General features: G+C 37.8%; 5 protein-coding genes and 2 long non-coding RNA genes across 8 annotated transcripts; 2 read left to right on the forward strand and 5 right to left on the reverse strand.

Annotated features, from left to right (window-relative positions):
* The first annotated feature begins 9,308 nt into the window (after positions 1 to 9,308).
* LOC131931491 (high-affinity choline transporter 1-like) lies at positions 9,309 to 32,612 on the forward strand. 2 transcript variants are annotated; one of them, XM_059288304.1, is made up of 9 exons: positions 9,309 to 9,349; positions 22,886 to 23,221; positions 24,910 to 25,017; positions 26,741 to 26,896; positions 28,181 to 28,329; positions 29,018 to 29,164; positions 29,903 to 30,032; positions 30,559 to 30,776; positions 31,181 to 32,612. In XM_059288304.1, the coding sequence occupies exons 2-9, from the start codon at positions 23,056 to 23,058 to the stop codon at positions 31,724 to 31,726; spliced, it is 1,620 nt and encodes a 539-aa protein (XP_059144287.1). In that variant the 5' UTR covers positions 9,309 to 9,349; positions 22,886 to 23,055; the 3' UTR covers positions 31,727 to 32,612. The 2 variants fall into 2 exon arrangements, with proteins under 2 accessions (XP_059144287.1, XP_059144286.1); XM_059288303.1 differs by lacking the exon at positions 9,309 to 9,349 and adding an exon at positions 17,754 to 17,860.
* LOC131931493 (uncharacterized) lies at positions 14,513 to 14,842 on the reverse strand. The gene has a single exon (XM_059288306.1). It carries the CDS (start codon positions 14,840 to 14,842, stop codon positions 14,513 to 14,515), a length of 330 nt encoding a protein of 109 aa, XP_059144289.1.
* A 1,240-nt stretch (positions 32,613 to 33,852) lies between the features above and the next one.
* LOC131931496 (uncharacterized) lies at positions 33,853 to 38,538 on the reverse strand. Its single transcript, XR_009384303.1, has 6 exons — positions 38,484 to 38,538; positions 37,703 to 37,764; positions 36,450 to 36,558; positions 35,705 to 35,788; positions 35,200 to 35,309; positions 33,853 to 34,693 (listed from the first exon to the last, which is right to left on the reverse strand). It is a non-coding gene; the product is annotated as an uncharacterized LOC131931496 (long non-coding RNA).
* A 4,408-nt stretch (positions 38,539 to 42,946) lies between these two features.
* Positions 42,947 to 44,867, reverse strand: LOC131931492 (uncharacterized). Its single transcript, XR_009384302.1, has 3 exons — positions 44,768 to 44,867; positions 44,297 to 44,478; positions 42,947 to 43,010 (listed from the first exon to the last, which is right to left on the reverse strand). It is a non-coding gene; the product is annotated as an uncharacterized LOC131931492 (long non-coding RNA).
* A 970-nt stretch (positions 44,868 to 45,837) lies between these two features.
* LOC131931494 (Golgi to ER traffic protein 4 homolog) lies at positions 45,838 to 50,765 on the reverse strand. Its single transcript, XM_059288307.1, has 9 exons — positions 50,610 to 50,765; positions 49,592 to 49,670; positions 49,307 to 49,388; positions 49,010 to 49,165; positions 48,701 to 48,839; positions 48,425 to 48,565; positions 48,202 to 48,277; positions 47,829 to 47,898; positions 45,838 to 47,393 (listed from the first exon to the last, which is right to left on the reverse strand). Exons 1-9 carry the CDS (start codon positions 50,717 to 50,719, stop codon positions 47,194 to 47,196), a joined length of 1,053 nt encoding a protein of 350 aa, XP_059144290.1. The 5' UTR covers positions 50,720 to 50,765; the 3' UTR covers positions 45,838 to 47,193.
* A 107-nt stretch (positions 50,766 to 50,872) lies between these two features.
* On the forward strand, positions 50,873 to 56,452 carry LOC131931495 (diphthine methyltransferase-like). The gene is made up of 9 exons (XM_059288309.1): positions 50,873 to 50,923; positions 51,832 to 52,023; positions 52,730 to 52,966; positions 53,228 to 53,325; positions 53,923 to 54,077; positions 54,295 to 54,364; positions 55,478 to 55,543; positions 55,899 to 56,068; positions 56,259 to 56,452. Exons 2-9 carry the CDS (start codon positions 51,880 to 51,882, stop codon positions 56,450 to 56,452), a joined length of 1,134 nt encoding a protein of 377 aa, XP_059144292.1. The 5' UTR covers positions 50,873 to 50,923; positions 51,832 to 51,879.
* A 576-nt stretch (positions 56,453 to 57,028) lies between these two features.
* On the reverse strand, positions 57,029 to 60,665 carry LOC131931497 (THAP domain-containing protein 3-like). The gene is made up of 4 exons (XM_059288310.1): positions 60,369 to 60,665; positions 59,558 to 59,627; positions 58,660 to 58,708; positions 57,029 to 58,340 (listed from the first exon to the last, which is right to left on the reverse strand). The coding sequence occupies exons 1-4, from the start codon at positions 60,586 to 60,588 to the stop codon at positions 57,981 to 57,983; spliced, it is 699 nt and encodes a 232-aa protein (XP_059144293.1). The 5' UTR covers positions 60,589 to 60,665; the 3' UTR covers positions 57,029 to 57,980.
* Between the last annotated feature and the right edge of the window lie 9,088 nt (positions 60,666 to 69,753).

The following is a 69,753-nucleotide window of genomic DNA, read 5'->3' on the forward strand; positions in this document are numbered from 1 at the left end:
TTATGACGACAATTTTTTTTTTATTTTGGACACCCTCCCCCCCCCCCCGTCCACAAAAAAGTCCATATGCATCCACAAAAGTCAGTTTTTTTCGGACCCCCCCCCCCCCACCCGCGTGTGGACGTCATAAATGGATGATCCTTTTTTTTTAAACACCAAAAGTGCAGTGTTTAGTTTGTCCCTATCGCTTTTACTCATGGTTGAGATTTAGGAAGCGTTCCGCGTCAAGGTATCCTAGGAAATGGATGATTTGATGTTGCTTTTTTAAAGTGCAGTACTGAATTAATTGCAAAGACGACAGTTTACCTTACCGAAATAATTACTTTTTGACAGCACAGTACGGCCTACCCCAGCTCTAAACCCTAGCCTAACACTAATCGTATACCTGCAGTTATCAAGAAGGTGGAGCTATGGAGGTATTTGGATGTCTATTGTAAGATTTCCAAATGACTTATTACTTTTAGAAGCCAAAAAATAGTGCATGTCTTTAGAAAAACGAAACATCTTTTTGAAAAGTCCAAATATTTGAGATGCCTAAATGTCTCATCTTCGACAATCAATGGTAAAGCTTCAATTCTTTCTTCTTCTTCGTTCTTAATTCTAGTGTTGGAAGAGATACCCTCCAACACAATTAATTCAACTTGTTTTACGCCGATTTCAGCCTGCTTTTCTTTCTGGATTAGCCTCCATAGCCTTCGTCCAACCAAGAACAAATTATAAAGGAAGCAGTTGTGTAATTTTGGAGTTTTCCATCCTAGAAGAGTGGCTGTCCTCATCCGCCGGTGGGTTCGAACTCGAGACTTTCGGTTTAGCAGCAACAAGCGTTACCGACCCCTAGTGATAGAACTAAAAGAGAATTTTTACTACCATTGTTTCACTGGATGATATAAAATTGTACAGAATTCGCCTTTTTTAAACAGGTTGCCGGCCCTTGTCCTTGTGGTAAGACGTTCTACGGGAGAACGTGGTCAAACGGTAGAGTTCGACTGCTTATCCAAAAGTCTTGAGTTCAGATTTTGGGGTTGAGTCCTTATTTTGACGTTCATGAATCCAACTAGCTCTGATGGGTACATGACTCACGTTAAGTAAAGGCGGCTGGGCATGGGGCTGACCACATTATCCGTTTATATGCGGAGGTCAATGAAATAGAGAACTCTACTTCATCTGCCCCCATATACCGTAAGCTTCGAAAGGGTACTCTTTCCCCGACCCCCCTCACTCCACCTCAAAGGATACGGGAATCACCAACGCCTAGTACTATGGCGTGTTTAAAAAAAAACCTGCTTAATTCATCTCATCTTAAAACAGACAAGACGTAGTAAAACCTTTGTAACATAGCCACTGTTTGCTCATACTTTACGGCCGTTCCCCGCTGTCTCTAGAGAATACACAACAACAACGCTATTGTTCTAAGTCTTCCTTCAACGTAGTCAGTCCGAATGTAGTCGAGCTCTAGGAGAAATCGATTCAACCAAAGAAAAAAAAAGTAATCGTTCGGTTTGTTGTGGATGAGTCATAACAAAAAGAGGGGATTCTTTAATTTAACTAGGTCAGGGACGCTGTCTTGTTTAAACATCGGTTGTACGCCGTACGAAAATAGAATAAAATGACGTATGGTATCAAATTAAAAAGTACGCCATTTTAAAAACGATAACAAAAATTGAGATGTTTAACAACATTACTTTAACGTGTTATGTCATATCAGACATTTATATTAGAATTTTTGTTTTCAAAAACAAAAACAAATAAAATGATTATGTTTACAGTTTACACAGATCCACAAAGTGATCTAAATTTAGATTAAAGCTGTCGTATTAAAAAGTAGGAATTCAAAAGAACGAAAGAAATAATGCACATAATGCGCAGGTCGTGTCAAGCGAATCTGGGCGGTGTGTACTGCACGCTTCATTGAACGCCTCAGTAATCCCCATTTCTTCATACCTGGTAGTGGTTGAACCAGTTATTTTGTGACCCTTCTCCCCCCCCCCTCCGGCGCCTCTCAGTGGGAGGATGGTGTGTGTACTGTAGTCTGAACAGATACCTTCGCATTTTTTTTTTGTCAACGATGTACTGGTGTAAGCTATGTCAGACACGCGGAGAATGTCATTTCACAAACATAGATCTTTACATTCAAAACGAAAAATTACATCTCTCGCTAAACCCGGCCTACATGAAATAATTGTGGGTGGGTGGGTGTGTGGGGGGATGAAATGTAGACAATAATAGCACTATTGGCATATAGCCTATAAAAAATCAAACTTGGGTTAAATAAATGTCAAAATAGAAATGTTACATTGATGGGTAATATTTAGTGGTCTATTATGATGGGGTCGGGGTGGTTGAGTGGCTAGAGAGTGGGGGGCTGACTATCCAAACCCACTCCTGGTAGTAGTGACTTTTGGTCTGCCGGTTAACCCCCCCCCCTTCCGACCACCCCCCACCCCAATAACTTAGGTATGATGACACAAATCACCGCACCGTAAAATTACGGGGGCGGAGGCAACTAGTATTTCGAAATGTTTTCATAAAATAAACTTCCTCATAGTTGTTACGATATTTTATGAAATATACTTTACTTAGAAACTACCTCAAACACTAACTCAAAACATTAAAATGTGTGTTTTTTTTAAAAATGCTATATATGTTAACCAGTTGTTAATTATACAAGTGTGCACTTGAAGCCACTAACAAAAGCGAAAGTAAATAAAAACAACTCACCAAAACATTAGCCGTGGTTTAAATTTGGCTGTCCTTGGATGAGAGGCCACGCTCTATTGGCCAGCACAAACAGAGTGACGGAGGGTTGTGCCCCACTTTCTGATAGGACGGCCGGCGGGCTCATCGACTCGGCGCACGCGTTGTTGCTCGGTGGGCGACAGACCTAATTGTGCCATGTTGTGTTAATAAAGCCAGCTTCACACCTGATACATCTTCCACGCCAATGGCGCATGCTTCTGTGTACGACTTGGGAGAAGTGGGGATGGGGCGTCCACTATTGGCGTCACACTTCTCACACTTCTGTGAGCAGTGTTTCAGTCCGACTTTTTTCTACGTGGGGGCACTTGAAAGTTGCAGGGTAAGAAAGGGGGGGGGGGGGGTTGATAAATCCAGGGGTGGGCATTGGTAAAAGTCTATAGCCCTATTTTCTAAATAAATTCAATTTCGTTCGGAGGGGGTATACGTTATTCGGGGAAGGGGGAGGACCAGTGGCGAAGCCAGGATCGTCTCAAGGGGGGAGGGGTCCAATTTTACCCGGGGACAAACTTTCGATTTGCACCCCCCCCCCCTCAAACTTTCGATTTGCACACCCCCCTCAAACTTTCGCTTTGCACCCACCCTTCAAACTTTCGATTTGCACACCCCCCCCCCCTCAAACTTTCGATTTGCACCCCCCCTTCAAACTTTCGATTTGCACCCCCCCTCAAACTTTCGATTTGCACCCCCTCATACTTTTTATATATATACCGAGGGGTCTATGGGGGGTTATGATCCCCCCCCCTAACCTCCCCCCCTGCCTACGCCACTGGGGAGGGCAATGCGCCTCGAAGAGATGACTGGAAAAAACACTGTTCTGTGAGTGTCGCTGATCAGCTATTTAACGAACTCCACCAAGCATCGAATTATATGTGTGACGACCAGCAGCTCGTAATGAGGAGTCAAGCTTGACCACCATTTCGTGACTCGAGAGTAAAACTCTGATGATGTATTTGTGGTTAGTGATGTATTTGTGGCAGGTATTGCACTTTGTTGAAGGGGAAAATAATGTATTTCTTTGAGTTTGTATTTGGGGCGGATAATGTATTAGGATGGATGATGTATTTGGGTGGATGATGTATTTCTGTTGAATAATGTATTTTGGGCGGACAATGTATTTGGGAGGATCATAATGTATTTGGGGTGAAAGATATACTAAAATCAGTTTAAAAAATTAGTTTTCTTAATTAAAATGACAACTTTAACTGTAAGTTAATAGTAATGTTTTGTGTATCTGCAGTTCGTTGTTATCCGAAATGTATGAAGAAATGTAATGATGGGGTGGGGGGGGGGGGGGGTAGGAGGAGGCAGTTGTACTGGATTCGTTCCACTAAATATCTTTGTGATTCGTTTCTTTAATTTGTGGCAGAAAAGGTGGACTTTTTTGTTACCTAAAATATTAATACCAACAAATACATTGATTCTGTAATAATTTATTTAGTAATCGCATATGTTTAGGTAACACTGCTAGAAATTCTTACAATAGACTACTCTATAGTGAGTCTATAGTCCGACGCATGTAATGCCATTGTGCACCAAAGTTTTTCCGCCATATGCTGCACTAGTTGTTTTTTTTTCGTTTTTTCTGGTAGGATTTTGTTCTAATAAAGCTATTCAAATAATTGTGTTTATCTAAATATTTCATCAATCTAGATTCTAGATCTAGATCAATAAGACCAGTGGTTCTTCCAGACTTTTTTCTCCGGGTGGGGGGGGGGGGTGGCACTTGATATTTTCGGGGGGAGGAGGGGCGGTCAACATTTTGGGGGGGGGGGGCGCTTCACACCTCCCCCCCCCCCCCCGAACGAGATGGAATTTATCCAGTAAACATACACTTGTTTTTGACAAGTTAAAAATCTTTTGAAATATAGTCTGAATTTAGTCTGAATGCTGATTTACAATAAATGAAAGAGTTCTAATTGTTACGGGTCATTTGTAAGTTAGATTAGAACAGTCTAGAACTTAGTGGAGAGTGCGTGTGTGAGTTGAGTTAACCCCGGTGTGTTTATGTGTTGTCACCCCAAGGTCGAATGCTGGTATAAAAGTTGGAGTGAACGATTGTTAAGGGGCTGTTTGGTAGAGACCAGTGAATGGGACAGCACAGTGTAAAGTGTGAAAACGAGAAAAAAAATAAAGTACTGAACATTACCTTGGGTCTTGTTTGTATTGAACGAAAGCTAGTCGCAACACCTATGACATATGACATCTTTTTAAACCTTTCATTTTTTTATATCCAAAATACCCAACACAGAGATGGCTTTTTGTGTTAAAATTTTATACATTTCATCCTATATAATGACTAGTTTTACAAGCAGGCGAGCCGAAATAAAATAAAATTAAGGGAGACAAGTTGTAAAACTTGGATAAAAAGTTTTTTTTTCTTTGAGTGGTAGCTCTTGAAAATGAACAATTTTCAGTAGTTGTATTATTGGATGACTTTTAAATCAAAATAGCATTTGCACTTCGCAGTTTTCATAACAATCGTCATAGTAATAAATTATTATTTAAGACAGTTAACAATAGTTGTGGGGACACTTTAATATGTTTATCATACTTAGAATATCTGCCAAAGAGATAGATGATTCAGTTAATTAAATATACATGTTGGGAATTCGTTTGGCCTAAGGCATCGCTTTAGGTTAAGATTTAAGATTTAGTTTAGACCTAGAATTACCTCAAATGAGGAGTTTCAAGGTTTGGTGTAGCTTAATGTTTAGGTTTGTGCTTGGTGTTAGTTTGTTGCATTTAGAATAATCGATTTATTATGTTTTTAAAATCAAAGCTTAGATGTATATGTCATGCTTAAATTTAGCTTTATTTTTAAGTTTTAGTGTTTATATAGATTAATTAATTTGTTCAGGATTAAGTTTAAATTCAGTACTATTATTAGTTTACTAAAGATCTTTACGCAGCATTATGGATACTTCTGATTAATATTTTAATTTTACATATAAAAACAAATGTTTTAGATTTTTGTAAAATTGTACCGCTAGCGATGTTAACCAATATATGTAAAGTAACTTCTAACCAAGATCTAAACCCCAATATAAGCTACTTCTGAATAACGTCTATATAATCTTAATGTGCATCTAAGTATGCCATTACTTAATAACAGTACTAATAACCGTTATTTATATCTATATATATAATTCTCTTCTGGGAGACTCTAGAAAACAAGCTGTAAACCCGCTCCCTACCAACCCCACCCCTACATGGTCTGGCGAGCTGTGGTTCACTCTAAATGTTTACAAACAGACCCGGGTTTAGTGACGACTATTAAGGGCATATAATTTAGTTTACTTTAAACGGAGGGGGGGGGGGGGAGGAGGGGGGAGAGGGTTATCGTCCTTAACGAGCTACTTATAGTGTTTTAAAGAAATATTTTCAGTGGCAGCGTTGGTAGTGTCAAATTCACAAATTATGAATAACTGAAAAGTAGAAAAAAACAACTAAATAGCGGCGTATGATATGCCGCGGGTCGGCTCGTATATTATATTTAAATACGGGACCTTTGGAAATTAAGGTTTAATAATCTGTAAACGATTTCAAATTAACGCGAGGTAAAAAAAAAATTCACCAAAAAATGTAATTAAAACTCAGGACCCGTTTTATATACGGGCAAAAACTAGTTAATAGCTAGTTTTTCACTGTACTTAATCCGATCATGTAATAATTAACACCGATTAGACTGAGTTGTCTGTCACTAATTAAGACAAAATAATCGTTGTCACCTCAGCAGAATGGACTGGGTGAGGTCCTTGGCTTGTTTTAGATAATAGCAACAACTATTTATCAAAGCAGCAAAATATATGTAGTGTATCTGCGCTGACACCTCAACATTTATTTAATTTGACTCCACACATTTTAGATTCTATCAAAATTACACACACCGACTTTGATTCCCTCTAAAACAGATGCCCAGGATTAGTATCAATTACTTTCAAAGTTTTCTGCAAACAAAGCGCATTAGGCTTCTGTATTTTATTGCCGCCAGTCATGATGTTTTAATGAGCTTAAGCATCTCTCCGTTGTCGCAGTAGGCTAACAATCATTTGAAGCATGACAAGAACAATATTGCACAGTTAGAGTGCGCCGTTTGCAGAAACTGCAGTTAGTTTCTGTTTGGTCAAACTGAGTTGTGTCCGAGTTTCATTCGATAGACGGAAAACAAGGGCTCCCGATAAAAGGGGCTTTCTGGTCATGACGCTTACACAACAGATTACATTTCTTCATTACGCGATAGACATCTGTTAACGGCTTACACTTCCGCGTTACATTTATGTAGGCTACTTCCGTAAACAGCTTACATATCCTCATTACCTGCCTCGAGTTCGAATCCGGGTTCAGGTCAGTAGAGCTTCCCTCAGACCACCCAACTCTGATGGGTACCTAACTCATGTTAGGGGAAGTAAAGGCGGCTGGGCATAGTGCTGACATTACAATCCCTTTATATGTCGAGGTCTCTGAAACACTCTAATTCATCTGCCCCACGTGTCTTTGGGCAAACGGAAAAAGATGATATGTATTTTTAACGACTTCGTTGTTTACTTTTTGTATAAAGAATGTGTAAATATTTCCGAAATTTAGTGATATTTTTTTCACAAAGAATAGCGGTTAATATATATGTTATTTACTTTCTATTGGAGTTGTTGTAATATTTTATAATACATTGAATTATTAACAATGATTATGTGGGGATGGAAGGAAATTATGCTCCTGTCCTGTCATCTTGGAAGGGAAGGGAATTGGGCCCGTGTCTTATATTGTGGGAATGGAAGGGAATTAGGCCCGTGTCTTATATTGTGGGAATGGAAGGGGCACAGTTTCATTCTTTCTTCTTCTTCTGGATCCCCTCCAACACAATTAAGGATACGTGTCAACTGGTTATGCGCCATTATACGCCGATTTCAGCCTGCTTTTCTTTTTGGATTTGCCTCCATAGCATTTGGTCAACAAGGTAGCAGTTGTTTCATTTTGGAGTTGTCTCTCCTAGAGGAGCGGCTGTCCCCAGCTAACGAGCCTCATCTGCCCGAGGGTTCGAACTCGACCACGCCGACCCTCTCAGTTTCATGGAATTGTATAAACTAGTTTGTTTATGATTTTTTTTTGTGAATTTGTAAAATTGTAACAAAATCACACCTTTTCCTCAATAAAAGTAAAAAAAAAACAACTTAATAAAAAGTCTAGTGACAATTTAAGCGCAATTTCCTTATGTTATCCATTACAATTTTTTATTTTTTGTGACCGAACGAAAGGATATTTTTTTGCGCTAAAAACCTACACGATGCTCAGTTTAAATTAAAAATATCATCCTAGGCCTACACGATGCTCAGTTTAAAAGTTCTTAATTAATTTTTTGTGACCAAACGAAAGGATATTTTTGAAAACTTTGTTCGGCAATATTGTTCTAAATTATGGCAGAAATCGATTGGTAAATGTTTCAAGTCGCTAAGTGGTATGGTTGCCGAGATATGGACCAAAAACTGCATTTGTTCGAGTTTTTTTTGGCTTCTCCTGGAAATCCAGGAAGGAATTCCGGGAATTTTTTGGCCCACAATCATCCTTGAAACTTGCTTAACATATTTGCTTTTGGAACTAGTCCTCGATATTGCTTCGTTGAGGAGGAGATACGACCAGTGTTTCTTCCAGACTTTATTCTCCCGGGGGGCACTTGAAATCTTCGGGGGGGCAGTAAACTTTCTTCGGGGGGGCGGACACTGTTAAAAGTATATATTTTCTATATAAATTATATAAATTTCATTTCGTTCGGGGGGGGGGGGGGGGGGGCGGGCGGTAAAAAATGTTCGGGGGGGGGGGGGGCTTTGCCCCCCCCGAAGAGATGCCTGGAAGAAACTCTGGATACGACTTAAAGCTGCGGACACACATCCATCCATCCCTTCATACATCCAGAAATGACGAGTTAATAATCGCAATTGTCCGTATGAAAATTGCGCTAAAAACTGTTTTAAAACGTACTTATGTTGTTTTTTTTTTGAATTGTCATACTATTAGTATGCATTTAATATTTGCAGTTTGAATTCACTAATCTAAATTTTAAAAAGGGGTGTAACAGTATATGTATCACCTTAACACACTGCAAGTTTTACGGATCCCACCATTTCGCCCAGTGAAACCAAATAAACTGTAAACTGCAATGGTAAAAAAAAAAACCCACTAACATTCCACTGATGTATCATGTGTCTCCAGATTTTTTATCAGCCGCATGCTGAAATAAATAACCATTCTCGGTGTCATTTGGTGCCATTTACCCAGATCATGCTGGTGTTAATGACCTAACTCGCACTTATGTTCCCTGTTTGAAGTTCATTTTGCCTGCACAACTTCATCTTCAATCCTCCCACCACCCCGTACACAAACAACAGTCTGTTAACCCCCTACCTACCCCACTTTTGTGAAAAAATAAAGGTTGATGCAGTTACTCGGTTGTCGACAGGGCGGCATTTAAGGGGTTAAAGCAATGAGGTTGTGTGTTTTTTACGAGAGTATTTGTATCAGTTCGTCGCTTTTTGTGTCAGTTATATGTTGGTTCATGTCTGATGTGTTGCTAACTGCGTCAGGGTTTTGTGTGTTGCCGGTAAGTAGTGAAACCATGACTTTGGTGTAATGTTGTCAATAGCGAAACCATGACTTTGGTGTAATGTTGTCAATAGTGAAACCATGACTTTGGTGTAATGTTGACAGTAGGGAAAATATGACTTTGGTGTAATGTTGTCAATAGCGAAACCATGACTTTGGTGTAATGTTGTCAATAGCGAAACCATGACTTTGGTGTAATGTTGTCAATAGCGAAACCATGATTTTGGTGTAATGTTGTCAATAGCGAAACCATGATTTTGGTGTAATGTTGTCAATAGCGAAACCATGACTTTGGTGTAATGTTGTCAATAGCGAAACCATGATTTTGGTGTAATGTTGACAGTAGGGAAAATATGACTTTGGTGTAATGATGACAATAGTGAAACCATGACTTTGGTGTAATGTTGTCAATAGTGAAACCATGACTTTGGTGTAATGTTGACAATAGTGAAACCATGACTTTGGTGTAATGTTGACAATAGTGAAACCATGACTTTGGTGTAATGTTGACAGTAGTGATACCATGACTTTGGTGTAATGTTGTCAATAGTGAAACCATGACTTTGGTGTAATGTTGACAATAGTGAAACCATGACTTTGGTGTAATGTTGACAGTAGTGATACCATGACTTTGGTGTAATGTTGTCAATAGTGAAACCATGACTTTGGTGTAATGTTGACAATAGTGAAACCATGACTTTGGTGTAATGTTGACAATAGTGAAACCATGACTTTGGTGTAATGTTGTAAGTAGTGATACCATGACTTTGGTGTAATGTTGTCAATAGTGAAACCATGACTTTGGTGTAATGTTGACAATAGTGAAACCATGAATTTGGTGTAATGTTGACAGTAGTGAAACCATGACTTTGGTGTAATGTTGACAATAGTGAAACCATGACTTTGGTGTAATGTTGTCTATAGCGAAACCATGACTTTGGTGTAATGTTGACAGTAGTGATACCATGACTTTGGTGTAATGTTGACAGTAGTGATACCATGACTTTGGTGTAATGTTGTCTATAGCGAAACCATGACTTTGGTGTAATGTTGACATTAGTGAAACCATGACTTTGGTGTAATGTTGACAGTAGGGAAAATATGACTTTGGTGTAATGTTGTCTATAGCGAAACCATGACTTTGGTGTAATGTTGACATTAGTGAAACCATGACTTTGGTGTAATGTTGACATTAGTGAAACCATGACTTTGGTGTAATGTTGTCAATAGGGAAAATATGACTTTGAGGTTGTGTTAACTTTTTATTTTCTCGTGTAGAAGAAGTATTGTAATAGTGCAAAAAATCGTTTTACACCGTCCTTAAAAAGAAAAAAAACCTAGTCTTGTCTGTGGGTATGTCTGTATGTGCATACCATTTCAGTTAGGGCACGAAACATAATGTACAAGTACAAGTATTATCCAATTGGTGAAGTGGTACTTCATTCTATTTCAGATTTATAAAAATACCGATAACTTGAGTGCCGTTTCAGTTAGGTGGACACAATTTCATAAATAAATAATAGATCTCTTAAGCTGTTTTCTTACATTTTTTGAGTGATTTCCAGAAAAGGGAAGTAGTATTTTATTCAACTTCAGCGTAGACACGATGATTTGAGTAAGTTTTCAGTTAGGCGGACGAAACTTCACGTACAAGTATTAGAAAGCTACATGTTCTTAAGGACTTTTCTTCTTTACATGGTGTCTCGCAAATAAGGGCCTTTTAATTCCTACGAACTTCTAATTTTTCTTTTCTTGATTTTGATTGTGTAATGCAGTCCAAAAAGAATTAATGTTTTTCTACCCTTTTGGTCGCCCTAGGGTTGGCCCTCAGTGGGGGGGGGGGGGGGGGAGGCTGCCAATCTAACCCTACCCCCACCCTAACCCACACTATTTAGATCCCTGTCTTGCCCTGTGTCTTGTACCACATATTCTGGCAGTGACTTGACTTGTCTCGTTTAAAAAACTAAATTTAGAAACATCGATTTTTGTATGTGACTTCACTTCCCCACCCCTCCCAAACCCCACCCATCTCCCTCCATGTGTCAGTACGAATCCGAAAAAACCCTAACATAGAAACAGAAGACAGGTCCTAATTACTTCAATCTTACATAAACATTAAATAACGTTATTTTTATTATGTTACTAATTATCTAATTATGTCTCAAGGTGGTGATGACCTCACGTGCCTTAAATTCTTCAAGTGCACATGGTAGCCCATGCAGTCCCCACCCCGCGTCTCCCCTCCCCCACCCCCCACTGCAATAGCAGTGGCGTAGCGAGGGGGGGGGGGGCGGGGGTGCGGACCGCACCGGGTGACACCATTTAGGGGGGTGACACCAAGTCAAAAAATAGCAAAATATATAGAGAAAAATGATAATTCCACTTAATTAAGTGATTAATTCGAGTGTTAAAAAGTCTTTTAAGAGCAAATTTGACAAATCCCTATATGGGTGGAGGGGAGGGAGTGCAAATCGAAAGTTTGAGGGAGGGGGTGGGGTGCAAATCGAAAGTTTGAGGGAGGGGGTGGGGTGCAAATCGAAAGTTTGAGGGAGGGGGTGGGGTGCAAATCGAAAATTGAAAGTTTGTCCCCGTTCGCCGGGAAGGGTCGCTACGCCTCTGGGGGGTGACACCATTAAGTGCCGCACCGGGTGACACCCGACCTCGCTACACCACTGTGCAATATTTAAATTTATGAACTAATTACGCCAAAACTGGACACCTTATATGAAGAGTCAGAGTCAGTGATGGGATAGTACTTTTACTGGCGTCTAAAAATTTATCTGAAACCCTTCTGGTCGTGTTTGTTCCCCCCGCCCCCTCTCCCTCCCCGCCCGAATACCTGACCCAAGACGGTCCTGCTGAAATGTATTTTTAATAAAAACAGAGAAACGCTGCTTCACCTATACAAAAGACTGCCAGGTCTAAAGGTACTTCGCAAAAGTCTCCTTTCTGCTCTAGCGTTGTTTTATTCTCGTTGTTTCCACATCACAAACTCCACACAAACCACACAATTCACACACCTCCAGCCATACAACCGTCAACCCACACAACCTCACATATTTCGCGAGGCCCAGCCACACAAACTCCACACAAACCACACATTTCACACACCCCAACCATACAACCGCCAACCCCACACAACCTCACATATTTCGCGAGGCCTAGCCACATAAATTCCACCCAAATCACACATTTCACACACCTCCAGTCATACAACCGCCAACCCCACACAACCTCATATATTTCGCGAGGCCCAGCCACATAAACTCCCCCCAAATCCCAAATTTCACATTCCCCCGACCTCGTACACAATTTTCGAACCGCTAAACATAAACACCTTTAAGTTTGTTTATGACTGTGCCACCCCCACCCCACTTCACCATAGAGCTGTGCTAATTGCGGCATGTTCTGTTTGAAGATTTGGTCCCATTTATCCTGGAACCATCATCACTCCACCCAGGCATGCTACTGTATTACTGAGCACTTGACTGATTTAATTTGTGCGTATGACTGTATTACTGAGCACTTGACTGATTAAATGTGTGCACATGACTGCGTTACTGAGCACTTGACCGATTAAATTTGTGCATATGACTGCATTACTTTGTGTACTTGACTGAATTTTTTATGCACATGACTGCATTAGATATTATGACTGCATTGCTTTGTGCACATTACTGCATTAGAGATTATGACTGCATTACTTTATGCATATGACTGTACACGTGATCCCATGACTTTAAGCACTTGACTGTATTTTTATGCACATGACTGCATTGCTTTAAGCACTTGATCTATTTACCTCGTGCACATGACTTAATTAATACAACTGGATTACATAGTGCATACGACTTGATTACAATGTGCACTTGACTGTATTTCATTGTGTATAAGACTGCATTATTTATCTGAGCAAAATTAGAGATCTATCAACCTTTTAACACCTGGAAAGTTTCGATCTTACTATTTTGATGGAAGTTATTATCAAGTCGTGTGAGAATGTTTTTAACCATCTAAAGATAAAAATGTACTACAAAAGAACCATTTGTATGTAGGTGATTATCGAAATACTTTAAAAAACTTTAAATCCTGAAATGGCATTACTCCAAGTGAGCTTTTTTAAAAAACAGATGAAAAGTTCAAAAATTGCAAAACTATTAATGTTGATTTGTTTGAAAGTTAACTGTAAGCAATGGTGTAATACACTCTACATTAGTGTAGATTTGTATACTTTACTGTATGTATATGTATGATTGTCATGCACTTTCGTGTACAGGTGCTTACATGTGTGTCCACAGGTGTTAACATGTGCGTCAACAGGTGTTTACATGTGTATCCACAGGTGTTTACATGTGCGTCAACAGGTGTTAACATGTGCGTCAACAGGTGTTTACATGTGTATCCACAGGTGTTTACATGTGTGTCCACAGGTGTTTACATGTGTATCCACAGGTGTTTACATGTGTGTCCACAGGTGTTTACATGTGTATCCACAGGTGTTTACATGTGTGTCCTCAGGTGTTTACAGGTGTGTCCTCAGGTGTTTACATGTGCGTCCACAGGTGTTTACATGTGCGTCCACAGGTGTTTACACGTGCGTAGGTTCTTGTATATATTTTAACCGCCAATGACAGAAAAATATGATCACATTATCTGACAGCTATTTTTAACCATTTTATACGAGTTAGAATTAGACGACAAAGTCGTAGAGACGTGGAAAAATTATACAGAAAACTCTATCCGTTCTTGGATGGTAAATCTTTATTCTTAACAGTGATATATCACAGCAATATTTTTGTTGGTGTCAAATCACACGGCTGACTGGTAAAGGAAGTCGAACGATTCTAAAAATTCCCTATATAATAGTCAGCTTTTAATTTTAATGCAATTAAGAAAAATAAAACTTGCTGTTCTTGATTGAGAAGCATTTGTTTCGTCATATTTTTTCAACTACACTTCATGTTAAAGCTTATTATTATGACGGTTTTTTAAATTTGTTTAATTGTGTACGATTAATTAACTCTAAATTGTTAAAAATTTTGAAAGGTGAAATGTTTAAGTTATTTTTTTTAATTTAAAACGATGCACTATTTGTTACTTAAAATATTTGCTTTCAAATCCGTTCAGTATCTGGTGATGTTGGACAATTATCTGCCCCTTATTAACGCCCTTTGTTGGTAAAAATATACGTAAACAGCAGCTCAACTGGCTGATCGATAGATTGCTTGTACTCAATCATGTACTTGACCATGTAATTGATCATGTACTTAATCATGTACTTGACCATGTAATTGATCATGTACTCAATCATGTACTTGACCATGTAATTGATCATGTACTCAATCATGTACTTAACCATGTAATTGATCATGTACTCAATCATGTACTTGACCATGTAATTGATCATGTACTCAATCATGTACTTGACCATGTACTTGACCATGTACTTGACCATGTAATTGTTCATGTACTTGACCATGTACTTGAACATGTAATTGATCGATTATCGATAAATTGCTTGTACTCAGTCATGTACTTGACCATGTAATTGATCATGTACTTAATCATGTACTTAACCATGTATTTGACCATGTAATTGATCATGTACTTAACCATGTATTTGACCATGTAATTGATCATGTACTTAACCATGTATTTGACCATGTAATTGATCATGTACTTAACCATGTATTTGACCATGTAATTGATCATGTACTTAACCATGTATTTGACCATGTAATTGATCATGTCATTGCCCATGTACTTGACCATGTAATTGATCATGTCATTGACCAAGTACTTGAACATGTAATTGATCGATTATCGATAGATTGCTTGTACTCAGTCATGTACTTGACCATGTAATTGATCATGTACTTGACCATGTAATTGATCATGTCATTGCCCATGTACTTGACCATGTAATTGATCATGTCATTGACCAAGTACTTGAACATGTAATTGATCGATTATCAATAGATTGCTTGTACTCAGTCATGTACTTGACCATGTAATTGATCATGTACTTGACCATGTAATTGATCATGTACTTAATCATGTACTTGACAATTTATATTTATAAACCTATTCTCTAGACGGTCGTTTGTATCCCTATTATCTAGACTAACATGTGTAGCCCTATTATCTAGACTAACATGTGTAGCCCTATTCTCTAGACTGACATGTGTATACCTATTTTCTAGACTGACATGGGTAGCCCTATTATCTAGACTAGACTGAGATGTGTAGCCCTATTACCTAGACTGACATTTATTGGGGATTGCGCGGACTAGTGAATGGAGAGAAACCATTAAAATTAGGCATGTACAAACTGCTCCTTGTTATGCTCCCATTTTTTCGCTGCTGACATCGATTGTTCGATTCACAGATTCTCGGTCGTTTTTAGACGTAAATTTTAACGTGTGTGAAAACTCTGGGTGTAAAACACTCCTGGGTCAATCACTCCTGGGTCAATCACAACTGGGTCAATATCTCCTGGGTCAATCACAACTGGGTCAATCACTCCTGGGTCAATCACTCCTGGGTCAATCACAACTGGGTCAATCACTCCTGGGTCAATCACTCCTGGGTCAATCACAACTGGGTCAATCACTCCTGGGTCAATCACAACTGGGTCAATCACTCCTGGGTCAATCACAACTGGGTCAATCACAACTGGGTCAATCACTCCTGGGTCAATCACTCCTGTGTCAATCACTCCTGGGTCAATCACTCCTGTGTCAATCACTCCTGTGTCAATCTATTCAGTGTTGAAAACCCCCTAAAACTCTCTAATTGATCAAACTATATACTTCAAATAATGATTCCTAACTCACTTTATAATGTAAATACTTTCACCACCAATGTGTAACAGTGTGTATACTAATGTAACTAAATACTTTCACCACCAATGTGTAACAGTGTGTATACTAATGTAACTAAATACTTTCACCATCAATTTGTAACAGTGTGTATACCAATGTAACTAAATACTTTCACCACCAATTTCTTACCGTGTATACTAATGTAACTAAACCGTCCAATACAAGCGAGACCCCAGATGTGCACCAGATGAACAATGAAACAAATACACAACCAAACTAGACTGTTTAAATGTTGCTGTTTGCTAAGACTGCTAGTAATAAAAGAGAGTACTTTTAAGTCCGAGACTGCTGGAGTAGAACTAGCAAGGAACAAATATATTACTTATTGTTATCATCGTTTGTCTTAATTGAGCAGTTAGGAAAACAATTTAAGTTTTTTTGCTCCCCAGAAAAAAAACAATTGGGAATAACCTCTTCCGCCCCCGCCCCCCGCCCAACATATCCAATGTGTTAGAAAACTGCGCTTAACCTCCGCTCCCCAACACAACTTCCGTGATATAAGTTACCTGGACACCCCCCCCCCCCTCCTCATACTGAGTGAGGTTTATTTAAATACAAGTTATACGTTGAAGAGTTTGTTTTCCATTATCTTCCATTCGTATAACGTTTTTATTTTTGTTTTAAAAAACAGTAGCTGATTTGTTTGTTTTTTATTTTTTTATTTCGTTTTAATGAAACAAAAGTAGAAACATTCTAATTTTAATATAGGATATGTTAAACATTCTTATCAGCGTATGATGCTTGTGATATATTTGTTTTGTGATTTTTTTGTTTCCAATCTTGGTGAGCATGTAATTAATGTTAATATTCGTTGATATACTTATGGCCAATTCCTTTAATTTGAGCTTTGGAGTCACACTGCAAAGAGGGGGGGGGGGGGGGTCGGAATTTTATGATCATGTGTGACAAGGGAGGGGGGGGGGGGTCCAGAAAGTGTGAGACACATTTTTGAATTTAAAAAAAGTAATGTCAGAAAGTGAATTTTTGACTTTGTTTCGCGTTTTTTTAAAAGGCACTTTATGTAAATTGTAATAGAAATGGATTCATGATTTCAGTATTGACCGAGCTCAGAATATATTTTTAAAAAGAAATCGATGTTTTAAAAACTAAAACTGCACATTTTCAGGGGGTGGATGTAGACTAAGGTTAGACGTCATTTGAAAGGGGGGGGGGGGGTCTCACGTTTAGCGACGATGTATGCTTTATGACAATGGGGAGAGGGGAATGTAAAAATATTCGAAAAAGGTTGTCGTTATTTATTGATGTTCCTTTTGTTTTAGTTACGTGTTTATAAAAAGTATTTATATAAAAAAATATTCTTTATTTATTTAGTATTTTTAAAATATTGGCCCAGCATAATCCAATCCTGTTCAGAATTAAATGTAACATTTCCGAAAAAGAAAAAAAAGGGGGTCGCTGAAACGAAACATTGAGAACCGCTGCTCCAGCATTAAAAGTCAGTTAACTGGGCTCAGCTGTTGTCTCCGCCACAACAATAGTTTCCCCCACACGGGTAGTCTCCCACACAGTGCGTACACCACTCTGTGTGTACCCCTCTCCTGCTTGTGTACTCCCTCGTTTTGCGCTCAAGTCATTCATTTCAAAAACTGGGTTACATGATCAAGGTAAGATGGAATCTAGTTTTCTGAACTCGTTGTTTACTCATCTGCCTTTTCGAGGGCTATTTGTTGCTAGTATTATTTTACATTTATTTCTATTGATTTATTTCTTTTCTGTTTTTTTTGTTTATTATTATTTAAGATTGTCTTTTACATTTAGATTTATTACTTATATACTTATTGTTATTTTCGACTTTGTTCTTATTTTTATTGAATTTTCTGTTGTTTTTCTGTTCTTTTCATTCAATTGGTATTTTGTAATTTTTTTTTAGTATTATTATTTTCTTTTATTGTATTTTATTTTCTATGGCTACTTTCTGTTGCTACTTTCTATTTAGTCTACTGCTGTATTTAGTATTTTTTTCAGTAAATACATTTTGTCATTCTATTTTTCTTTATTTGTCTATTGTTAATTTTTTTTGTTATTTACTGCTTTTCTAATACTAATTTCGAATACTCTGTAATAATATTTCACATTGTGCTTATTTTCATTTTCATATTAAATTGTACTGTTCTTTTGCATTGTTAATTTATATTATTCGGCCTTTAAACTAAAGATTTTTCTACGGATATTTTTATTGTGTTCTTTTTCTCCAAATTTTATTTTCTCATATAAAAAGTGTAGAGTATTGAAATCGTGCAAAAAAAAAAATTCAAATGAAATTTGACAATTTTCGCCGTTTTACACCCCTTTACTTTATGGAGAAAATATTGTAATTCAACAAGACATTGAAATCCATTTGACGATTGTTGACGTTTTACAAAGTCTAGAGTCGAAAAATTTTTGTTTAACAATTTTATCTGTATGTCTGTGTGTCTATAAAAACACGATCCGTTGAGTACCGAAATTTCACATTTAATTATTACATTGTTTGCGCAGGTTTCCGTCAACTTTGCAACGTTTTATGTAAACCGGAAGTGGTACTTTATTTCCGTGGGAACACGATAAACTTGAGTATAGTTTCAATTAGGTAGGCGACATTTCTAATATGACTATGAGATCTTATACTTAGATTACTTTTCATTGTTGAGTGACCTCGTACATATGGAAGCAATGCTTTACTCTATTTCTGGTTTCTAAAATAACAATAACATTAATACAGTTTAAGTTAGGTGGAAGAAATTTCATGCATAAGTTCATGTACGTACATTTTAGTCAACTTTTGAGTGATTTCCGGTAATAGGTGTAGGAGTATTTTATTCTCGTTCCGATTTCCAAAAAAACATTCAGAAATCGATAATTGTACATCATATTCTCACCAAGTATTTTGTGAGAACTTTTCGCCTCTGTGTGGTTTTTCAATAAATGAGCAGTTTTGTCACAAACATCTACATTTCTAAAGCCTGATTTCATTGGAAGAGCCACCCCAACGCTTAATGTTACATAAGAGTGTACGAGAAAGTTTAATTTTAATTTTGTTATAACTTTCAATTGTTTCGGTGTTTACCTGAACCAGTTTTCAAGTTGTTGTTTTTATATGTCTTGTTAATCCAGTGTAATTTATCGATCTAACGTCGAGCGCTTGACCCTATTCTGTCGTTAGATTTTTTTTGTCTCGACTGTTGAAATTTCCATTTTTTTTTTAACGCTTGGCATTGATTTTGTATGCACGGTTCTATTTTCCATTACAGAATGTGCGCATATTTTGTAACCCAAAAATATAACATTTTATATCACCCGCTAGAACATAAATAGTTAAATATAATTTTATTGCAAAGCTTAACATCAAGTTAAATGAATACTTTAAAAAAGCAAAAGTAATTATGCAAGAAAGGGGAAATTTTGAAATGTGTAATGTTATATAACACTGCTCTATAGAACCCATTCAGTATACCACTGAATATAATAACCCCATCCAGTATAACACTATAGCACACCCACCCTGTATAATACCATAGCACACTAGCACACCCACACAGTATAACACTATAGCACCCCCACTCTATGTAGCACCATAGCACACTAGCACACCCACCCAGTATAACACTATACACCCCCACTCTGAGTAGCACCATAGCACCCCGACCTGTTTAATACCATAGCACACTAGCACACCCACCCAGTATAACACTATAGCACCCCCACCCTGTACAACACCATAGCACACTAGCACACCCACCCAGTATAACACTATAGCACCCCCACTCTATGTAGCACCATAGCACACTAGCACACCCACCCAGTATAACACTATAGCACCCCCGTCCTGTATAACACTATAGCACCCCCACCCTGTATAATACCATAGCACACTAGCACACCCACACAGTATAACACTATAACACACCCACACAGTATAACACTATAGCACCCCCACTCTATGTAGCACCATAGCACCCCCGACCTGTACAACACCATAGCACCCTGTACTAGCTCACGCACCCAGTGTAACGAAATAAAACCAAATGATTTCAAGGGATCATGAGTACACACCATACAAACTCTACACAGTTTGTACACACCACACACACTCTACGCAGTTTGTACACACCATACAAACTCTACACAGTTTGTACACACCACACACACTCTACGCAGTTTGTACACACCATGCAAACTCTACACAGTTTGTATACACCATACACACTCTACGCAGTTTGTACACACCATACAAACTCTACACAGTTTGTACACACCACACACACTCTACGCAGTTTGTACACACCATACAAACTCTACACAGTTTGTATACACCACACAAACTCTACACAGTTTGTATACACCATACACACTCTACACAGTTTGTACACACCATACAAACTCTACACAGTTTTTACACACCATACAAACTCTACACAGCTTGTACACACCAACATATAAAGCACACCAAACAACATCTACACACCGCTGTCAGAACTGAGTTCACCTAGTACACACCTAGTACACACCTAGTACACACCGCTGTCAGAACTGAGTTCACCTAGTACACACCTAGTACACACCTAGTACACACTAACCCCCAAAGGTTAGTGCTACACACTGACATCTGCGAGTCCAGTCACCAACAAACAAAACGACAGCCAAAAAAAAAAACTCCACCAACCACCCAATTCCCAAACGAGGTGGTATTATCTCCTGAAATTAAAATTGACATTTGGAAAGTTTTCCACGGGGCTAGGTTTGCTACAGGCGTTGGTGACTGCCACTGAGGTGCCACGGAATCATGATTGTAGGTGTCATGGTATCATGATTGTAGGTGTCATGGTCTCATGATTGTATGTGTCATGGTGTCATGATTGTTGGTGACATGGTATCATGATTGTAGGTGTCATGGTATCATGATTGTTGGTGTCATGGAATCATGATTGTAGGTGTCATGTTATCATGATTGTAGGTGTCACGGTATCATGATTGTAGGTGTCATGGTCTCATGATTGTATGTGTCATGGTATCATGATTGTAGGTGTCATGGTATCATGATTGTAGGTGTCATGGTCTCATGATTGTAGGTGTCATGTTATCATGATTGTAAGTGTCATAGTATCATGATTGCAGGTGTCATGATATCATGATTGCTGGTTAACCGTCACAGTTTCAGTTCGGTATATCATCTCCTCCACCCCCCCCCCCCCCTCAAACACACAAGCAGATTAACATACGCATAATTATCATTGTTAAGATCCGTAATGACAAGTACATTGTAGAGATCAGCACAGCTCCGCCCCAGTCATTGTGGAAGTACAATAGTGTTGAATATCCTATGCTGAACACGAGGGGGGGGGGTATCGTGCACACTGCACAGTAATGGTCGTGCACAGCAGGGGTCATGCAGAGTCGGGATCGTTCACAGTAGGGGTCGTACACAGTGGGGTTCGTGACACTGCACAGTAGGGGTCAAGCACATTAGGGATAGTGTACAGCAAAGGCCGTAAAAAGTAGGGGTCGTGCAAACTGTATAGTAGGGGTATTACACATTAGGGGTCATGCAGAGTCGGGATCGTTCACAGTAGGGGTCGTACACCGTATGGGTCTTACAAAGTAGAGGTCTTACACAGTAGGGGTCATGCAGAGCCGGGATCGTGCAAAATAGTGGTCGTACACCGTAGAGGTCTTACACAGTAGGGGTCTTACACAGTAGGGGTCATGCAAAGTCAGGATCGTTCACAGTAGGAGTCGTACACCGTAGGGGTCTTACACCGTAGGGGTCTTACACAGTAGGGGTCTTACACAGTAGGGGTCATTCAGAGTCGGGATCGTGCACAGTAGGGGATCGTGCATACTGCACAGAAAGGGTCTTGTACAATAGGAATCGTATACAGTAGGGCAGTTACAGCACATTTCACCCCATTATACAAAGCATAACCTATCTTTACTTTACTTTACTAACTTATCAACACTTGTTACGTTCGTCCTTTTTCTTCTTTGGAGTTTTATAGAAAGAAGTATTTTCATATATTTGCATATAGGTGTTCAGCTTATAAGGGCAACATTGGTTTTTATTTTATTTTTATTTTTGAGTGAAACGTTTGATGTCGCTGATGTATGCTCTAAGCTCGGCTGTGAACTGGAGTATATAAACATGAATGTTGAACATGTGATAGGCAGACAGCGGGCGGGTCTTTTGTAGTGGGTGTTGTGTGGGGTAAGGGTTGAGTGGGATTTGTTTTCCTTTATGTTTAGTTTTTAAAATAAAACAGTTTTAAAAATTAGTATTTTAAATAAGGTTATGAAATAAATAAACATTTTAAATAAGAATAATCTTTATAATATTGTAGGACTTCATCTGGTTATCAGTTATCTCCCTTGCCTGTTTGTACTTATTAATGGGAGGTAATTAATAAATATATATTATACTTAAAGTATATCAAACTTTGGCATGCTATCTAGCAAAAAAAAAAATTAAATTAAATTAAATTAAAACTTTAAAAATGAAAATCCACAGATACCTAGATATAAATGTATACAATTATGATAATGATGGGTGGGGGATGGGCAGTTAAAGTCCTCTCATACAATGTTTAATTACAACGATGTAATCACAACATTAATACTGGAAGAATTGCTGATTTACTGTAAGTATTTTTTTAAAGGTTTACTAGAATAGCAACTTCAGCAACTGTCTACACCAGAACAACTGACCCCTCACCCAGCACCATCGACCCCTCAACCAGCACCATCGACCCCTCACCCAGCACCATCGACCCTTCAACCAGCACCATCGAACCCTCACCCAGCACCTTCGACCCCTCACCCCCGGGACATGTCTGCCAACATTCCCGGAATCGTCGCTGTCGTCATCTTTTATATCATCATCCTGGTCGTCGGGATTGTGACCGGCAGAAAAACCGGCAAAAGTTTGTCCAATGAGGCGGTGCTTGTGGCCGACCGGAAACTGGGGCTCTTCGTCTCCATCTTCACCATGACAGGTAGGTCAAGGATGTTTATTTTTAGAACAGGTAGGTCAGGGAGGTTTATTTTTAGAACAGGTAGGTCAAGGATGTTTATTTTTAGAACAGGTAAGTCAAGGATGGTTATTTTTTGAATAAGTAGGTCAGTGAGGTTTATTTTTAGAGCAGGTTGCTAATGAGTCTCATCTGGGTGCATCGTCACTGCATGTTTTCAGCGAAAACACACCGAATAAAAGTTTCCCTACGCCATGTTTTCCAACAAAACGGTGATCTACAAGACAGATTTAATTGATATGGCCGCTAATGTACGTTGATGATATTTTGGCCCGTTTGCCAGTAACGTGTCACAATATTGTAACATCTCATGTGCTGTAACTTATCACAATATTGTAACTTGTTATATTATGGAAAACTATCAACTATTATACGTGCGATACTAAAATCGTTACAGTTCAGAATTGAAAACTGGATCTCTTTAAAAAAAAAAAAAAAACCTCGTTATACCCGTGTGTACTGAGATCTAACGATGTGTTCTGATTAACATCCCGCCTGATTACCCGTTATAAAAAAACCACTAACACAACTACCATGCGTAGATCGCTACAAAGGGTTGGAGCCAGTCAACTGGATGCTATCACTTCCATGGCTTGCGCTGGATCTACCACAGGGGTCTCCAAACTTTTCCGTCCGAAGGCCGCATTAACTATCAAATTTCAGTTCGGGGGCCAGTTTCTTCCAGACATGTCTTTGATTTTTCTGGGCGCATCCGGCCCGCGGGCCGTAGTTTGGAGACCCCTGATCTACCATACCGAAGACACTATTGAGGGCAAATTTAGATCACATCGCCGACTTCTTTTCCCCAAAGCCTTTGATCGGCTGTAAAAAAAAAATCAACACTTCATAAACTGGGTTCAAACAAAGCGTTAGGATAAGTTATGTAATATTTTACTGCTATATGTTTTCTGGTCTGTAGTTACTCTTAGTCCGTTGTGTGTTTTTTTTCGTATGTAGCAGTTTTCGTGAATATTTTGTTCCAACACTCTCCGGAATAATTCAGTCGCAACTCATTGTTTAAATAAAAAATACATTATTATCTGTTCTCTTTATCGATAGCCTACGTGGCCAAGTTAATCAAGTAAGCGATAAAATATGTAAACCTCACAGCAGCCTGCATTTTTTATTTGAAGTATATAAGCATCAAATCAAAAGTTCACCCTCAATATTCTATCTATCGGGTAGCCTGGACTGTTTGGTATTCTGGAAGTTTAAATTGACATTTTGGCTCCATTTCTCTCTCCTCAGTTATCTATTTTCTCACCTGTCCAATTTTAAAAAATAATCTTTCCTCCGTGTACACTTAATTAATGCCAGACCCATTCATTCTTTGATTTTACTCCTACCAGTCTCCGCCCCCCCCCTTCTCCCGGAAAATTTAGTCCACCCCCCCCCCCCCCCCCCAAAAAAAATGTAAGTCCCCACTCCCCCTCCACTAGAGAAAAAACGGAAAGAAACACCGATGACGCTGTATCCAGTGGGTTCATTTTAATCGGGAGCAACTTGTCAGGGCCATTTATTACTTAGCCTATCTAACTAATTTTTTCCGCAACCCCAACAGTCATAATTTTTAAAATAGATCCTCGTTTAAAGTTATCATTATGGTTTGTTTTTCTTCATTAGCTAAATATTTTTTTAAAATATTGCAACAGCGACGATGGTAGGAGGGGGCTACATCAACGGGTCGGCCGAGTCAGCAGCTTATTCGGGAGTTCTGTGGACACAGGCACCTATAGGCTACTGCCTGGCTCTCTTCGTGGGTAAGTAACGACTTCTTTCTGGCGCTCTTCGTGGGTAAGTAACGACATATTTCTGGCGCTCTTTGTTGGATAAGTAACGATTTCTTTCTGGCGCTCTTCGTGGGTAAGTAACGACTTCTTTCTGGCGCTCTTTGTTGGATAAGTAACGACATCTTTCTGGCGCTCTTCGTGGGTAACGACTTCTTTCTGGCGCTCTTCGTGTGTAAGTAACGACTTTTTTCTGGCGCTCTTTGTGGGTAAGTAACGACATCTTTCTGGCGCTCTTCGTGTGTAAGTAACGACTTCTTTCTTTTGCTCTTCGTGGGCAAGTAACGACTTTTTTCTGGCGCTCTTCGTGGGTAAGTAACGACATCTTTCTGGTGCTCTTCGTGTGTAACGACATCTTTCTGGCGCTCTTCGTGGGTAAGTAACGACTTCTTTCTGGCGCTCTTCGTGGGTAAGTAACGACTTCTTTCTGGTGCTCTTCGTGTGTAACGACATCTTTCTGGCGCTCTTCGTGGGTAAGTAACGACTTCTTTCTGGCGCTCTTCGTGGGTAAGTAACGACTTCTTTCTGGCGCTCTTTGTGGATAAGTAACGACTTCTTTCTGGCGCTCTTCGTGGGTAAGTAACGACTTTTTTCTGGCGCTCTTCGTGGGTAAGTAACGACTTCTTTCTGTCTTAGTTCTGGTTAGGGTTTGTAATTGATCACATTATAATTTCTTTCTGCCCTAATTTAGCAACTATGGCTTAATATTAACGGTAATAGGTAGGTAGGTAAGTAGATATTGCTTTGCTTGGGGACTTTTAAAATTTTAGCTCAGTTAATATTCAGGTTATCAGTAAATCAAGTAACAGGTTCGTTCTGCTAAAGTAAAGGTAAAAGTAAGTAAAGGGATTGTGTAGTCAGCATTATGCCCAGTTGCCTTTACGTGAGTCGAGTTAACATCATAATTGGGTGGGTTTATAGACGTTGTACGGACTACAACCCGCATTCTAACATTAACATTTTCAGGTTAGATATAGTAAATTTTGACGTTCAACACTGTCGTCCTATAGTAGAAATGTAGTAAGTTAAGTTCCTGACTGTCTAAGAGGCAAGTGAAGTAGAGTTCACTAGTTTCTGTGACCTCGGCATATGAAGAGATAGTGTAGTCAGCACTATGCCCAGCCGCCTTTACTTTCCCTAACGTGAGTTGGGTACCCATCAGAGTTGGGTGGACTCGGGGACGGTCTACTGATTTTAGCCCGGAATCGAGCTCGAGACTTACGGGTTAGTAGTCTAGCTCTCTACCGTTAGACCACTCCGTAGAGCTTAATTTTAGCTATGATAACAAGTAAATCTCATTTGGCTCAGTGAAGATTAAGGTTGGTAGTTAATCTCATAAATTTCCACATGGTGCAGCGTGGTCAAACAGCAGACCTCACGCAAACTAGTCCATAAATCTTGAGTTCGGATACTGAGTTGGCGTATGTAAGAGGTTACTAAAAATATCCCCAGCTTGCAAGTATAACTGACAAACATCAGGATGCAGGACTGATAATACTTGTCTACATTATAACTCTACTTCATCTGCCCTATAGACCGAAGGGGAATCTACATTACTTTCATAAACATCGTCAGTACTGTAAAATGATTTTGGGAGTTTTTTTTTTACATCGTCATACACAAGCACGATTCCTCACTGCATGTCGGCGATTGTGTATACACATTTTTAATGTCTTTTTTTAAAACACCTGAACAGGTGGGTTTTTCTACGCTCCTAAGATGAGGGAGGAAAATTACATCACAATGTTTGACCCTTTCCAACTTAAGTACGGCAAGAAGGTCGGGGCCCTGTTGACCATTCCACAGTTTCTGGGGGATCTGTTTTGGTCGGCTGCTGTCCTGTCTGCTTTAGGTAAGTATGTGGTCAGCTGATGTCAATTACAGATTTAGTTATAACTTTGGTTTGAGCTGTTGTTAGTTTGCTTATACCATTTACTACGCTTGCTTCCAACAACTATCTGTGGTTTAATCTGTCTGCTTCACCTACCTGCCTGTTTCAATGATGGTTTTTCCTTCCTATCAGTTTTTAACAGCTAGTTGTTTCACCCGCCTGTTGTTTCATCTGTCTGTTTCACTTGGCTGTTGCTTCACCTGCCTATTGTTTCACCTGCCTGTTGTTTCATCTGCCTGTTATTTCACCTGCCTTTTGTTTCTCCTGTCTGTTGTTACACCTGCTTGTTGTTTTACCTGCTTGTTGTTTCTCCTGCCTGTTGTTACACCTGCTTGTTGTTTCACCTGCCTACTGTTTCACCTGCCTTTTTTCACATGCCTGTTGTTTCACCTGCCTGTTGTTTCATCTGCCTGTTGTTTCACCTGCCTACTGTTTCACCTGCCTGTTTTCCATGTCCGTTTCACCTGTCTGTTTCGCCTGCCTGTAGTCTCACCTGCCTGTTGTGTTTACCTGCTTGTTGTTTCACCTGCCTGTTGTTTCACGTGCCTGTTGTTTCACCTGCCTGTTGTTTCATCTGCCTGTTGTTTCACCTGCCTATAGTTTCTCCTGTCTGTTGTTTCACCTGCCTGTTGTTACACCTGCCTGTTTCACCTGTCTGTTGTTTCATCAGCCTGTTGTTTTACCTGCCTGTTTCACCTGTCTGTTTCACCTGCCTGTTGTTTCATCTGCCTGTTGTTTCACCTGCCAGTTTTTTTTACAATTGCCTTTTTGTTTAACCTGCCTGTTGTTTCACCTGCCTGTAGTCTCACCTGCCTGTTGTTTCACCTGCCTGTTGTTTCATCTGCCTGTTGTTTCACCTGCCTGTTGTTTCACCTGCATGTTGTTTCATGCTATGTTGTTTCACCTGCCTGTCGTTTCACCTGCCTGTTGTTTCATCTGCCTGTTGTTTCACCTGCCTATAGTTTCTCCTGTCTGTTGTTTCATCAGTCTTTTGTTTCACCTGCCTATTGTTTCACCTGCGTGTTTCACCTGTCTGTTTCACCTGTCTGTTTCACCTGTCTGTTTCACCTGCCTGTTTCACCTGCCTGTTGTTTCACCTGCCTGTTGTTTCACCTGCCTGTTGTTTCACCTGTCTGTTTCACCTGTCTGTTTCACCTGTCTGTTTCACCTGCCTGTTTCACCTGCCTGTTGTTTCACCTGCCTGTTGTTTCACCTGCCTGTTGTTTCACCTGCCTGTTGTTTCAGGTGCTACCATCTCCATTATCCTGGACATGAGCTCCACCCTGGCCATCATCTTATCCGCGGCCGTGGCCATCCTGTACACATTCACGGGTGGCATGTACGCAGTGGCGTACACTGACGTCATACAGCTCATCTTGATTGCCATCGGCCTGGTCAGTTGATTTTTTACTTAAGGGTCGTATGCTGGGGACAGTCCAGAACACGTGACTTTTGGGGTCGTCTGCTAAGGACAGTCCAGAACACGTGACCATCGATTTGTGACTACAAAGTCAAGCTGTAAAACACACACTCGCTAACCCAAGTTCAGTACCCAGTCTCAATATCACAAGTGCTTCATTTTCCGAACTGAACCCATATGGCAATTATGTAGTGCGATACACCGGATGTGGAGAGAGAAAGAGAGAGAGAGGGGGGGGGATAGAGAGAATTTGCACGGGTCCAGTGGTTGGCATTACAAATCATAATCCTACATTTTTCATCTTCTTGCCGTCTGTCTTTTGAGTGTAGCGTGAAAGATCATTGATCGTATAAGACATTCACTACAGTATTTCTTTTTAGTGTATTAGATATTCCATCAGTGTTTCTTCCAGACTTTTTTCTTGGGGGGTGCACTTGATATTTTCGGGGGATGGGGGCGGACACTGGTAAAAGTATATTTTCTATATAAATTCCATTTCTTTCGATGGGGGGGGGGGGGGGGGTAGACTTTCATGGAGGGGGGGGGGGGAAGATGCCTGGAATAAACACTGTTTTCCATGACGTATTTTTTGTTGAGTGTAAAAAGAGAGTGAGTTGAGTGTACAACTCAGTGAATGCAACATGTCGTCCTCTCCATGACAGATCATAGCGTTCCCCTTCTGTCTGGCACACCAAGCAGTGGACCTGACAACCGTGAGTGGCAGGTGGCTAGGTGAGGTCCCCACGTCATCAATCGCCAGCTACATAGACATCTACCTGCTGTGTATCATGGGGGGTATCCCCTGGCAGGTAGGTTGACACCTGGTTGGTAGGTTGACACCTGGTTGGTAGGTTGACACCTGGTTGATAGGTTCATCTGCACAAACGCACGTGCAATGACACATACACATGCGCATAAATCTCGCTGGATAGTAAACACTTTATTTGTGTGCCCGATATTTTACGTGTATTGTACTTTAAAAACACGATGGGTTGTCCATAAGGGACAATAGACTCATTGTTGGGGGGGGGGGGGGTGCTGGACTTTTATGAAGATGTTTGCGAGGAGGGATGGGGGGCTAAAACATTGTGAGGTGTGATGGTCATAGAATATTTCAGAAATTCTTATTTAATATTGGTAAGTTAGGAGGGGGGGGGGGGGGTAGGCGAAAGTTTGACGCCGTTTTGTGGGGGAGGGGTTCGACTTTTTATAACAATATCAGACCTTAGGCTAAACATCGGCAAGCTAAATCTGTCATTTGAAAGCATCTCTGAATTATCGGCTAAATTTTCATACCATAATCTTCACTAGATAAATAGGTAAATATCTTCAACAATACACTATTTTTTATCATACTTTTAAAATTAAAGTTGTACATGTAATTATATAACATATTAAATTATAAATTGCAAAACATGATCTTCTAAAGACGATTAATAAAGCAAGATTTTAAAAAAAATAATGTAGTTATGTCAAATGTATTTATTGTGAAATAAATCAATTCTCTGGAACTAGGAGCGTGATCAAGCTCATGTTTTGTTCTACAGTCTTTCTTCCAGAGGTCGCTGGCCAGTCGAACTGTCCACATCGCCAAGTGGTCAGCACTCATTGCTGGGGTCTTCAGCATGTCCATGGCCATCCCTCCCATGATGATGGGCATAGCTGCTTCAGCCACAGGTGACAATATGTTGGTCTTTGTCACAATCAGGAAAATATAGGGCTCATAATATGCATAGATAAACATACTTACACACATATGCACATTTTTAAACACACACATAATATATATATATATACATAGTATATATATGTACATATATATGTATATATATACAGATATGTACATAGTATATATATATGTATATATATATATATATATATATATATATATATATATATATATATATATATATATATGTCTCTCTCTATATATATATGTATATATATGTATATATATATATATATATATATATATATATATATATATATATATATACATACATATAAATATATATATTTATTTATATATATATATATACATATATATAATATATTTCAACATATATGTATATTATATATGTGTGCCCATGTATTTATATGTATGTAAATATCAACATCTATGTGTATAAATGTGTATGTGTAATTAAATAACGTTTCTGTAGCACCCTATGATAAGCTAAGACTTTATTGTGTCTGCTCATAGACTGGAACCTTACTACCTACGATGACGAGATCCCAATTCCGGAAGACCGGAAACGGTTCATCCTGCCCATAGCCCTGAGCTACCTGACGCCACTTCCTGTCAGCATCATTGGGACGGGCGCCATTGCTGCTGCCGTCATGTCGTCTGCTGACTCGTGTATTCTGGCTTCCAGCTCTGTCTTCACCTGGAACATCTACACGGAGATCCTCAGACCAAAGGTAACTTTTCCAGTAGTATAAAATCCTCAGACTAAAGTTAATTATTCCACCAGTATAAAATCTTCAGACCAAAGGTAATTCTTCCACCAGTATAAAATCTTCAGACCAAATGTAACTTTTCCTCCAGTATGAAATCTTAAGATCAAAGGTAATTCTCGTAGCAGTATAAAATCTTCAGACCAAAAGTAATTATTTTAGCAGTATAAAATCTTCGAACCAATGGTAACTTTTCCACCAGTATAAAATCTTCAGACCAAATGTATTTCTTGCTCCAGCATACAATCTTCAGACCACTGGTCACTATCCAGCATAAAAAATACGTTGCACATTTTACTTGTGGTGATATTTAAAATTCTAAAATCTTAAAATAGGATAAAATTTAAACTTTGACCTCTCTCCCAAAGGCCAGTGAACGAGAGCTGATGTGGGTTCTAAGAATAGCCATTCTTGTGGTCGGCGTCTTGGGCAGCGCCATCGCCATCTTCTCCACCACCATCTACGGCCTGTACCTCATGTGCTCCGACCTCATCTACGTCGTCCTCTTCCCCCAGCTGACCCTCGTCCTCTGGATGCCCAAATCAAACTCCTACGGCAGCGTCGTCGGTTTCTTCGTCTCCCTGTTCCTCCGCCTGCTCAGCGGCGAGCCGGTGATTCACCTCCCCGCTGTGATCAAGTACCCTTACTACGACGAGGTCAGACAGGAGCAGTTGTTTCCCTTTAGGACATTTTGTATGCTGATGGGTGCCGTGTGTATCGTGGTGGTCTCCCTTGTCACCCATTATGTTTTCGTCAACGAAAAAATCTCACGGAAATACGATTTGCTTCGAATATACCAACTCAGGAGTATAAAACGTCGGTCGAATTTAATAAAAGAGAAAGAAGATATTGATGATAAAGTCGATGATCAAGCCGCTATGCCGTTACAGGAAGGGGGTACAACAATTATGTAATTATTTTTTAAAAATTCCGATGAAAATAAAGTTAGTTGTAGCAGGGATTAAATAATACTCAAATGATACGTTTATCCCAGGATATTCATGAGAATCATACAAGTGGAATGAAGCGAGAAGCAGACAATTTGGAGATCGTAGAAACTAGCATTGTGAAAAAGAAAGTATAAGAATTTAAATCTATTGAAAGTGTATTTTTAAATCTATGCAGCTTGTACTTCTTGTAAATGTTTATCATGATTTATCAACCATCATATTTACATCGTTTTATCAACTCTATAAAGACCGTTCCTTGTATGTAAGTAGCCAAGATTTACATCTGAATTTAAAAATAACCCAGTTCATCTTCTATCGTCATAGTATTACTCACCTCATGAGGGCGAAAATGTAAATCTTACACCGTGAACTATGATTTTTAAACTAAATGATTTAGGTATATTTGCTTTCTTTTAATTACAATTTATCTGTTGGTTTTTATTTCTTTTATCTTTTGTTTCGCTCAAGTTTGAGCCAGTTTTATCTCTAAAATCTACACTCCGCTTCCTCTACCATACATTTTTGCATTTTTTTCGCAATTGTTTTAAAAAAATGCAATTGTATTGTTTTGTTTTATGTAATTTTTGAACAGCTGATTTGTATAAGATTATATGTGGTGCTAGTTATAAGTTATGCTGTAATGTATGAAAAAAAAATATTAAATTCCTACCTAACCGACTTATAAAACTACTCCTCATTCCCCCCCCCCCCCCTCCACTAAGTTACCATCATTTTAATTGTTCACATTTTTTAAATTACATATGAACTAGACATGACATTAAATCTAAACATTTTATTTTTCACATTATATCAATACATTTTAAAACATAACTTATTGTTAAAAAATGCTTTCCTGTATATACAAAATACATTTCTTTCTACAATGTTTTCCGTTGTTTTTCTTTCTATATGTTCATATTGTTGACTTTCATTAAGCATTAATTTTGCTGTATATTAAAATGTTACTTAAATTAGTGTACACGATATGTCCTTCTGTTTGCATTGATTTTATTTGAGTGCACTACATCATCATTTTGTGTTGTGCACTCAACAGACGGCCCGCTGACTTCGATTTTTCTTTCACCTACAAATCTACCCGGATGGTCCAGGAGCCGAACTCTGGACTTCCGGTTGGCAGTCCGTGCTTACTACCACCCGACCACGCCGTCCCCTCTCATGTGTCATTTATTGTGGTTTTTTTTTTATTCTGCTTAATCCACCTCTGTTGACAGGGAAACCTCACGACTTTAAAAAGAAAGCAATCTTAAATAAACTCCAGTACGCTTTTGACTGATAGGCCTGCAACACATTTTCAAAATCGGGTGTGCTGAAGTATCCTGAAGTAAGAGATGTCGTTTGTAGCGTTTGTACAAGAAAAAGTAGTTTCCTTAAAGCTGGAAACTAATGTACAGAGCTTGAAATATATTTCAAGACAAAAGTTCAAAATCTGTTTTCCCATCTTTTACTTTTATACTACATTCGTGTATATTTCGAAACAATTTTAACGTAGTTTTATTTCACCAAGTATTAAAAACGGTAAGACCTACACATTTATTTCACCAGGTATTAAAAACAATAAGACCTACAAATGTATTTCACCAGGTATTAAAAACAACAAGACATAAATGTATTTCACCAGGTATTAAAAACAACAAGACATATAAATGTATTTCACCAGGTATTAAAAACAACAAGACATATAAATGTATTTCACCAGGTATTAAAAACAACAAGACATATAAATGTATTTCACCAAGTATTAAAAACAACAAGACTTACAAATGTATTACACCATGTATTAAACATACGAAGGGCCACAAATTAATTCCGCGTTGTGTTAAATATAGGAAGGCCCATTTTAAGGCGATACTTGAAGCAACAGCCGACAGTATATCTGACTGTTGCTATGTTACTAACATGTGGTTTAAGCAATCGCATAAGGCACATCTGTTGAGGATGGGATAAGGGAGCTGTTCTCATTGTTTCATGTGACTGATTATTCTTTGCTCTAACGGATAACAAGTAAAACTTAGAAAAAAATCAGAAATAAAAGTTACTCAGAAAATTATGACAAAAATAAAAGAAATTGATGGGATTTAGTTATTTATTGAATTAAAAACATTCTACTGTTAAATTTGTTTTTCATATTACGATTTACAAAATCGCATGGTTAATGTGAAGACTCAAGTGAATAAAATCTGTCGGCGCCAATAACTAGGAAATAAAATGAACATTTTTTTTATGTGAAGATTCCTTATTTAGGAAACATTGTTGATGTGAAGATTCCTTAATTAGGAAACATTGATGTGAAGACTCCTTAATTAGGAAACATTGTTGACGAGAGGATTCATTAATTAGGAAACATTGTTGATGAGAAGACTCCTTAATTAGGAAAGATTGAAGTGAAGACTCCTTAATTAGAAAACATTGTTGATGAGAAGACTCCTTAATTAGGAAACATTGATGTGAAGACTCCTTAATTAGGAAACATTGTTGATGAGAAGACTCCTTAATTAGGAAACATTGATGAGAAGACTCCTTAGTTAGGAAACATTGTTGACGAGAAGACTCCTTAATTAGAAAACATTGTTGATGAGAAGACTCCTTAATTAGAAAACATTGTTGATGAGAAGACTCCTTAATTAGGAAACATTGATGTGAAGACTCCTTAATTAGGAAACATTGTTGATGAGAAGACTCCTTAATTAGGAAACATTGATGAGAAGACTCCTTAGTTAGGAAACATTGTTGACGAGAAGACTCCTTAATTAGAAAACATTGTTGATGAGAAGACTCCTTAATTAGGAAACATTGTTGATGAGAGGACTCCTTAATCAGGAAACATTGTTGATGTGAAGACCCCTTAGTCACGTTACTTTTGTTGTTTGGCGCCGAACTCGCCGATGACGTACATGTATTCAACCCAGTGACCTGCGAAAAAACAATTTCATCACATTTTGGTACTTAGAATGGCTTCTTGCTATTAGTGTACGGTGTCATTATGCGGTGATGGTGTATTTCGGTATTTAGAGTGACTTCTCCTTATTAGTCCACGGTGTAATTAACGGGTTTTTTTAAATTTTATTTCGGTGTTTAGAATGACAGCTTTATTTGTATTCCTTGGAGACGCGATCAAACATTCTGATGTTGACTGAAGCAATTACTGTCTAAACCGAAGTCCCGAAATTATTATTTTGGAAACGGCATGTTATAATCGAAATTTTAACACGTTAAGACGGAGTTTATTGTTTTCTTGAAGTATAAGACAAAACATAATTACACTATCACTCATTTCGTGAACACATGAATAAGGCCTATCTGAAATTTCAGCTGTTCGGGTAAGATAGGACAAGTTTATCCCTGGATGTTATTAACATGTGTTAACATTGGTAACAAAAAAATTGTTTAACAAAAAAAAATGTTAACAAAAAACTTACGGAACCAATCGCGGCCTGGGTAAGGGAACCTCGTCTTGACCTTGACCTTGTCCGTGAGGTTTTCGCCCAGTCTCTCCCGCCATCTGCCCGCAGGGGCGATAACCTCCTCCCTGGCAGCAGACGTGAGCAAAATGGTGGGTTTTTTTAATCAGACAGATATTTAATTAATTACTGAAAGAAGTGTGTCCATCCATCCCCAAAGGGAAGGTGAGATAAAGCAAAAAAAAAAAAAACAACGTTTGTGTAAAAAAAAAACGTGTAGTCACTGGGTCGGGTGTCACCCTGTGCTGTAATCAAGGGTGACACCCCCACCCCCTCCAATAATTTTTGTGTTGTAACATCCATTTACCCCAACTATTTTTTTTACTAATGTTACGTTCAGTAAATAAAAAATGGTACCACTTAAAATATCCCACGATCTTTAGTTAAAAAAAAAGCAACCAAACATTCAACTTCCCATATATGATGAAGAAAAGAAGTATCGTTACATAATGGGTGATCTCACCTTTCTTCTGGATGGCGGTATCGATACGGTCTAATTGGTATCAGAACAGGCAGTGGGTCCTTGACCCTCATCTCACGTACTGACCTTATCCAATAAACAAAGGCATATTGAACCGATAACATTTTAAAAGTATAATCAAATATGTGTAAACAAAAACATATTGAATCGATGTTTTAAAAGTATAATAAAATTTGTGAATACTCAGAATACAGAGCTAATCTGATCAGCAATTGTCGCGCAAGGAAATACGTGCAAGACATTTTGTTTATTTTTGTGATGTTATTCAAACTCTTCATTAAATAACGTTAGTTGGACGCATTTGTATCAACTAAAAAAATTTCATAATTTAATAACACCCCCCATATACAGGGCGCCATTATATCACTACAGCGTTACAGTATCACCACTTACTCAGTGTAACAGTATCACCGGTTAATGTTTTCTGTATCACTAATGGTGCTTTAGTATCACCACTACACAGGTGTAAGTGTCACCACTTAACAATTTAATTTTGTTACCAGTCACTCAATGTAAATGTATCACCATTGGTGTATTTGTACCACACTTAACGGGTAAAAATGTCACCACTAACATGGTGTAGTTAAGTCACCATTTATGTATCTACAACGGTGTCACCACTTAAATAGTGAAGTTACGTCACCATTTGTGGATTAACAACTGTATCACCACTTACATAGTGAAATTATGTCACCATCTGTGAATTTACAACTGTATCACCACTTACATAGTGTAGTTATTGAGATAGGTCACCAATGCCGAGTTGCCGCGGGTGAGACGGCTTTACACTACTGACGTCATTCAACGGTCGCTCTACTCCATTACTGCCTGGGTACCTGTATCAGCATACTACATTAGGACCTGCTTGTAATATATACATAGACATAATACAACGGTCGCTCTACTCCATTACTGCCTGGATACCTGTACCAACATACTACATTAGGACCAGCTTGTAATACATACATACATACATACATAGACATAATACAACGGTCGCTCTACTCCATTACTGCCTGGATATCTGTATCAGCATACTACATTAGGATCAGCTTGTAATACATACATAGACATAATACAACGGTCGCTCTACTCCATTACTGCCTTTATACCTGTATCAGCAATCTACATTAGTACCAGCTTGTAATACATACATAGACATAATACATATGTATGTAACATTCACATAGACAGAACAGATACTCTTTTTTTGCCAGGTGATGATTAGAACAGATGAAGTAGAGTTCACCTGTTTCTGTGATCTCGGCATGTGAAGATCAGCACTAAGCCTATCCGCCGTTACTTCTCCTAACGTTTATCAGATCTGTGTGAGTACTCATCACAAATGACCCGAACTATATACATTTGGATTAGCACTTATGAGCTCTATTTCCTGATCACTCCGTCTCATAGACAGAATACTTACTATCTAAAGCTCATTTGTATGTTATGATTTGAGCAGGCTTACATATGTTTAATCAGTGATAACAGTTTCAACAAATAAAAATCGGGTCCGGTGTTTCTTTTAGACTTTTTTCTTGAGGGGGGGGGGGGGGGGGACTTGAAATGTTGGGGGGGGGGGGGCACTGGTAAAAGAATATTTCCATATAAATTCTATTTCTTTCCGGCTGATGTTGGAAAGAAACACTGATCGGGTCCCATTTTCCACTGAAACAGAAATACTTGTCATAATTATAGTAATGAATTATCAAAGCTGCGTTAGACGCAGAATTACTTTCTAGTATACGGTGCTTATATCCACCTTATCACACACGCATGCATAAAGCCAACACATACAGAGTGCTAGCTCAACCCCCCCCCCCAATCGCACACAGTGCTAACACAATCCCCACACTCAAGCAATGCAGTGCTCACACCTCTCCCCTTCCACGCACACAACCCCCCCCCCCCTATGTACCCCACCCCACAAGACCTATCACGAATGAAGAAACTGTCCACGTCAAGTTTATCACGACTTACTCTCGGTTAGCTGCTGTATAGGCGGAATGTCGTAGGTTCAGTTTTGCAACACATGTATGTGGCTGAAATAAACATATATATATATATATATATATATATATATATATATATATATATATATATATATATATATATATATATATATATATATATATATATATATATATATACACTATTCAACAATATCATAATCATTCCTATGGATCCTGTTCCGAGAAAGTGTAAAGTAACACTTCCGGTTACCAGAAATCGATGAAAAGTTTAAAGTCTACGTACACAAACATTAACATCAGAATTCCTGTTGACTGTAGTCAGTCTTGTGGGGCATCGGGATGTAACCCACACCCAGAGGCGTAGCGAGGGGGGGGCGGGGGGTGCGGACCGCACCGGGTGACACCATTTAGGGGGGGGTGACACCAAGGCAAAAAATAGCAAAAAAAACTTGAGGGGGTGCAAATCGAAAGTTTGAGGGGGGTGCAAATCGAAATTTGGAAGTTTGTCCCCGGGAAGGGTCGTTACGCCTCTGGAAAGGGGGGGGGGGGTGACACCATTAAGTGCCGCACCGGGTGACACCCGACCTCGCTACGCCACTGACCACACCTCTCGATCGAACTTGGTTTAGATCTAGATCTATATTTATTTTCTACAAGCTGGCTTCATGACATTCCAGTTGCGTGTACTTCTGTAATCTAATTTTTTAGTCGAATTATCTAAAATTGATCTAAAAATCTACTCTAACAATATTTTCATTTTAGATTATAATTTTTTAAGACCTGCTTACCATGATGGGGATGGAACTCAAGTCAACTTTTAAACTTTTGATAAGTTTTTTTTTTGTGACTATGTGTACATTTCTTAATGAACGGATGAGAACACACATTTGGTGCGTTGTTAAAAATAAATCTTGAATTCAATTTATTCCATGCAAATTATAAGGCACGAAAAAAGTTAAACAAAAACATGAATGAACAAAAACGAAATTTTAAAAATTCAGGAACAAAATAAGTTGATCAAGTCTCATACGCAACGCGCTCAACCCGAAACTTTTTTCACAGTAACAAAAACTGAACTGTGAAACATCTTGTTACCAAGGAACAAAAAAATGTAAACGTTTAAATCTTTGCTGACAAAAATGTTGGTAGAAATAATACACTACCTTGAACATCAAATAATATCTTTTTAAACATTATATTAGAGGTCATCCACTAATATAGTCACACCTTTTTTTTAAAAAAAGATGTCACCCCCCCCCCCCCCCATTCACCTCGTCACAAATAGCCAAACTTCGTTGAACTCGGTATTAATCAATTTCTATCACAAAAACATCGTTTTTATAGGGCAAAATAACGGCTAAAATTCAGTTTTTAACCTTGCTGTTTAAAATGCAAAAGTCACAAATCGTCAATATTCCGACTTCCCAGCCCCCCCCCCCCCCCTCCCCCTCCCCCTCCCTCACCTAAAATTGGCAAGGGATCCATTTTCAGAATTTTCTTGATTCAATTTTTTTTCTGTAACAACTTTCGCAGATCACTCGATGTTTAAAAATATGTAATTGTCTGCAAACACTGTCTATATTTTTACATTGCAAGCAATACACTAATAAATGTTATTATCAGACGTACGAAGATGTATATTCCCGCCACTGATTCAGCGCTGTGTATGTTTTACTAGGTATTCTACACTTCATAGCTTTAAAAGAAAAGCTGTATGTATAAATGAGAATGATGTGTTGACCAATAAACATTGGACAAGATGTCCAACGTAGCTGAAAGCTGTCTAATGTACCGAATTACATAATGATAAAAAAAGCAACAAACAAAACATCAAACAATGTAACACTTGGTTTTTGTATTTTTTTAATGGCATCTATACAACTGATGTTTTGTTATTGTTCGGTTGTACTCATTTTGTTGATAAATGTTGTTTCAGCAATACGGAAGGTCTTGTGTACAAGTTTTAGGTCAGTCAAATATTGATGTTCACCGGACGGTGTTGGGTTTAAAATAGTTGGCTATTTGACTTCTCCCTGTTATAAATTAAGCGAGATGGTGTTCCGGTGTATTAGTCACGGGAGCCATTACATCAGGAGAGTTATCCGGAGTCAACTAGAAATGTCACCCATTACATAAGTGGAGAAGAAATAAACGATGTTACGATAAAAAAATCCCAGGAAAAAATATAAACAACTTTGGTCGCTTGAATTTTGTTCGCTTTTTCTGAAAATAAAAAGAAACAGGTCTTACAAGAAAAAGTGTTTACACTAAACACAACGGGTCTGACTATAAAATAGACATATTATAGTCGATTCACTAGTTTTATGATGAGGAAGCTTAAACGTATAGATCTATCAGGAGGGAGGTTCTGCAAGTAAATTTACAAGGCATTTGTTTGTGGCTGAATTTAAGTGAATGCCGGCTAAAAATCACTGTAATATCTGGATGTTAGGTTTTGAGCGTGGCGTCACAAGGCAGGGGGGGGGGGGGGGGGGTAACGCACGAGTGACACCATTAAGGGGGGACACAACAACGGGAAATCGTAAAATTAATTGTCAAAAGCAAAAGGTTTATTCCGTAACACCAAACAAAAAATTTATTAAAATTGTTGTAGGGATGGTGGAATGGGTGGGCAGACACACTCAGTTTACAGCACCGGTGACACCCCACCTAGCGACGCCACTGCGTGACATTATGTAAAGTTGGTTACCTTGGAACTTTACACTAACTGCATATTAAAATTAAATACCAGGTGTTTAAGAAACAAATTTCAACACACAAAATTTGATAATGTAACTTATTCATTACTTTACATTTCGGCGCCTGGAACTACTTACCTAACTACCCAACATAACTACCTAACCTAATTATATTACCTAACTAGCTAACTACCTACCTAGTTAAAAGAAATGCAGGCGGGGTCTAACATTTCACTCTGAAGAAATCACACGGAGGGAAGTAGAGCCCCAGGTTGGGGTAGGGGATGACATAAGGGGGGCGTGGCCTTTCCTCCAGGTCTGCAGTAGGTGGTGGGGCAGGTGTCATTCACCCAGTTGTAGGGTCGAGGCTTGTCACAGCAGGCAGATCTGGGGGGGGGGGGGGGGAAGACACACAAACACACGTGTTTATACATTTTACTGAAAGAAATGGTCTGGTAAAGCATTGGACTGATAAACAGATTTTTGAAATCGATTCCCAGACTCGTGTCGAAATCCTTTTCAACTAAACTCTAAAGGGTGGAGTGCTGGCCACATTATCGCTTCACATGCCGAGGTCATAGAAACAGGTAATCTCTACTTCATTTGCCCCATGGACTATCAGGTTCTAAAAGTAACAAATATCGCAGTTGTTCAGACAAACAGACGGACCTGTCAAAGAAGTTCCACGGGGTTGCAGAGGTCAACGTGTGTCCAGTACTCAGCCGGGGGGACGGGAAACACAGGTCTGTAGGCTGGGGGGAGGTGAGGCTGGCAGCAGAACAGCTGGGGGGAAGTAGAAGTACGTTTGTCAGTTACATGAGGCGAGGGGGGGTGAGGTGAGGCTGGCAGCAGAACAGCTGGGGGAGTAGAAGTACGTTTGTCAGTTACATGAGGCGGGGGGGGAGGTGAGGCTGGCAGCAGAACAGCTGGGGGAGTAGAAGTGTGTTTGTCAGTTACATGAGGCGGGGGGGGAGGTGAGGCTGGCAGCAGAACAGCTGGGGGGTAGAAGTGTGTTTGTTAGTTACATGAGCCTGGGGGGGGGGGGGGGGGAAGGTGAGGCTGGCAAGCAGAACAGCTGGGGGGTAGAAGTGTTTGTTAGTTACATGAGGCGGGGGGGGAGGTGAGGCTGACAGCAGAACAGCTGGGGGAGTAGAAGTATGTTTGTCACTGTCAGTTACATGAGGGGGGGGGGGGGGTGAGGTGAGGCTGGCAGCAGAACAGCTGGGGGGTAGAAGTGTTTGTTAGTTACATGAGGCGGGGGGGGGGAGGTGAGGCTGGCAGCAGAACAGCTGGGGGGTAGAAGTGTTTGTTAGTTACATGAGGCGGGGGGGGGGAGGTGAGGCTGGCAGCAGAACAGCTGGGGGGTAGAAGTGTGTTTGTTAGTTACATGAGCCTGGGGGGGGGGGGGGGGAAGGTGAGGCTGGCAGCAGAACAGCTGGGGGGTAGAAGTGTTTGTTAGTTACATGAGGCGGGGGGGAAGGTGGAGGCTGGCAGCAGAACAGCTGGGGGGTAGACAGCTGGGGGGTAGAAGTGTTTGTTAGTTACATGAGGCGGGGGGGGAGGTGAGGCTGGCAGCAGAACAGCTGGGGGGAGTAGAAGTGTGTTTGTTAGTTACATGAGGGGGGGGGGGGTGAGGTGAGGCTGACAGCAGAACAGCTGGGGGGTAGAAGTGTGTTTGTTAGTTACATGAGCCTGGGGGGGGGGGGGGAAGGTGAGGCTGACAGCAGAACAGCTGGGGGGTAGAAGTGTTTGTTAGTTACATGAGGCGGGGGGGGAGGTGAGGCTGACAGCAGAACAGCTGGGGGAGTAGAAGTATGTTTGTCACTGTCAGTTACATGAGGGGGGGGGGGGTGAGGTGAGGCTGACAGCAGAACAGCTGGGGAAGTAGAAGTACGTTTGTCAGTTACATGAAGCTAAGGGGGGAGGGGGGTAGAAGTTACATGATAGAGGTTTTACAAGTTACATACTAGTAACGAGAGGCTTGTCAATAACATGCTTAGGTGTGTCAGTAAAAAATTTTGTGTTGCCAATAATAAAGGCGTTGCCTAGGTTTCTCACGCGTGGTTTCATCAAATAAACCCAACAAGTGGCTTACTACAAGACTTCTTCGCAGATTCCCATTATTTTCAGATGGCCTAGCTGTTTGACGAATTTATCATTATTATTTTTCGCAGTACATAGCCTATTCTTTAGTGTCTTAGAATTTAAACTTGAAGTCACTGCCCTTAAATAATTTCAAGAACAAACGAAAAGGAATCTTTATATCTAAACACTTATCATTATTTCTACACGTGACGAGATTAAGGTTATAGAACTATAACCGCGCGGCAAGATTCAGTGCGCTTTGGGTAAATGTCGACTTAAATTAAACTTCTTGCGAACTGTGCTAAATAAACAACATTTTATTGGGTTTGTGTTGTTGGTTTTTTTTTCTCAAAATGTAGGCTTCTCAGTGTGTATCAAAATATAACATTTTATTGTGTTGTTTCTTCAAACATTATTTGTAGACTCCTATGAAAAAAAGAAGAAAAAACATGTAAGATTACAACGTACCCCTTTCTTCTTCTCTCAAAAGCTCTGTTAAATCTCTGTAGCTCTCCTGGTAGCTGAAGTGGTCTGTATATATATATATATATATATATATATATATATATATATATATATATATATATATATATATAGTATATATATATATATAAACTTGAACGTCATTTATTATCAAACTGTATTATAGCAGTCAGTGGCGGAACTAGAAAAAAAGGGCCACCCCGCAAAAAAAAATTTGTAGGCCCCCCCTATATATATATATATATATATATATATATATATATATATATATATATATATATATATATATATATACAAAATACGAACATAGGATACTCATTGCAGGCCTGTTCGGGTTTTAATTAAAAAAAAAAGTTTTTTTAATTAAAACAAATTACAACAACATGCCATGTGTGTAAGTGCATTAGTGTGTTCTGTGAAAATCTGTTTTATTTTATCTCTGATATAAGACCTCTAACCTCTAGTCGGTCAAAAGAATATAAACCATGAAAGCTTTGTATAAGTAATGGTGTCTCGTGTTATGTTTATTTATATATTTTTTTGTATTTATATTATTAATATTAATTACATTTCCTTTTTATACAGTGTCATTCTTTAAGTACTTTATAAAAAAAATAATAATTCAGAGAAATAATTGCTTTTAATTTGTTTAGTACAAATCTATCACAAGGAGCTTATGAGCACCCCTATTTGACTATTTAAAAAAGGGAAATAAGTAATGGAAGTGGCGTGAACGTTTGCTTATCTTTGATAAGTTTGATTGTAGGAGAAAGACGACGGCTTTCAGAGTGGTTTAAAAACAAAGGGAAAGAGAATATACAAGAGCGTGGGGTGGTGTCTATAGAATAAAGATAATCCAACCGCAGCTACGGTAATCTTTTTTACAAAACAACCATCAAGTCAAAAATGCACGAAAATTAATTTTTTTACACAATAAAAAAAAATGATTATGGTCGGCTGTGGGCCCCTAAATGGCGTGCCCCCCCCCCCCCCCCGCATTGCGGGATCTGGCGGCACTGTAGTTCCGCCCCTGATAGCAGTCCTTTTGCATATGTTTACATAAATCGTAAAAAAAGTGATCAATACACCTAAGATTTTACCCAGTTATTATTTGAAAAAAAAATTGCCGTTTTTTTTAAAAATGCAATGGGGGAGGGTTAGTGTGGCGTCACACTAATAGGGAGAGGGGATTCTGGTGTTTTGTAACAGTGAGTGAAAATGAATAGGGTGAGGTCTAAATTGTAAAGGTGTGACGACCTATGACAGGTAAGTTGACACATTTCTAGAAAGTTCAATTCGAACAACTAAAACATGTGAATATAGCGTGTACCCACTCTTTAAATCTGTTGGGCTCGCAGGACCCATCTCCTCGTCGTACTGAGGGTACGAGTACGTCGGGGTCCTGGGTTCGACGCCCGTGTAGTGACACAGGTTGTCATTGTTGCTGATGCCAGTTAGGTGACATTTGTTGACATTTCTCTCAAACTCCACGGTACCTTTACTGGGGCAGATAACTCTGGGTACAGAGATTTAAAAAAATCAACGAAATAAAGTCGATGTAATATACATTGTAACAGTGATTCTGCTAATTAAAAAATACCAGTTAAAACAGCTACAAAACAGTCATTATATTATTTGTGCCATTTATAAGTTCATGTCGATCTGTCTAGATCGATATTTAGCTGTAGCCCCATGAGTATGAGCCATGAGGGACTTGCGGTGGAGATTCGCTGTTTTAAAAATATGGACTTAAAGGCGAAAAAATCATCATTAGTAAAGCTCTTCACTCTACATAACTTTCTCACCTCATGTTGAAAAGATGTTACTGGTACTACTTGTACTGTGCTATTGCTGTGGTGTAAAAAAAAAAACCTTGTCAGTCCATACCCAACACACTTTGACGCGATGTTCAGAAGAGGTGCAGATGGGTGCAAAAAACATCTGACAGCAAATTGGAGGTGGTTCAAAGACTTATCACAGACCAGAACTTCATTTTTAGAGCGAATAGGGAAATCGGTGGGGTAGCCCAGAAATGATTGTAATGTATTTGCCAATGTACAAAACGTCATAGAATTAGACCCCCCCCCCATTGCAATATTTAAGAACATCTTTTCTAAAATAATAATATTAGACCAATATAATATAATAGTTCCCTACATCACACATGGTTCAATGTTTATAACCATTTACAAAATGCTTTAGAAAATTCAGATTCCATTGTAAACAGCCAGAGGTAAGTCACCCCCCCCCCCCCCATACAGCAGCAAACCCTCCCTGAAGAAAGACATAACTTTAGACATGAGTAGTTCTACTCTAAATGTGGCTCGGCTAAAGCCTATTCTAAAATCAGTTATTTTGTAGGACATTTCCTCAGTAGCGTAGCGAGGGGGGGGGGGGGGGGCGGACATATGTCCCCGGGCGCCGAGCTTAGGGGGCGCCAAAATGGGTTGGAAAAATAAATTGAAAGGCTGAGGGGGGTGCAAATTGAAAGTTTGAGGGGGGGGGGGGTGCAAATCAAAATCTCGAGGGGGGGGGGGGGGGGGGGGGTAAATCGAAAAGTTTGTCCCCGGGCGCCGGGAAGGGTCGCTACGCCTCTGCATTTCCTTCCTGTCTGTTAAAAGGCATGTGTTACCCTACTTATTATTCATGTGTGGTCCAATTTCCTCCTTAAACACTTAAAATTGACAAATTAAACATGAAGTTAACTACTCTTCTCCCTTTTTAAAATAAATTTTATCATTAAACCCCCCCCCCCCCCACATAAATGAGATAATTTCAAACAGAAACTTCATCTTAACAGATCTAGTTAATTTTAAATAATCTGGACACATTTCTTTTTAATTTTTTTTTAAATAAAAAAAAAATTAATACAGAATAGTTTTTCTCTCTCCTTTAATTGTATTATGAAAATGTGTATGTTTTTATGACAAGAATTGAGAAAAAACATATAACATGACATTGCCACTTTGGCAAGTAAGAACCAATTTAAATATTTTAATATTGGATGCTAACAATTTATTGAAAACATTTATAATTGACTGGTTTTAAGTGAAGAAGAAATATATCACCCCAAAACTCAAATTAGCAGTTTGCACATTTGAAACAGATAAACATTTTTATAAAACAGCCAATGCTGTAGAAAAAGTCCAAGACACAGAAAAATTTATCTGGCTAAGAGAAGAATGCTAATATCAAGTAGAAGAAAAGCTTAAGTGCCCAGAATAAGCATTCAAATATACTTCATTTCAGCATTCATGTAATTATCTGCCTTACACATCTTGTATTATAATAATATATCTTCCATACACAACATCTTTTATTATAACAATAAATTCTACAATCTAAACCGCACATAACATTACATACAGATCTCGTGATATGCAATTTTTTTAAACGCACCTCACATATCTACATTCTATATCATCCACTATACTCAAACATTTACTCTACACTTGAAAGCATACACTATCTTGTACAATTCTCCAATATTTGTTGTATTAAATAAATATATTTTATAATATAAGCTCTATGTATAAACTCTTATCTTGTACGTATTAATGTTCAAACACAACTAAGAAACACCTAATATTCTCACAAGCTCCAATGAAATAAATACACCACCAAATAAAATCAAGACTTATTGCAAAGAAAAAACCCAAATCCTTACAGCAAAGTGTTAACACCTTGTTTCACATTCCCCAAAGCTTTTCAAGTAAAGATCCATCATTCAGCTCCATCTTTTCTATTTGACTTCAATAGTTTCACTACAATTAAATCTGCGAACTTTTTCAACTCTGTCGTATCACCAGAATAACTTTGCTGCTCAACTGACTGAAATCAGTATTTTTTAAAAATTGAAACGTAACAGAAATTAGTTTCTAGGTTATGTATATATAACTGTCAACTTTAAAATCGAGCTCATATATATTAGCCCATTCTAGTTCCTTTCTCATAATATAACTTAATGAACATATGCTGTCTGAAATCATCCAAATGAAGAAAGGTTATATTAACAAAACAACTTTCAGCATTCAAAATGTGGGAAGACTGTCATCACTCAGAAAAAAAAAACAATCTAAAAAGAACAGTGCTTGATAGCAAAATGTACAATTTTTAAAGTTCACATTGAAAATCTCAAAGTGAAAAAACATATGAACATCAGTTCCTCGAAGTTAATATTTTTTCAGAGTAGGAATAATAAATAAATTTGATATAAAATGCATCCAGAATTTCAGTCCAAGTCTAACGCTTTTTCAATTTTTGATGTGGTTGGTGACTCTGCTGACAAATTACTGCTGTTGCTGTTAAATAAAGCACTGAAGTTATCATGGTTTCTGCTACTACGATTATTGCTTGGTGTACCACTTGGAGTTTCAATAACTTGCTCATCATCGCCCATTGAGCCCCCTAGAACATTCTGAAGGAGATTCCCTAGGTAAATAAGAACAGAAGATTATTAAAAAGAACTTTCATTTAAACAGCTACTTAAAACTACTACTGAGATATTAATTCAGATATCATGCTATCTTTTGACTTTATGTATTGTTTGTAAATAATGTCAAACAATTATAGAAAATGCCCCTCCTCCTTTACCAAATTACTTAGAATTTTGATTTCTTAATTAAGGAGGGGGGTGGACTTGATAAAGTGATCCTAAGCTCCATAATAAAAATAACAATCATTGCAATTCTAACAAAAAAAATATTTTAATCTCCCTCCCTCCCCCAAGAAATACACAAATGATACTGAAAATGTCACAAAAAAAATAAAAAATAATAATCATACTCAAAAGCAATAATCCAACCTCCAATATGTAACCTAAAAAATAACCTACATTAACCCTATACTGTAAGTATGGTTACATACCAAATAAGCCTTGGGGTGTTTTCTGTGGTGGAGGGACACCAAAAAATGTTTGTCCTATTTGATCCAAATACTGAAATAATGTTTCAAACAGTGTAATGCTAAAAATGTTTGAGGTAAAACAACATTTTTAAAAATCAATTTATCAATCAAGAACTTGAAAAATGCAAATATCTTCTCTACAACTTAAACTCTCAACCACTGCAAGTACAACACAATAAAATACTAAATAGATTTTCCAAGTAAAAAATAATCACAAATGAGATTATCCATCAATAAATTAACAAATACTTTTTATATTTGTATAAATTAACAAATGAAAATGTTTATTATTCAATTATTTTTTTCCAAATTTTTGTGTATTGCTATCACTCACCTCTTTGTAGTTTGGGTCCCTGTTTATGGAGACTTGGTATTTCTCACAAAGCACTGTAAACACTGCCAGTTTCCCTCTACAAACAAATAATACCACATAAAAATAATTTTTTTATTCTAGAAGAATTCATAATTGCTTTTTTGTTTTAGTATAAAACTGAGGTAAATTTTTAAAGAATGTTTTTTTTAAAATCTGGAAACGTATTGTTTGTATCACTACCTACCCATCCAATGCAATGAGAAGCATCCATATGAAATTAAGCAGGGGCAAACTATAAGGAGGTGTCTGGCTAATCTCTGGATGTTTCTGTGTGTAGACCTCAAAGCATACACTGGCAGTTGCTTTATTTTGAAGGCACAGATACCTACAAGTAAAATTTTAGCTCATTTGTAAATCACGGTTAATTTCTTTCTTTAAAATATACCAAATTCATCTAATAAAGCACCTCATTTCATTTAATGAAAAAAAAATGACAGATAAAAAAGCAAACACTACATACTGTAAAACTGCTTGGGTTATAAACATGTCAACTTCTGACGGATATCCTTGAGTCCGGTGAAACTCTAACAACATCTGGGCACAGGCTTCTCCATCAGTAGAATGTATGTAATGATATCTAGCTTGGGCATAGTTTCTTTCTGCACAAAAGACAATCAATTTCAAAACTTACTTTTTGCCTTTTTTTTGTTCTATACAAACTTTCCTAGTATTTTTGAAGAAATATTGATTCTACTGAACTATTCAAACTGTAAATAAAGTTGAAGAAAGTTGAACAATGCTATCTAACGTAATCTATCCAATAACTTACCTTGCCAGAATATAATACCAAATCTTCTATGTAGATCAGGATGGCCTCTCTTGTGTTCCTTGTGTACTTTACTTGACCAGTTGATAGCCTTTGTCAAATATGGATACCTCTCTGGACAATCTGGGTCCATGACTTCAAACAATTTTGTAACATTGCCTGAAAGAATATTTTGTTATTTATAGTATACTTAAAAGATAATATTAGCTAATTTTAATTGACTTGAACAGTTCAATAAAACAAGACGGTCTGATCAAATACATACGTTATGTAGCTTACAGTGAAATGTAGCCTACTTACTAATGGTTTCTTCTGTTACTGGTGACTTGGCTTTGTTCAACGATTCTAAGAGGAGAAGGCTTAAATCTGCCCCACTGCTGTGCTATAAATTATAAAAGAAAATGCTGTAAAGAAAGCACCATAATGACATAGAAAAATACTTCCATTCAATTATGGAAAAGCTACTTAATTTTTTGGTGTTTTTTTCTAACTCAAGAGGAGAAAACAATTGGATTTTGAGCTTTATCTACTAAAATACTATCTTACGCTCTCTTAAATTTAATAAATAATTCCTGATGATGTTACCTGGTTGTGTTGTAACAAAATTAAGGCACCTCTATACAATAAATCAGCAGCTTCTGCATACTTTTGTTGACTATTGTATCTGAAATTGAAAAAAAAAAAACAGTAGGACGTGAAAAAATAATAATCACACTAATATTTAGGCTGCACAAAACAGAGATTTTGTTGAGCAGTTTAAAAATATGATTTTTTTAAAATATTAAAATGTGTTTAAAAATATTGAATAGAAATTAGAAATCTAGACGTAAAAAAAAACAGCAACAAAAAATCAGCTCATAGACCTATAGTAAATATTTTATATTTACAAGGATACAGCACTCAATGAGAAAAAAAAAAGTAAAAATAAAGGCCTACAGAAATATTCCAAAAGGTAAAACCCCATTTACAATAGGACAGAGACACTGACCTAAAGTTCTATTAAAAAACTGTACCAAAGGTTAGTCATAAGAAGAGGATTTTTTTTTTTTCAATCGTCACTCAATGTTACAGCCCACAGTGCCATTGACTAGTGACTAGATTGAGATTCTTGGTCTAGATTCTTAATCTTAATTCTTGAACTAAATGTATCTAGATCTAGTATCTAGATTTATAGATCTAAACTAGAATCTAGAAATCTAGATCTACATCTAGACATCTATCTAGATCTAGATCTAGATTCTAGTTAATTTTATTTGACCCAAGCCAAGGATTGGGGAAAAAGGCATTGTCAAGTCAATCACTCACTGTCAGTCAGTGTCAAGTTGTCAACTTTAACTATTTTCACATGGTAAGTTGCAAGATTAAATATAGAGAAAGGTTTAAAAGTTTAAGACGGTTACTTAAGTGGTTTATGAATGTTAAAATGAAGACTATCAATACTTAATAGTTTCATAAATTGTTTAATAATGATTTTGCATCTGTTTCCATGGAAAACATTTTGCTATCGATAATGGGTTACTAAAAGCTTGTTAATAACAAACGAAGAATATTGACCGACTCAATAAATTAGACTAACAAATTAATCTTGTTTACACATATTCACCTAAACGAGACAGTTCTGAACATCTGATGTGCTTCATAGTAATTTCCAGCGTTGATACAAGCTTCACACTTTGCAAGGACACGTTCAACGCCACGCGAAATAGAAGCCATTTTTCTAGAAGTTACCCTGCCCCGAGGTGTTACTTTTTAACGAAACGAATTTAGACCAAACCTACTTTTTTATATGGGGAATTCCCTATCGGCTAGCAGACTAGCTGTCTTGTCCTAGAGAGTAGTTATATTTTAAGTCAAGCAAGACCATACGTTGACCAGATACTCTAGATCTAGATCTAGATAGGCCTACCCGGAATTGAAGTGAATTATTTTTGAACTGCATGTAGATCTACTAGATCTAGATCTAGATTAGATCTAGATCTAGATTAGGACCTAGATCTAGGCCTTATAGCCTAGAAATCTAAATATTTAATTATTTATATTTTTTAGGCCTATGATTGTCATTATTTATTTAAATTTATGTCTACTAAAATAACTATTGTAGTAGTAGTAAGTATTAAGTAATCTATACTAATGACTATACTAAGGCAAGGGGGTCATCCATAAAATTAAATGACGATTTTTACCCCCCCCCCTCCGTCACACATCGTCACAAAAAGCCAGACCCCCCCCCCCAAAAAAAAATGACGTCACACCTCAGCCTACACCCCCCACCCTCAAAACTGATGTTGAATTTTTTTTTTTAAACATTGATGTTTTTTCCAAAATCTAGTCTGAACTCTCTCAAAATAGAGTATTTTAATCAATTCCTAGTACAATTTATTAAAACAGTTTTCTAAAACGCGAAATCAAGCTTAAAATTAGTTTTCAAAGTGTGACGTTGCACCATCTGAATCCCCCCCCCCTATCATCACACACCGTTGCAAAATTACAACCCCCCCCCCTTTCCCTACTAATGTGACGTCATTTAGTCATTTATGGACGACCCCTAATAGTAATAGTATAATAGTATTAATTAGTAGTAGTGTTACTATAATTAAACTATTAATTAATCTAAAATATCTGGAGATAAATTATCAAAGAAAATAACCCATTTCTTCTTTTTTTTTATATTTTATAGTTTTATCATTGGATGTCTAACAGTAACTATTACTATTACATTCTAGATCTATACTATAAAGTATAGATTCTAACAATAGTATATAAGTATATAATATCATAAGGACTATAAAAAAAAAACTTAACTTTCATCAATTTTCTTTTTTAAGCTACTCGTCTAGGTTTAAAGTGTTTGAGACTTCATTAGAATCTTCAAAATGGATGTTGAAAATACAAGGACAATTACAACTGTAGATACAGTATTAAATGCAGATTCTGTGGAATGGTGTCCTCATTTAGGAATGGAAGATGTCCTTCTGTGTGGTACTTATAAGCTTGAGGAATCTATACCAAACAATAAGGTACATGTACATTTGTGTTAGTATAGCCTACTTATTGCCTGCCATTTAGGCTTTTGAAAGATATTAGTTTACTTCCCTTTGTTCAACATTTTAACACCCTTTTCATCCATAGATAAAATACTGGGATAACAGATAAGCAATGTAAAACACCTGTTAGTTTAGATATGTGAAGTAGATTTGATTTGCTTTTGTGACCGGAGTACCATATGTAAAATGGGGTTGTCCATAAATGATGTCACACTTATAGTGGGGAGAGGGTCTGTCATTTTATTACAATGTGCGATAGAAGGGAGGTAAAAATCGCCAAAAAAGCCTGATGTAATTTATGGATGACTCCAAAGAACTTTGTAGACAGCACCATGCCCAATCACTGACTTGAGTATCCAGCTGAGGGGACTCTGGACATCCTATGGACTAGTGCTCAGGAACCAAACACACAATTCTATGGTTGCCATTTAGTTGCTAATTTTAGGAAAGAGTCCTTGAGTTTAATTGGTTGGCCCACCTGAGCTAACTAGGTAAGTTAAGGGGGCTGTATTGTACTTGCCACATTTTTCCACATGTCTCTAAAATATCACTGCCACTTGTACCCCATTTGCTGTTAATTTCTAAAAGGTACCTTATTAATTTTAAAAATGTAATAATTTGGATTAAAATTTATTCCAAACAACAATTAATTTTAAAAGGTCCTTTGTATCTTTTTCAGACAGAAGAGAGTAGTTCTCAGACAGAAGCAAATGAACAAAATGAAGAAGCTGCTAAACAGATCAGACATGGAGGAGTCATAGTTTACAAACTTTTACCAAATGAAGACCTGGGGCTTATAGACTTACAGGAAAATCAAACTTTAAAAATGTGCGGGGTTTTAGATATTAAATGGCTAGAGCATCAAATTGAAGATGAAGCCATCTTTGGTTTAGTGGATGCAGAAGGGAATTTGCAAGTAAGAGAATGTTAACAATAGGTGAATACTAGCAAAAATGTCATGCAAAAGGATTTAGTGGACTTGAGTTATTTTCCTCAAAAAATATTTTTTAAATGATGTATTTTTTGTATTAAAATAAATTTTGTGAACTTTTTCCACTTCTAACAATGTGGCATGACATTTTTAGTTATGAATTTGTTGTGTTTATCAATATCACTTATTATAATGAAACATTTATTGCATTGAATTGTGAACGCTAAAAAAAAAAAAATTTTTCAGCTGTTAAAATTAAACAAAGAACGCATTGCAGAGTTTGTAACGAAAAGCCAGTTAAGTGAATCATCTCTTGGTCTCTCCCTAGGATGGACATATAAAAAGTATTTTAATGTTAAATATATTTGAATAAAGTCTTATCTATAATAAAGTATTTAAATATATTTGAATAAAGTCTTATCTATACTAAAGTATCTATATATATAATTCTCCTCTTCGAGCCGTTAGAAAACAAGCTGCAAACGCTCTCCCTACCTCCCCACCCCTACATGGTTTTAGTGAGCTGTGTTCACTCTAAATGTTTACAAGCAGAGCCAACGATTTTAAACGTAGGGGAGGGGGGGGGGGGAAGGAAGGGGGGGGGTTATGGTCCTTAACGAGCTACTTATAGTGTTTTAAAGAAATATTTTCAGTGTCAGCGTTGGTACTGTCGAATTCACAAATTATGAATTATTGAAAATTAGAAACAACTAAATAGCGGCGTATGTTATGCCGCGGGCCGGCTCGTTTAAATATATTTGAATAAAGTCTTATCTACAATAAAGTATTTAAATTTTAAATATATTTACATAAAGTCTTATCCCTAATTTGAACAGTACTTGAAGTTTGAAAAACTTAACATCTAACACCATTTTCTGATTATTTTATTTTTAATGTCAGATTTCTAAATATGGCGCTACTTTTTGCTTTTTATTCTTCAGTTCCAGCCCTTGTGTTGCTGCCTCAGACTCATCTGGTAGTGTAACAGTTTTTGATGCTAGTAAAAACCTCAGTGTTGTCTCTCAATGGAAGGCTCATGATTATGAAGCTTGGATTACAGCATTTAATAGATACAATCCAAATATTGTTTATTCAGGTACATAGAGACTTAATGTTAGGGAATACATGATTAAAATATGCAACAATAACCATTCTGAAGAATATCTACTTTATAAACTCCAGAAGATTAGATTTGTTATAATAACTCTGTAGAATACTTTAGTTTTTTAGTTTCTGGTTATTAATGTATCTAATTAGTAAATTCATGGTTTTGTTTTCATCCTTAAATATTGGGTTGGTTGTGTATTTTGTAGGGGGAGACGACTGCAAATTTAAGATGTGGGATCTGAGAGACATTTCACAACCAACATTATGTAGCACACGGTAGGACTAGCATTTGCTCAGTGTCACTTTTTAGCATCACCCATCACTGATTCTAATGTCTGAAAAAAAAGACACAAATATAACATTTTAACCCTTTGAGCCCGCCAGGCCGGTAAACCGGCTTTAACATTAGGCATATATGTCCGAAAAGCCGGTTTACCGGCCTGATGATCTAGCGTCATATTTCTAGCGGCCGGTATACCGTCTAATTAAATATAATTAGCGGAAGACTGAATAAAACTGCGCATGTGTCTTTTGAGTGCGGAATTATGATTTTAAAAATAGATTTTTAGGAAAAATGAAAGTATTTACATTCCGTAGTAATGCCGCCGAAACGAAAAGCTGAGCCACAACCGTCGGCTTCATCACATAAAGTTGGTGCAAACGATAAGCAAAAGGCCGAAATATCAACAAAAGAAGTAGAATGACTGCATCTCAGGCAATACAACTACTTATCGATTCTGATGATGAAGATAATATTCCTGGTCTTTATTGTGATGATAGTGACGTTGAATTTGAGACTGAACACAGTGACATTGAAATTGACAGTGACAATGAAACTGTTCAAGTACGTTCTGATGCACATAGTGCCAATAACAAAGACTTGCCGAAACGAAAAAAAAATGTTTACTGATGCAAAACATGCAAAGTTTTTCTTTGCATCGGGTCCGGCAGTGATAACTGTTTTGAAAGTTATCACACAAAAGTGGACTTCAGGCGATCAACTAGTATGGCCAGGTATCAATAATAACAAAACAATTACTAAACGTAAATTGGTTTCTTCTATGTTTTATCAAAACGATAATTATTTGTTCGTTTTATATACATGGTTCTGTTCAAACATTGTAAACAAAAAAGAATTTTAGAATCTATCTGCAGTGTTGTTTGATCCTGAGTCTGGATACCAAATTTGGCTTGATTATCTCAAACGGTTCAAAAGTTATAGGCAAAGTTAGATGCAGATAAGTGAAAAATGGTTTGGCCATGGGAGCTCAGGAAATGGGAGAAATTAGGCCAGGGAGGCCAGGGCTCAAAGGGTTAAATATTTTTTCGTTCCTACAACAATCATTAATCTATTATTTAAATTTTAATTAACCATCTACAAATATTCAGGCACAAAATGGGTGTATGCAGTGTTCAGGACCATCCTTTTAATGAACACATTACAGCAACTGGAAGGTAAGATTGAGAAAAATTGTTTATGTTGTTATTTTATTCAATGCTAAACTTTTTGCCTGATCTTTACTTACTGTAAAAATATCTTATATTAATTATTATTAAAAATCATCTATGGCTCTAAACATTCTTTTTATTACAAAGTGCTCATTAAATTATTATTATTATAGATTTAGTATTGTTCAATAAATTATTATTATAATCATAGATTGCGTATTGCTGACAAAACATTAGTTTTTATAGAAATGTAAGGTATGACTAAAATAATAATAATTCTATTTAGTAGCACATATTTTACCTCTTTTTTTCACTTCCACCTCAACTCTCACAATGCTAACATTTAATTTTTTAATTTCAGTTATGATGAAGAGCTCATCATTTGGGACCACAGACACATGAAGCAGCCAATCTGTAGCGTGACCCTTAATGGTGGAATTTGGAGGATCAAGTGGGATCCATTTAAAGGGGACAAAATCCTGACAGCAACTATGTACAATGGAGCACACATAGTGGACTGCACTGATTTAGGTAAAGTTCACAAAGGTCAAAATGTTTCACATAGTAATTCTGTTTGTTTGTTTATATTTATTTAGTTCATTGTTTGAAACTTGGATTTATAAGAAGATAAATGAATAATATACTCTAATTGAGTCTAATAAACTATATATTAATTCTTATTTTTATGTGTGTTTAAAAAACCTGAGTTTTGCACCCACAGGAAAGGGGACATTGCCTATTGCAGCTCATTACAATCATCACAATCTTGCTTATGGTGCAGACTGGTATAGGATGAATTGGAATAGAGATTTAAGGGGAGAAAAATCTTCCAAGACCAGCTCTAATTCAATGCTTATTTCTACATGTTCATTTTATGATCAATCATTACACTTATGGGAATGGAAATATCAATAAACTTATATAAAATAACTAATTACATTTTTTTTTAATTGTTAAAACTAAAAATTGAATTTGTTGAGTTAATTTTTTTTTATCTGAGTAGGCCTAAATAAAATTTTCTTTAAAAAATATTTAATAGAGTAATAAGACAGTTTAGTTGTCCACTTGTTCGTGTTTGTAAGCCATATAAAATTATGTTAAGGAGCAATGTTTTCATCCAAAGCAACATGAGAAATCAGAATCGAGTGTTAAGGGCCAAAATAGCCTTTCACTTGCAATGAATAGGTAGCTGTCTTATATCTTCTAGCTTGGAAGCCAGGTGAAGTATCATCAACATGCAATGGTGTATTTGATGGAGGGGACAGATGTGGAGGGGGGGGGGGGGGGGGTAGCTGTTCTAACTCCCAAAGGAACACAAAAACTACACAGGGCATTTGTGCACACATAAGTGTCCATGACAGGTTATATGTCTAAATACTAAAACTAATTGGGTTCCAAATTTGCCATTAGTTACTACCCAGGCATGAAAAATAAACAACATCCATTATCCCAGCACACACAGGTTTCAAGGAGTATATAAAATGTGAGGTATCACTTTTAAATTATTTTTAATTCAAATTGTTTCATAAAAAAGCAACAAGGACAATAATTTATTGAAACAGTGTCAGTTTTTCTCTCCTTATCACAAGAATTAGTTTATCACAACTCACATCCACTTGATCAACAATACCTCTTTGTTAAAGAACCCACTGAAGCCCTTCCCTCTGTTAGGTACACATTTGAACTGAATCAAATAATGGACATCTTTAAAAACAAATTTAACTTGCAGATCAAGTACTCTTTGAATTTATATGACAAAACCTTTCCATGAGTCTCTTGGTTAGGTCTTGATACACTTTTTTTCTAGTTAGATACACTCCATGGAAGTTTAACTACCAACTTTAAAAATCTCTACATTATAAAAATACATGTAGAAAAATTGTTTAACAAAGGCAATTGTACTTAAAATCTATCTGGCACATTAGAACTGTTTTAATATCTTCCAAGGTTAATATATAATCATTGCCAGCATAGGTACCTGAAGTTACTGTATAACGCCAACACATCCTGTAAATAGATCTTATTGATATTCTAATAATTTAAAAAAATAACTGAATTTTTCAACAATATATACCTAGATCACAGAGGAAGTAAGGGGGAGTAAACATGGATGGTCATTTTTCAATAATAAGGCAGATTGTGAGTTAAAGAAAAGATGCACCTGTCTTGCATAGACCGAGTAATAATTGCAAAGGGTGAAACAATGTATGCAAAAGCATAAAATAACTATAAAATTGCAATATTTAACAAGAAGAAATATGGTTTAAATTGAACTGAACTTCAATTTTCACTCAACTGTCATTCATTTTAAAAAATCTAAATGAATGATTAATAAACAAAGAAATCTGCAACGTTTTCTAATGCTGCTATCACAAAATCTAATTGAAGAATAAGGAATCATTGAAATTTGCAACATAAAGAATTTAAAATATCCACTGGAAAATTATGTGCGGGCAATGCGTTCACATTCAGTTAGACAATCTCTGACAAGAATTCTTGCATGGACTATACTTCGTTTCAACCTCTCTGATGAGCCCCTGTTGCCTGCATAAGTTGGTCTAATGTCTCTTCCCATGTCCTCTATAAGGGTCAGGAGAGATGAGTATTTACTTTGGTTTTGTGTCTGCTGCGAAGGTGCTGATGCTGCTTGTGACAAGCTCCTAAAAGGTTGAGTCTGTGTCTGCTGTGCCACTACTGGAACAGTACCCCGAGCATCTGTTTGAGGAGGTCCTGAATTATCTTTGGTCAGCATTGCATGGACAGAGCTCTTCTCATTGTCTGTGATCATTGTGACAGGGAGAAACTAAAAAGACAAAATGTGAATTAACAACCATCATTGGTTTCAGTTATTTGGTTTAGAAATACAGGAAGGGGGAGTTAACTTTAACCAAATAATGTAACAATCTTAATTCATAATGAATGAAAATTATCTTTTTAGTATAGACCTAAATCTTAATCATCGGATATTTTTCATAACAATCTCTTATCTAACACAGGCAGTAAATTTGTTCTAATCTATTATATTATTAAGTTGTAAATTTGTAATTAGGTTAGGAGTTGTATCTGAACATTCTTGGTGGTAAGACACAAAAATATTTATCCCAATGAGTTTTATTACTGACCTGTTTCGCTGGATCAAATGTTTTATCTTTGAGTATAGGCTCATCAAAACTGGAATAAAAATATGCTTAGAATAGAAAAAAGTTGCTTAAAATGTTTTGCTTAAAAACAGAAATATATGAATCCAACCACAATCATATTCATACTATTAAAATTCTCAGCCAATACTGATAAAAACTATACAAGCTAGCTTTTTTTGACAAAGTTATCCATTAGCAAGTTATTTAAAAATGGCAACTTGTTAATTACCCTGTATAAAATGATAGGTGTAATTTTATCTAGTTTTATGTTTTTCAAAATCATTTTTCTACTTTTTTTTCTTATCACTTTTTTACACTTTACAGGCATAATCAGCTAATTAGCCCGGAAGACTGCAACAGTATGAAGTATCAAGCAGTCAGTGTTTCTTCTCGACTTTTTTCTGAGGGGGGCACTTGAAATTTTCAGGGGGGGGGGGGGGGGGCGGTGGTAGACTTTCTTTGGGGGACGGAGGACACTTGTTAAAAGTATATATTTTCTATTTTCTATATAAATTCAATTTCTTGGGGGGGGGGGCGGTAGACTTTTTTTGGGCTTTGACCCCCTGTCCCCCAAAGAGATGACTGGAAGAGACTCTGCAAGCATTTCTCTTGCAAATGTTGCTAGCCAGACCCATGGGTTTCTGCCAGGCTTTTGCTTCCTCCCCTTGTGCATCACATCACCTGATTTGGACATGAGGGGCAGTTTGGTCGAAGAACAACTTACCATCTTGAACCCAGGTAACGAACTCATGACTTCCACTCCAGGTTAGCGAGCTAATGTATTTCTGCTAGACCACAACGCTTCTTGGTCTGGTCACTATGATGTGGCAATACTCATGCTCATTATAAAGGAATAATTAGCTTTCACCCAAAGTCATACCTTTTTCTTTTGCTTGTTTCTGGTAAATTAAATTTTGTAGGCACAGCTCCAGTTTTCAAGAATCTACGATCTGTATCAATGAGATAAGAAAATAAATTAAATGTCAAATTGAACATAGAATCTAGTAAACTGTAATAGTATGAACATACATTTAGTTTTTTTAAGTTGACAAATGTAATTGTAAACTATAGGCCTAAGTACTAAGTAGATCTATTAATTTTTTTTTTAATATGTATTAAATTATTTTTGGATTTTATAATAGAACACTAATAGTTAGTAAAAATAATTATGCCTTCGCCTGTCCTTAGAAAAAAAAATCTAGATCTAGATCTAGACCTAGATCTACATGACATCTAGAATCTCTGACTTGACTTGATCTCAACTCTCAAGTCTGGCCTAGATCTAGATTTCTAGGCCTAGCAACAAGGAGAACTAAGTTTCTAGCTAGAAATCTAGACTAGAATCTAGATTCTAGATAGATCTAGATCTAAAATCTAGTCATAATATTTATTCTAGATTCTAGTCTAGATCAGATCTAGAGATCTAGATTTTTTCTAGAGTCTAGATCTAGATTCTAGTCTAGATTTAAAAATTAAAATAGTATAGACTATATACTATAGATCTAAAACTATTAGATCTAGATCTAGATCTGGATCTAGATTTTTTTCTAGATTAGATCTAGAGTCTAGATTCTAGATATAGATAGAAGATCTAGATCTAGATCTAATCTAGAGGCCAGATGTAAAATGATTTTCAACCAACTGCCAGTGCATGTAGAATCTAGATTTTCTAAATTGGGGGAAAAACTTACGCGTGAAAGGTTGATATGTAAAACAATCTTCTTCAAAGTGCTCGGAGCAAACGACAATGTGTTCATTGATTGCTACATTTTTCCTTTTCATATTTGCAGCCCATTCATTGCAAAGGTTGGGGTTCTTTATGGGAAATTTGTGGAAACTGATATTTCTTTCTTTTGATTCTGGTTTATTATCGCAATTAGTGCAACCAACAGCAGAACATTGCTTCCCCATTGTTAGATCTAGTCGATCTAGAAACTAGATCTAGTATTAGCACTAAGTTCAAGTAGCCACTAAAATCATAACCAAAAAGAGGTCACGAAAATACGCATGTTACGGACATCACGTGACGTATATTTAACCCTACTACAAGCAGAGTTTCTTCCAGGCATCTCTCCGGGAGGGCAAAGCGAAATTTTTTTACCGCCGACCCGAACGAAATGAAATTTATATAATTTCTATAGAAAATATATACTTTTAACAGTGTCCGCCCCCCCCCCCCCCCCCGAAGAAAGTTTACCGCCCCCCCCCCCCGAAGATTTCAAGTGCCCCTCCCCCCGGAGAAAAAAGTCTGGAAGAAACACTGACTACAAGTACATCCAGATCTATAGTTTCTAGCTACTCATAGTTTACCTTATGTATTACAGGCCTAGACTGTGTTAGGTAGGTAACAATGAGTTAGGGGTCGCCCAGAAACAACGTCACATTTCTAGAGGTTCAAATTTGGTGTCAATGTGAAATGTAACGTTAACGTGACTGTCACAAAAGGGTGTGGAGGGGGGGGGGTAGGAAATGTGACCATCCACTTGCATATTATTAAAATATAAGGTTAGAAACTGAATTTTAGCAGCTACTATTTCGCGTACTTTGAAAGACTTTTTGTAAGTTGTAGAAATAGGGGTCATCCATAAATGACGTCACGCTTTTTTGACGATTTTTACCTCCCCCCCCTCCCCTCCGTCACACGTCGTCACAAAAAGTCAGACTCCCCCCTAAAATGACGTCACACCTCAACCTACAACCCCCCTCAAAATTGCAGTTGAATTTTTTTTAAACATCGATATTTTTCTAAAATCTTGTCTAAACTATTACAATTTATTAAAACAGTTATCTAAAACGCGGAATAACGTCTAAAATTCGTTTTCTAACATTGCTTTTTTATAATGCAAAAGTGTGACGTCGCAACATCTGAAACCCCCACCCCCTCCCCCTCATCACACATCGTCGCAAAATTACGGGCCCCCCTCCCCCCTACGAGTGTGACGTCATTTATGGATGACCCCCATATCTGTTTTTAAAAACTACTAGCTATATAATTTTAAGAGGAAGGGAAGGGGTTTGATTGAGATGTGACGTCATTTTAAATGAGGGAGGTCTGGTTTTTTTTGTGACGACGGGGAAGCTGGGAGGTAGAAATCGTCACAAAAAAGCTTGATGTGGTTTATTGATAGTGGCCTTTACTTCAGATGCATTTTTAGCGCAATTTCCATTCTGGAGAATTGCGTTTATTAACCCGTCATTTCTGGATGTATGAATGGATGTGTGTCCGCAGCTTTAAGTCGTATCTCCTCCTCAAACGAAGCAATATCGAGGACTAGTTCCAAAGCAGTTATGTTAAGCAAGTTACGAGGATGAACATAGGCCAAAAAAATTCCGGGTTTCTTTCATGGATTTCCCGGAAAAGCCAAAAAACATAAAAAAAATGCAGTTTTTGGCCCATATCTCGGCAACCAGACCACTTAGCGACTTGAAACATGTACCAATCGATTCCTGCCATAATTTAGACAATATTGCCGAAGAAAGTTTTCAAAAATATCCTTTCGTTCGGTCACAAATTTTTTTTTGAATTAATTAAAATTTGGACCGAATTAGTAGGCATATTTATCCAACCACACCACACGCGTCATCACGTTCAATAGCTGCGCCATCACGTTCAATGGCTGCGTCATCACGTTCAGTAGCTAGGCGCGCAGTTGTTTTTACAAGCTTTTATTTAACTCACTTCCTCTGTCTGTCTGTCTAGATCGAAACGGCAAAGCGAAAATTCGGACACTTCTACTTGACCGATACGATTCACACTTGGCACGTGGGTCAAGACATGAAGACAATGCAATCTGAAATTAAATTTGACTTAATTGGATGCCTAATTAATTTTTTATGAATTAATTAAAATTTGACCGAATTAGTAGGCATGTCTATCCAACCACACCACACGCGTCATCACGTTCAATAGCTGCGCCATCACGTTCAATGGCTGCGCCATCACGTTCAGTAGGCGCGCAATGGTTTTTTGTCATGTAACTCTATTGTAAATTAAACATGTAAAGTACTGAAAAAAAATTCATAAAAAACGTTTTAATAACAAGCTTTTATGTAATAATGCACTAAAAAGTAGAAAATAAATTATAGACTACTATTTAAATAACTATAAAGAAAAGCGTGGGTGTCTTCCTTAACATTAGTAAAGGTATCCAATATATACTAAAGTGACCCACGCTTTTCTTTATAGTTATTTAAATAGTAGTCTATAATTTATTTTCTACTTTTTAGTGCGTTATTACATAAAAGCTTGTTATTAAAACGTTTTTTAAATGATTTTTTTACCTCCTCCTCTTGTAGGCGTAGGCCTACTGTCATAAAAATTAACTGGGGCAACATGTATATTTATTTTTTGTTAAGCGCGACAACTCTTGTATACTGTCGACAGCATCATCCAAGCTTGGTTACTTCCCCTTAAGAGAGGATTATAATCTAATATATAAAGCTCAATTCTGTAACGCATATGTTTGTCGTTGGCATTTCTACGGATTTAAGTGTTAGATCAATTATCGTGCGCAGTTGTCTAAATTTATGAGTTAAAAAATTACTATTAAAAGTGTTGGGAAATCATTTTCATTTTTCAAATTATAGTAATAATTGTCGGCATGTTCATTAAACACAAGTTTTAAAAAAATATCATCTTTTACAAAAATTCTAATTATGTTTTTATTTAGTCCTATAGCGCTTACTTCCCTTTGATAAATTAGGCAAAACACAATTACTTCCCTTTATGAAACCATTGCATTAGTTGAAAAGCATTTACTTTTTAATTACTTTGTTTTGGTGTTGGGAAAAAAATAATTACATAATTAGCGGGAATTGATCAAGTGCAAATGTTGTAGGTATTTTACGGATAAGCTTGGAGTATTATAATTGTTCATTAAATTGAAACAGGCGCGTTCGTTTAAGTGAGTGCAAAAACTATGAATAAGTTGGGGTACTATAGTCGTTTATTAAGCTAAAACAGGCGATTCTGCCCCGGGCGTTTATGTTCGCGTTAGTGTTTTCTTTGTGTTTAGGTGGGTTTGCGTTAGTGGTTGCGTTTTGATTTGGTTCGTTTTTGTTCTTTCTTTTTTCGTTTTTGTTTGTGTTTTTTTTTTGTTTGGGTTTGTATTTGTGTTTTTGGTTGGTTTTGCGTTTGGATTTGGTTTGTTTTCGTTCTTTCTTTTTTCGTTTTTGTTTGTGTTTTTTTGTTTGGGTTTGTATTTGTGTTTTTGGTTGGTTTTGCGTTTGGATTTGGTTTGTTTTCGTTTGCTTTTTCGTTTTTTTTTTTGTTTTTTTTTTTGTTGGTATTGGTGTTTGTGGTTGGGTTTGTTGTTAGGTTTTTGTTTTCGTTTGCTTTTTTGTTTGTTTTTTCTTTGTGTTTGTATTGGTGTTTGTGGTTGTGGTTGGGTTTGTTGTTAGGTTTTTGTTTTCGTTTGTATTTGTAATTGTGTTAGCGTTATGTTTGCGTTTTGTTGTTTTGGTTGGTTGTGGTTTGGGTGGGCAATGCCGGGTTTATGATGATTACTAAACACACAGGTAATGGTCGTTAACAGAAAGGTTTTTCACAGAAGCCAGAGCAGGGCCTGGCCGGGACGGCTAGTATCTGAATATGTGACTATTTGATGAGGGTATGTCATGCCCCCCCCCCTACACGGACAATACAGAACACAATATTAAAATCAAATATGAAATAAATAATTTAATCATCGTCCACCCACACTAAGGTAAATGGATGGAGTGAGTGGTGTGTGTGGAGGGGGGAGGGGGGGGGTGACTATGAAGTAAAAACAATCGGTAAAATAAGCTTCCTCGTTAGAGGCATCTTATTTATTTAATAAAATAACATCAAGTTTCAAAGACTAGTTCTCTTTTTTCAATATTGTTTGAACGTATGGGAAAAAATTCTACCTTCCTTTTAAAACATATTAAAGAAATAATACATAAATAATTAATCTTTCTCGTAACTTGTTTTAAAAATGTAATACAACATCACATAACTTCCAGCGCGTTTCAATTATTGAAACGCGCTGGAAGTTATGTGATGTTGTATTACATTTTTAAAACAAGTTACGAGAAAGATTTCAGAATTATACCCTATGTACTTCACAATGTCGAGGGATGCTTTAGTGATACAGAACATAGTTTTAAAAAGTTCTAAGCTTGTTACCAAATATATACTGATATATGTGTATGTTGTCTGGTGACTACAGTTAGATCGGTTGTGTGATGACGGAGTTTTGTGTGTACGTGAAAGTGCTACGTGTAAACAATGTGTAGTGAGATTGTCTGACATTCGTGTATGTTCGATGGGTGGGTGTAGGACAGTGTCTAGTGCAAGGTTAACAAGTGCTCATGTGTTTTGACATGTGGGTGGCTGAGCTAGTGTTCAGGGGACGAACAATGAGAGATGGGAAAAGGGAAACAACTGGTGACACGGACTATGGAGGGAGGGGGGTGTGAAGGAGAATAGATTAAACTTAACACGCATGTCAAAACCTATGACATGGTGTGTTCAACAGCTATTTTACTTTTTATTTTTGATATGGGAAATTTCTTAACGTGTGTTGGCTATTGAAAAGACTTCACAAGATAAACTAGCTCAACTGTATCGCTTTGCTGTTTTTGGTAGACATATTGAATTGTGTAAGTTGGCTGGATTCTGTTGTTCATTCTGTGTGTGTAGATTCTGTGTGGGGATTATGATTTGTTCGTGGGATCAGCAAGGACTGTTTATTTCTGGACATTGCTTCTATGTAATTAATAGGACCCATCACCAAAAAAACCAACAACAGAGGAAACACCAACAAGGCTCCATCAATAAAAGGCCCGATCAACTAGAGGAACAATAAGCTAGAGGACCCATCAGCTAGTGTACCCATCAGCTAGAGGCTCCATCAGCTAGATCAACAAGATAATCAAACACAATGAAAATCAGTAAGTGCGTAGCGGGCGTGTATATGTATACAGTAAACAAAAACAAAATATTATAAACAAACTATCACAAACCAACGAACATAAGTTACCACCATTAACTGACAACAGACCAACGAACAACAACTAACCCATTAACAGACAACCAACCAAACATAGACCACAAAATCACTAACTTTCAAATGACAAACAATTAGGACGTCATTATACTTCCCAGTCTACAAGTAGGACATCATTACACATTAAGCATGTAAGTAGGGCGTCATCACACATTCCAGTACATAATTAGGACGTCCCAGCATACAATTAAGTTGTCATTACACCTCACAGCTTACCATTTGAACGTCATTAAACCCCCAAGCCTACAAGTAGAACGTCATTACACTTCCCAGCTTACAAATAGGACGTCATTACACATTTAGTATATAAGAAGGACGTCATTGCAAATCCCAGCACACATGTAGGACGTCATTACATATTCAAGCATACTATTAGGACGACATTACACATTCCATCAAACCATCGGGACGTCATTGCACATTTTAGCATATAATTAGGACCTCATCACCCATTACAGCACACACGTGGACGTCATTAGACATTCCAGTACATAATTAGGACGTCATTTTATATCCCAGCATACAATTAAGACGTAATTACACCTCCAAGCTTACAAGTAGAACATCATTCCACACTCCAGCATAAATGTAAGTCAACCTTGCACCTCCCACCATACATTTAGCACGTCATTACACATTACAGCATACAATTAGCACGTCATTACACATTACAGCATACAATTAGCACGTCATTACACACTACAGCATACAATTAGGATGTCGTTTCACATCCCAGCATTAAATATGGACGTCATTATACATCTTGGCATACAATTAGGACGTCATTGTACATCTTAGCATACAAATAGATGTTTGGTTTTAAACATTCCAGCATTCAATTAGAAAGATGTTACACATCCCAGCATACAATTAGGACGTCATTACACATCCTAGCATACAAATAGATGTTTGGTTTTAAACATTCCAGCATTCAATTAGAAAGATGTTACACATCCCAGCATATAATTAGGACGTTATCAACATTCTACCATATAATTAGGACTTCATTACACCTCCCAGCTTATAAATAAGACGACATTACATATTCCTTCATACAATTAGAACGACATTACATATTCAAGCATACAATTAGGACGTCATCACACATTACAGCATACAACTAGGTCGTCATTATACATTTAATAATATAAATATGACGTCATTATACAATCACGCATACATATCGGATCATTAAACATTCTAGCATACAATTAGTACGTCATTACACATCCCAGCATAAAATAAGAACATCATTAATATTCCAGCATACAGTTAGGATGTCATTACATATTCCAGCATATAAATGGGACGTCATTACACCTTGCAGCATACAAGTAGGACGTCATTAATACCGCCTGCCCCCATGTTCCCGTAAGACCTCACAAAACAGCTTTTCATATTTATTTATTTTAAATTGGATTTTTTCAAAAATGAAATTATCTTTCTATCAATTTGTCTTTGATTAGGATCAACATTGAGTAAGACAGATCTGCTTTTATTTCGACTTAAAATAAAACATGTTAAATTTTTATTTATTCAATTCTACATTTTTTAAAAATGCGAGAGTGGAACATCACACTACTTGAACCATCTACCACTACTCATAACTGTTCGATCCCCACCCCCTCCCCTTTTCGCTAATCCCGCTAGGGCCGTAGCCTACTGTCATAAAATTAACAGGGGCAATAAAAATGTTAATTTTCTTTGTCAAGCGCGACAACTCTATTAATACTTTCAACAGCGTCATCCAAGCTTAGTTACTTCCTCTTAATAGAGGATAATATTTGAATGTGTCATGCAACCCCCCCCCCCCCCCCCCCCCACACACACACCCCTCCACGGACAATATAGAACGCAATATTAAAATCAAATATGAAATATATAATTTAATCATCGTCCACCCACACTAAGGTAAATGGATGGGGCGAGTGGTGTGTGTGTGTGGGGGGGGGGGGGGGGAGAGGGAGGGGTGACTGAGGTAAAAAAAAACAACAACTGTAAAATAAGCTTTCTCATTAGAGGCATCTTATTTATCTAATAAAATACAAGTTTCAAAGACTAGTTATCTCTTTCTTTGTGAGTTGTTTAAGAAGCATGGGGGGGTCACCATCATTTTAAAACATACCAAAAAAAAGAATACGTATAGAAACGCGTTGTATTTATGTGATGTATAACATTTTTAAAACAAGTAACGAGAAAGATTTCCGAATTATATCCTAGGCAGGGGCGTTGTGATGGGGGTGCTGACCGCACCAGGTGACACCATTTTGTGGGGTGACACCAAGGAAAAAATTGGAAAATATATAGATCGTTCCAGTTAAATGAATGATTAATTAGAAATAAATAGTCTTCTTTAATACACAAATTAAATTGTGTAAAATTGTGTGGTTTCTGTGTGTGGATTGTGTTTTTAGATTATGATTTGTTCCTGGAATAAGCATGGACTTTATTTCTTAACATCTTCTTTATGTAATCACCAGGACCCAGCAAGAAAAAAACCCAACAACATGAGGAAACATTAACAAGGCTCCATTAATAAAAGGACCGTTCAACTAGAGGAACCATTAGCAAGAGGACCCATCAGCTAGAGGACCCATCAGCTAGAGGACCCATCAGCTAGAGGACCCATCAGCTAGAGGACCCATCAGCTAGAGGACCCATCAGCTAGAGGACCCATCAGCTAGAGGACCCTTCCACTAGAGGACCCTTCCACTAGAGGACCCATCAGCTAAAGGACCCTTCTTCTAGAGGACCCATCAACACGATGATCAGACTCGACAAAAATCAGTAAGTGCGTAGCTTGCGTGTATATGATGCGTGTATATGATGCGTGGAACATGATGCGTGGAACATGATGCGTGGAACATGATGCGTGGAACATGATGCGTGGAACATGATGCGTGGAACATGATGCGTGGAACATGAGGCGTGGAACATGAGGCGTGGAACATGAGGCGTGGAACATGAGGCGTGGAACATGAGGCGTGGAACATGAGGCGTGGAACATGAGGCGTGGAACATGAGGCGTGGAACATGAGGCGTGGAACATGAGGCGTGGAACATGAGGCGTGGAACATGAGGCGTGGAACATGATGCGTGGAACATGAGGCGTGGAACATGAGGCGTGGAACATGAGGCGTGGAACATGAGGCGTGGAACATGAGGCGTGGAACATGAGGCGTGGAACATGAGGCGTGGAACATGAGGCGTGGAACATGAGGCGTGGAACATGAGGCGTGGAACATGAGGCGTGGAACATGGGGGAACATGAGGCGTGGAACATGAGGCGTGGAACATGAGGCGTGGAACATGAGGCGTGGAACATGAGGCGTGGAACATGAGGCGTGGAACATGAGGCGTGGAACATGAGGCGTGGAACATGAGGCGTGGAACATGAGGCGTGGAACATGAGGCGTGGAACATGAGGCGTGGAACATGAGGCGTGGAACATGAGGCGTGGAACATGAGGCGTGGAACATGAGGCGTGGAACATGAGGCGTGGAACATGAGGCGTGGAACATGAGGCGTGGAACATGAGGCGTGGAACATGAGGCGTGGAACATGAGGCGTGGAACATGAGGCGTGGAACATGAGGCGTGGAACATGAGGCGTGGAACATGAGGCGTGGAACATGAGGCGTGGAACATGAGGCGTGGAACATGAGGCGTGGAACATGAGGCGTGGAACATGAGGCGTGGAACATGAGGCGTGGAACATGAGGCGTGGAACATGAGGCGTGGAACATGAGGCGTGGAACATGAGGCGTGGAACATGAGGCGTGGAACATGAGGCGTGGAACATGAGGCGTGGAACATGAGGCGTGGAACATGAGGCGTGGAACATGAGGCGTGGAACATGAGGCGTGGAACATGAGGCGTGGAACATGAGGCGTGGAACATGAGGCGTGGAACATGAGGCGTGGAACATGAGGCGTGGAACATGAGGCGTGGAACATGAGGCGTGGAACATGAGGCGTGGAACATGAGGCGTGGAACATGAGGCGTGGAACATGAGGCGTGGAACATGAGGCGTGGAACATGAGGCG

Source organism: Physella acuta, unplaced genomic scaffold (assembly GCF_028476545.2).
Source record: "Physella acuta isolate Inbredline_101_S28 unplaced genomic scaffold, ASM2847654v3 ptg001980l, whole genome shotgun sequence".
Taxonomy (NCBI): Eukaryota; Metazoa; Mollusca; class Gastropoda; family Physidae; genus Physella; species Physella acuta.

Bases quoted from the DNA above. Each gene is read 5' to 3' on its own strand.
- LOC131931493 (XM_059288306.1), bottom strand. From the start codon at position 14,842: ATGTTCAAGTACATGGTCAAGTACATGAACAATTACATGGTCAAGTAC.
- LOC131931491 (XM_059288304.1), top strand. From the start codon at position 23,056: ATGTCTGCCAACATTCCCGGAATCGTCGCTGTCGTCATCTTTTATATC. The intron at 29,165-29,902 runs GTAGGTTGACAC...TTTGTTCTACAG, and splicing joins TGGGGGGTATCCCCTGGCAG to TCTTTCTTCCAGAGGTCGCT. The intron at 30,033-30,558 runs GTGACAATATGT...GTCTGCTCATAG, and splicing joins CATAGCTGCTTCAGCCACAG to ACTGGAACCTTACTACCTAC.
- LOC131931497 (XM_059288310.1), bottom strand. From the start codon at position 60,588: ATGGGGAAGCAATGTTCTGCTGTTGGTTGCACTAATTGCGATAATAAA. The intron at 59,628-60,368 runs GTAAGTTTTTCC...TCATTGATACAG, and splicing joins TACATATCAACCTTTCACGC to ATCGTAGATTCTTGAAAACT. The intron at 58,709-59,557 runs GTATGACTTTGG...TTTTTATTCCAG, and splicing joins GAAACAAGCAAAAGAAAAAG to TTTTGATGAGCCTATACTCA.
- LOC131931494 (XM_059288307.1), bottom strand. From the start codon at position 50,719: ATGGCTTCTATTTCGCGTGGCGTTGAACGTGTCCTTGCAAAGTGTGAA. The intron at 49,389-49,591 runs GTAACATCATCA...TATAATTTATAG, and splicing joins TTTTGTTACAACACAACCAG to CACAGCAGTGGGGCAGATTT. The intron at 49,166-49,306 runs GTAAGTAGGCTA...ATATTCTTTCAG, and splicing joins AGTAACAGAAGAAACCATTA to GCAATGTTACAAAATTGTTT.
- LOC131931495 (XM_059288309.1), top strand. From the start codon at position 51,880: ATGGATGTTGAAAATACAAGGACAATTACAACTGTAGATACAGTATTA. The intron at 52,024-52,729 runs GTACATGTACAT...TATCTTTTTCAG, and splicing joins AATCTATACCAAACAATAAG to ACAGAAGAGAGTAGTTCTCA. The intron at 52,967-53,227 runs GTAAGAGAATGT...AAAATTTTTCAG, and splicing joins ATGCAGAAGGGAATTTGCAA to CTGTTAAAATTAAACAAAGA.